This window comes from Pseudonaja textilis, chromosome 4, assembly GCF_049901715.1.
Source record: "Pseudonaja textilis isolate UNSWEBS1 chromosome 4, rPseTex1.2, whole genome shotgun sequence".
Classification (NCBI taxonomy): domain Eukaryota; kingdom Metazoa; phylum Chordata; class Lepidosauria; order Squamata; family Elapidae; genus Pseudonaja; species Pseudonaja textilis.
In genome coordinates, this window is record NC_141993.1 from 54,297,943 (window position 1) to 54,370,031 (window position 72,089).

At 36.9% G+C, this 72,089-nt stretch overlaps 4 protein-coding genes across 10 annotated transcripts; 3 read left to right on the forward strand and 1 right to left on the reverse strand.

Annotated features, from left to right (window-relative positions):
• Positions 1–5,372: 5,372 nt before the first annotated feature.
• On the forward strand, positions 5,373–12,992 carry LOC113436782 (endothelial protein C receptor-like). The gene is made up of 4 exons (XM_026701390.2): positions 5,373–5,742; positions 7,653–7,904; positions 10,774–11,043; positions 11,725–12,992. The coding sequence occupies exons 1-4, from the start codon at positions 5,682–5,684 to the stop codon at positions 11,835–11,837; spliced, it is 696 nt and encodes a 231-aa protein (XP_026557175.1). The 5' UTR covers positions 5,373–5,681; the 3' UTR covers positions 11,838–12,992.
• A 1,146-nt stretch (positions 12,993–14,138) lies between these two features.
• On the reverse strand, positions 14,139–30,685 carry DNAJB11 (DnaJ heat shock protein family (Hsp40) member B11). The gene is made up of 10 exons (XM_026701387.2): positions 30,531–30,685; positions 27,226–27,382; positions 24,662–24,759; positions 22,879–23,011; positions 21,850–21,992; positions 18,804–18,886; positions 17,939–17,996; positions 16,650–16,761; positions 15,918–16,077; positions 14,139–14,500 (listed from the first exon to the last, which is right to left on the reverse strand). Exons 1-10 carry the CDS (start codon positions 30,596–30,598, stop codon positions 14,436–14,438), a joined length of 1,077 nt encoding a protein of 358 aa, XP_026557172.1. The 5' UTR covers positions 30,599–30,685; the 3' UTR covers positions 14,139–14,435.
• A 61-nt stretch (positions 30,686–30,746) lies between these two features.
• TBCCD1 (TBCC domain containing 1) lies at positions 30,747–44,819 on the forward strand. 7 transcript variants are annotated; one of them, XM_087933091.1, is made up of 10 exons: positions 30,861–31,054; positions 31,944–32,133; positions 34,951–35,148; positions 36,211–36,570; positions 36,850–36,999; positions 38,401–38,767; positions 39,984–40,170; positions 40,281–40,778; positions 42,786–42,944; positions 44,440–44,819. In XM_087933091.1, exons 3-9 carry the CDS (start codon positions 35,122–35,124, stop codon positions 42,913–42,915), a joined length of 1,719 nt encoding a protein of 572 aa, XP_087789217.1. In that variant the 5' UTR covers positions 30,861–31,054; positions 31,944–32,133; positions 34,951–35,121; the 3' UTR covers positions 42,916–42,944; positions 44,440–44,819. The 7 variants fall into 7 exon arrangements, with proteins under 7 accessions (XP_087789219.1, XP_087789222.1, XP_026557176.1 ...); XM_087933093.1 differs by lacking the exon at positions 34,951–35,148 and having other exon boundaries at positions 30,747–30,877; XM_026701391.2 differs by lacking the exon at positions 34,951–35,148 and having other exon boundaries at positions 30,849–31,054.
• Positions 44,820–47,254: 2,435 nt separating this feature from the next.
• On the forward strand, positions 47,255–54,027 carry CRYGS (crystallin gamma S). The gene is made up of 3 exons (XM_026701393.2): positions 47,255–47,360; positions 50,528–50,770; positions 53,586–54,027. Exons 1-3 carry the CDS (start codon positions 47,340–47,342, stop codon positions 53,856–53,858), a joined length of 537 nt encoding a protein of 178 aa, XP_026557178.2. The 5' UTR covers positions 47,255–47,339; the 3' UTR covers positions 53,859–54,027.
• The last annotated feature ends 18,062 nt before the right edge of the window (positions 54,028–72,089 follow it).

A 72,089-nucleotide genomic window follows, 5' to 3' on the forward strand; every position in this document is an offset into this window, starting at 1 on the left:
TCACCATCCTCCAAGGTAGCCTACTGCTTTATACAGTAATTCATCCACAGAAACGGGAGAAATATTTTTCCTCTACTCTTATCCAGGAATTTATGATAAATGCCAAATCAATGTTTTGTCCAGGATTAAATCTTGGATAGATCCATTGTCAGAAACTGATTTAGCATTAAAAAAGTTGGATCTTTAAACTAAAGGGTCTTCCATGACTGACATGCCATTAATAAGATTGTAGTCTGAAAGGAAGAGAGGTTAGCTACTGATCTTCCCTACACTCCTTGTAATAGCTAGATTGCAGTTGCTCATCATATATCTCCCTGCAAATTATTACCTCAAAACCTGTGACCTGTTCTCTCTCTCCCCGATTGTCTTGTAACAGCATACCATAATTAAATAAGATCAGTAATATGTGGCAGTTCTGTCCCTGTTAGAGTCCTATCTCTTCCCAAATATTTGTACATGAAGAGAACCTGGTAGCAAAAGCAGCCTTAGGACAATAAAAATAGGTAAGTTACTGACTGCAGCAGGATTGTTTAGTCTCCTTGTCTTTGTACATGCAAATGGCGCCAATGCATGTACACAAGGGATGGGATTTTCATCCACTATCTTGCCTGTTTTTTGCAATTCCCCTCTCCAGATATGGCTGCTGCTACTGAGTGAGCAACCTCAAGGACAGTTGATCCTTTTACAACCAGGAAGCAGATGATTTAGATTTTATACCAAAGTCTTATAAAGAAGCTGGCAGGCCAGTTGGTATCTTTGTGGCTCTTCTTCTAAGAGTTGATGGTAGAAGTATTTTTCATATGTAATAATTGTATAAAATTGTATAAAAGAAGGAATTGAGGAAGGCAATGCTGTTGAAAAATATTTATATGGATAGGTCAAAAGAGGCTAACATTAGTGGAAAACGACTGTACTCATGTGATATATAAACCACATCCACCTATGAGTGGAAGGTCAAGAAGATTGTTGATTGTGTTACTACCACTCATGTTTAATTATGCTGCCTTTTGTTTTCTCATTTGTTGCTGTTTACATGGACCTGAATTACTTAGTTGGCCCCAGTTTTTCTGCTTTCTTCATTCAGCCATTTTCAGAGTCTTCTTCTTCTTCTTCTTTTTCTTCAGCGTTTGTCTCGCGCTCGGGCGAGGTCCGCTAATGTCCTTGAGTACTGCTTCCACACCTCTCTGTCTGCCACGTGTGTCGGGTCTGCCTTCGCGATCTCTAGATCGGCCTTGATCGTGTCCATCCAGCGTTGTTTAGGTCTACCACGTGGTCTCGCTCCTCCGACAGTCACCTTCATTACAGATTTGATGATGGATTCTTCCTTGGCGCGGCTCACGTGGCCGAACCATCGTAGCCGGGACTGCCTCATGACCGTGGGGATGGGCACGACGTTGAACCGTCTGCGCACTTCTTCGTTCCTGACGCGATCGAGTAGGGTGAGGCCTACCGACCATCGGAGCATTCGCATCTCCATTATCTGGAGTCTGCTTTCGACTTCTTTGGTCGTCGGCCAGCACTCTGCGCCGTATATGGCCACGGGCGCACCACAGAGTTATAGATTTTCGCCTTCAGGCGCATCGGCATCTTCTTGTCACAGAGGACGCCCGTGACGGACTTCCATTTGCCCCACGCTGCATTGATCCTGGCTGCCACCTCAGTTTGTAGTAGGCCTTCTTCCCCAAGAGTAGTTCCCAGGTACTTGAAGGTGGAGGTGCGCGGTAGCTCCTGCCCGTTCACGTGGATGGAGCCTGTCATTTCATTGTCAGTGGTCAGGTATTCGGACTTCTTTAGGTTCAGCCGGAGCCCGAACTGCTCGAGGCGGTCGTGCCACTGTTGGACTCGGTGCTCTAGTTCAGCCTTGCACAGGTTGGCCAGGAACACATCATCGGCGTAGAGCAGCGTCCATGGGGCGGGCGTGTATGGGGCAGCCATTTTCAGAGTAACAGCCAGAAATTTCATTAAGGATAAAAAACCCTGGATTAGAGTACAAGAGATGTTTTTTTTTTCAGAAAAGAAAGTACAATGTTGTAATGCTCAGCTAATTCTTTATATAATCTTTCTTAGATATCTTGACTATACAGTGAATAGACATCATGATGACTGTTGTCAGCATTTTTGTCATTTCATTGTTTTCTGGGACTCTCCTATCTGACCTATATTTACTCAATGATCTCACTTACCAAAAACATAATGATCTTGTGAATGGTCAAGGTGATTCCATTAAATCCAATCCCAATCAATAAATGTTACTCTTGAACTATCAACATGCATGTTTTAAGATAATGCCATTTTCAGGTTATATTTTCAGGAATATGTCCTTGGTTAGCTTAACTATTAATGATTTAAGTGAGATTTGTGACTGGATTCACAGTTGGTTTATACAAAATGTTAGGCTAAAATAATGTGAATGCAGGCACCAAGAAAAGACAGTTGAAAGTTAATGTTATAGAGATGTGCATTTCATAAGTGCATAGCAATTATACTGGTAGGAGGGATAACCCATTTTTAACTCATGAAAAGTCAGGGAGAAGTTGTGTGAGAAGTACATATGTATACAAATAAGTTGATCAAAAACTTTTCAGGCATAAGGGGAGGTGTTTCATCATTGTGTGCTACCTGTTCTAACATACAGTATGCCAGTGTGGACACTAACCTCATAATCAATACATAAGCTATGCGTGGTACAAACAGCCATAGAAAGATTGCTCAGCATTACAGGACAAGATAGAAAGACCTGTACATGAATAAGAAAACAAACAAAAGTATATGATACCATCAAGAGAGTAAAAAGAATTGAAATGGAAATGGGCCGGCGGTCACATAGCAAAGAAGAACTGATGGCAGCTGGACTAAGGCAGTCATAGAATGGATTTTACTTGATAAAAAGCATCCACAAAAGAGACCTAAAACAAGATGGATCAATGGCATCAGCAAGTATTGCAGGTCTAATTGGCAAAAGAAAGTTCAGGACCATATTGGTTGGAAAAATGAGGAACAGGCCTTCATCCTGCGGTGAATAGACAATAGAATGATGATGCAAATAAGTAAGAAATCAGCCTGGAACAGAGATGTATAAAGCAGTTTGGACTTTGAACTGCAAGTTTCTGGTTGGGACATTGGCAGCAGCCTGATTGTGGTCTGCAGAGGGGAGAAAGAGGACTAGTGCTAAGAAGGTCAGCAGGATGGGAGGGCTGGTGGAAGGATTTCACTGGAAGTTGCAGAGAAAAGAAGGGCAGAAGTTCAGAGCCATAGACCAGCCTTGTCTTTTTTCCATGTAAAATTATTTCCACGGCTTTTTGATTGAAATCAGATACAACAAAAACATTCCAGATTTTATTTCCTCGCAAACTGTGACCCATTCAGAATAGTTCAGTAGAACTTCTGGAATTTTTTTGTTTTACGTATGAAGCAAAAGGTTTTTTTTAGTTTTATACAGTTTCCGTCTCTGGGTTAACTTGGGCTTGAAGAGGAGGCTCAGAGTCAATAATGCTCATTGCAGGAATTCTGTGGCACCATACATTCTCCTAGGAATTTGGATGGGAGCAGGATTATGTTCTGAGTTCTCAGCTTCTTTCTCTCTTCTAGAATATGCTATTTCTTTCTTTTTTTTTTCTGTTGAAACTGGATAAATACTGCAAAGAACTGCTAAAACTTCATGCCACTCAGAAGTCGGCTGCATATGAATGTTATAAATATGGGATTGTTTGCAGTTTTCTCCATAGACAAAAGCAACTTAAAATTCAAAGCATGTCTAACTTTTGTGAAATGTAACATGATCTGTTTTTCTTCTGCCCATGATTACAATGTTATGGTTTTGGGGTTTGGTGCAATGTTTCATTCCAATTTTCCCACAGTGCAGGACTTTTAAGGCCACAGTTCCGTTTTCTGCAAAGAAGTGAGAGAACGGGCATGATGAAGCACCTCTGCTGCTTACAAATAGTCCCACGTGTAAGAGCTATAGCATTTCACTGCATTTAGTAATTCTTGGTGATGTAGTAATAATTCTGTTTCGCACTTAAATATATATCGCCAGTGGCAACCATGTATTGCTTAAATCTGCTATTCCATTAATATTATATATTCCAGCTAGGTGACTTTAGGCCAGTCACTTTCTCTCAGCCCAACTGACCTCACAGAAGTTGTTGTGAGGAAAACAGAAAGAAGGAGTGTTAGATATTTATTTTAAAATGTTATTTATTTATTTGATTTATTTAAAAATAATAAAAGGGGATTAAAAAGAAACAAACAAACAAAAATCATATAAAGAGAACCAGGATAAAATCAAGCTTAAGAGATTAGATTTTATTAGGGCGCTCCCATTATTTTAGACCAGAGTTAGCCATGAAAGCTTATAGGGTGACTTTGGGACAGTCATGATTTTAACCAAACCCACTTACAAAACTAAGTCATATAGTGTCTTTTTGACTAAGCTCCCATTTTGTGATCCTCTTACTGGAGTTTGTTGTCATGTAGTTTATGGCTTAATGGTTCTTAAACATGGCCTCCTTCACTTTGATCCAGTACCCTAAGCACTACAGGTTGTCATCAACTTACAACAGTTCATTTAGTAACCATTCAAAGTTACAAAGGCCCTGAAAAAAGTGACTTATGACCATTTTTCACACTTATGACCATTTAAGCAGAAGCTTTAAAGTTCAGATGCTTGGCAACTAACTCATATTTATGACAGTTCGATGTCCCAAGGTCATATGATCACCTTTTGCGATCTTCAGACAAGCAAAATCAATGGAAAAGCCAGATTCACTTAACAACCATGTTACTAACTTAACTACAATTATTCACTTAAGAACAAGTGACAAGAATTCACTTAACAATTCTGTCACTTAGTAACAGTTGTGATCATAAGTCAAAGACTACCTGTGTTTCATACTGGCTGTCTTCACAATAGCAGTCTCAGCCCATGTGGCTAGGCAAACTATTGACATACTATGTATATAGAGCATATAAAGGCAGAAATGAATGGATGAGGATATAGTAATTGTGTCTGTTACAGTATTAGATTTGTTTCTGGGTTGTATTTTTCTCAGTTAGATATTGAACTCAAGACATTGAGTGTATTTCTCTTCAAGGCTGCAGTTTTGGAATATCTACTTTTGGGTAGTCTGCAATAAAATATGTTTATATATCTAATCTCAAAACTTGAAATTTGAAATGGCACTATGATCCAAGTTATACTGTCTGCAGACGCATTCTTTCTGTCCTTTGTGAATATTATTTTTGCTGATACTTTGATTGGATCTTTTTCTCATGTTTTGTTTGCCTTGTCTCTCAGTCCCTATTCCAAATACTATACTTGGCAAAAACAGAGTCATGCTTGGCATTTTAAAGCCATTTCCAAGCTACAGCCTGCACAGCTGTGGGAGAAGCAGGAGGAGGCGGATCTGGCAATGAAAAAAGTTCCTTTGCTGGACATGAGGAAATAGGAAGATGAAAACATGCTCCACCCGCCTTTATCCAGCCAGCCGTACCCTCTCACTTCCAGCCCAGTCCTGGCAAATGAAACTCCCTGATTTCTAGTGGTGCTTGTAGTCCCCAAGGATACCAACACATATTGGCTTGACATATAAAAGACTTGGAAGTTTCTTTTCCAGAGACCTTGCTTCACTAACAACACTGAGGTATTCCTGGCTTTGCAAATAAGTGACTCCTGACTGGGAATGTTTCTTCTGCAAATTCTTCTCCAGTCTTGGGTTCTCTATCACTGGGCATATGGTGAAGGTAAGTCTGGAAAATCATGTTGGCTAGATTTAAAACTGGAAGTAGTGAGTATTCTGTGTGATTTGATTAGATTTCTGAACAAGGAGCAGGAAGGGTGAATATAAAGCTGGCTAACCACTCTATAAATGTGAGTTTTGAAAAGTGGTGGAATAAATGCATTAGTTTTTAACATTGTGATTTTGGCTGCAAAAGATTAACAGGCTTATCCATGGATCTATCTCTTTCTTAGTCATACTGTTTATTTTCACAGATCAAATTCACATACCTGATGGTGGATCATCTGTAGTACCGAGTTACAGAATAGTCCTTAAAATTATTTGCCTAGGGCTAATCCTACTATTGTTTAGGTAGAAAATAAATAAGTTTTTATTTATGTTGGCTTTTCAAAATATTTATAGTAACTAATTCAGTAATCCTAAATATCATTTGCTGGGGAATATATCCTACTGAAATCTGTGGAAGTGACTTCTAAGTACATGTGTGCAGAAGTAAAGTGATTGGATTGAAACTTTATCTGTGTATTTGTTTCATGTTGTATCCAAGTCAGTAAAAACGTATTAATGACATCCTGAAATTTACAAAGAATCTGTTTTAACTCCCACTCCAAATTAGCGCTAGACTGAAACAACCACATTACAATCATGTAAATGTCTATTTAAAGATAAAATCCTAAGATTGATGGTGATACATATAGAACTGTTAATTGCAACAGATTAGTAGTAGTTTTCAACCTTGTGCATAGAATGAATTTAGGACTATTCCTTTCAGAGTAGTCAGGACAAATTTGTGTAAATGATTAACTAAAAAGATTCCTCAGGGTTGGATATTGTGGAATTGTTACCATGTTCTAAAGAGTAATCATGTTTTAAAATAAGAAAAGATTCCATGAGAGAAGAGCTGGCATCCAGTTTTAATGGAGCCTGAAGAACTTCTAGGAGCTTCTCTTATTAAGCTTGGAGTTACTTCTCATGTGCAGGTGTGCCCCATATACATCCATGCATTTCAAATTCATCCCCAGTTTTTTAGGAGTAGTGACTCAGTAGTGGACCTATCTACTATTTTATTATTGGCAACATGCCTTGCAAAAACAAGTTATCTTCTCCCAGATATATGGTGAGCCAATTGCTTGTCTTTTTCCTATCTTCACACTCAATCTTACATATTTTAAGGCACAGAATAAATAAAAATCCATGGTGTAAATCAGTTTCACATTGTTTTTAAATATAAAAAAATATAGTCCCCAAATCAAGGAAAAAAACCATCTTGACACAATTGCATTATTACATTGCTTACCATGGTACTTTGATTTCCTCAGAATATTAAGCATAGCTCCGGTCATCAAAAAGTATCTCCACACACATTGGTCAAGTAATAATAAATTAAAAATAAGGTAAATTAGAGAACTTGACAGGAAATCAGGAAAATGATTTGGCCATAACTGACACTGGTGGACGGCGGATCATCTCAGAAGTGATAGATGCCAAACGAAAACTCCCCTTTAGCCACATTTCTTGCACCAGAGGAAGAATATTGAGGCCACCATAAATAATGGTGCCTGGCAGTCTGGATCATATAGTGCCTTGGCAATCATCCAGTGCCACAGTCAGTGCTATGAAAAACGTCTTTTCAAAGGGGAAATTAGGCAGGCAACCCCTCCTTCCTGAATGTGCAATACTTCCTGTACTAAACCCTCTGCTTTTTTCAGTTAAGGTTACAGGATATGTTTGAACAAAGGGAGAGAAAAGAGTGAGATAAAAAGATCAGCCAAGCTGATCTCCTTCCCCTTTTGAAGGGGAGGGAAGATGAGATTTGAGCAAACTCCTGCCATCAGAAGCAGTGGACTGGGAAGAAGGGACTTAAACTATTGCCTCTGCTGGGTTGATTATCTCCTTTTTTTTTTTAATTCTCAGGAACTCATACCTTCATCATGACATTGACTGCCAACTTTTCAAAAGGCAACTCTGCAAAATTTGTAGGCAATGCCACCCTAGATGGGATTCTGACCCATAGCTTGGAGGGTCATACTGAACATGTGAACGTGAGCCAACTGTTACCATTAGAAGCACCCAACCTCTGGGAACAGACAGAAAGCAAACTGCAAAAATACCTAGAGAGTTTCCAGGGAATGGTTATGGTACTCTCCAAGGAAAAGATCATATCTTGTGAGTAATCAAGGAGATTTTAAGGTGGCAATAGTTGGAATACATATTAAGGCAACAGACTTTTTTCCAAGAAAAATTGTATTGCTGAGCACCAACATGACTGATGAAAAAATGGCTATTATCACTTTCACTATTTTGAGTTGGGAAATGTATGCCATGTAATTTCTAAAAGCAATTTCAAAAGCAAAGCTTTACTTCCCAGCAACAAAAAATAATGAAAGAATTGAAAAATTCCAACCTTATAAGTGATGCTATTTTGTATTATCATTCAACCCATTGCACCCCTTCTTTCTGCTAAAGCTGAATTGTTCACATTTTCAAATTAACACCTGGAAGGGGTTGTTTCCTATTAAGAGTGAAAATAAATGGAATTATTTCATCAGAGATATGGAATTGATAAACAATATGTTTGTGATCATTAGATAGCTGTGCTGTGTCTAATAGGAACTAATATGGGTTAGTTGCAACCAAAGCATGACAGGCTAATGTTGTTTCTTTGTTAGTTACTATGTTAAGATGAGGGGAATGCTGCGGCCATGCTAATTTGGAACTCATTAAAGACTCTGACAGTTTCTCAATGTATTCGCCATAAAATGGTAAAATAGGGCCCAGCCCATACTATAGTTAGGTGAACTTTGGAGAGTACTAGTTATGGGTGCATGTCAGCTTGAGGGAAACCAGTAGTGTAGAGTCAAAGAGATCTCTCCATGTGCCTATAATGTTCAACTTTTTATTATTGACGTGGGAACTGAGAGGACACTTTAATAGAACATAATATTCTACATCTGGGTAGGAAAAAGAAAAGACCCAAGTACAATATGGTGGATATTGGTTGGCAGTAGTCCACATAAAAAAGATCCAGGCTATGGTCAAGATCTTTGAATACTTTGGGGCTTTAAAGGTCAAAGAGAGCTGTAACAAATTGAAGCCGGTTCAGGAATGATTTCCAAGACGGTAAAGAGTCTGGAAGCCAAGCCATATAAAGAATGATTAAAAGATTCAAGTATGCTTGGCCTACAGAAGGACCGAAGGAAGATATGATAGTCTTTAAAAAAACTGAAGGATTATCAGATACAAATGGATGTATTCTCTAATGTTCTAGAGGGCAGGATCAGTCCCAGTGAGTTAAAACTGCAAGGGAGAAGTTTAGGCTAGAAATCCTGATTTTTCTGAACTGTCAGCCAGAGGAACAAGTTGCTGCAATTCTCCTTTGCTGAAGGCCAAATAAAAGTTGGATAGTCATCTGTCAGAGGTGGTCTAATACAGTGGTCTCCAACAGATGGTCTGCGGCCCACTGGTGGTCCATGAGAAAATTTTGGTGGTCTGCAGAGAAATGTCACCCCCAGAGCACCCCCTCCCAAGCAATTAATCCAGGCTGCACAGGAACATAAGGCTGCGCCATCCACATGGACCGCGGGAACCCTCCCAGCCCACTCACTCCTTACCTGGCAAACTTGCTTGCTAAGTTGCTATTTTTCCCTTTACCCCCCCCCCCTCCCGACCATCTGCTGTTCTGCCGTGCCAGATTTAGATTAGCTAGAAAGCTGGACATCATCGGACTTCTTGCTTTCTAGCTAATCTTTAGATCTTCCTTAGGAGTGAACCTTCTATTATTCAGTGAAGACTCAGGTAACCAATGGCAGAAAGATAGATCTCTGAGTGAATCTGTGGTTCTGTTAGCAACTCAATCTACCTGCCTGCTTTGCCCGATTTTGGGTAAAAATTGCTCTTTTTTAATAAAAAAAATCAATATTTACATCAATATTTGTAATATTTACATACAAGCCATGCCCAGCCAGTCACATGACCACCAAGCCACACCCACAAATTAGGCCATGCCCACAGAACCAGTTAAGAAATTTGAATCCCACCCCTGCCTCTGTGTGTGTTTGTGTGTGTGTGTGTGTGTGTGTGTGTGTGTGTGTGAGAGAGAGAGAGAGAGAGAGAGAGAGAGAGAGAGAGAGAGAGAGGTTAGATCAGATCTCTCTCTCTCTCCCTCCCTCCCTCCCACCAACATCAGCAAGCCACCACCAGTCAAAATTCATATTAGTGGTCCCCGGGATTTAAAATTATGAGTTTGGTGGTCCCTGAAGTCCAAAAGGTTGGCGACCCCTGGTCTAATAGATGCCGCAGTAAGGAAGGGGATGGACTAAATAATTTATAAAGTTTCTTCCAACTCCATGATTCATAGCACTGGCAGCAAAAATAAGGAGTTACACTATCTAATAGAGATTGGAAGCCACTTTTGTAACTCTCCCCCAACCCAGAGGTGTTATTCAGCAGGTTCTGACCAGTTCTGAGAACCAGTAGCAGAAATTTTGAGTAGTTTGGAGCAGATTCAATTTTTTTTACTACCAGTTCTGTGGCCGTGGTTTGGTGGGTGTGGCAGGGGAAGGTTACTGAAAAATCCCCATCCCCTCCCCACCCCACTAACCTGCTTTCCAGCTCCATTCTCCTGTGCAGGGCAACAAAAGAAGACCCAGCCAATCAGCTGGGACTCAGGAGGCAGAGAATAGATGGGGGTGGGGCCAGTCATTTGCCGGTTCTCCGAACTACTCAAAATTTCCACTACAGGTTCTCCAGAACTGGTCAGAACCTGCTGAATACCATCTCTGGTTCGGAGAACCAGCAAATACCACTTCTGACTGGAGATTTTAGTTTTTTGGAAATTGGTAATTTTCACTTAAAAAAAAATTAAAAATATATAGATTCTATTGAAGACAAAGCAACCAATTGGAACCATATGTGTTGTATAATATTTGTAAGCCTGTTTGAGTCCTTCTTTTGTTCTATTATGCTGCATTACTTTGTGTGTGATGTTCAAATAAATATTTAGTATATATTTTTCTAATGGACATTTTGATTGCAGATCCCATATCCATATATTGCACAAAGGGGTGCGAAGTGTCTGAAAATAGCACCAGAAGCTTCTACAAGATTTTGCTGAATGGAAGTGATTTCCTGAAATTTCACACAAAGAGTAATAACTGGGAAGCTTTGTCTAACACTTTGGTGGCCAATTATACCGTTAAGAAGCTGAATCAATTCCAACAGACAACTACCGATCTACAGCTCTTCCTACAGGAAACATGTGTCAACTTTGTAAGGATGTATACTAACAACAAAGAAGCCAGTACTGGTAGGTGAGACAATTGAGCTACAGAGAAGCTCTTGGCTAGACAGATATTCTGACAAATTATCCTGGCTCAGTCAGTTTTTCTTATTCTAAGAGAAAAGGATATGCAATAAAAGTAGCACTGTCATCTCAATAACACTGGAAAGCAAAATTCTGCAGTATTTTACTTTTCCTTAATAGAAAGTAAAAATCTTAGAAATGTGTAATGAAACAGGAAAATAAAATACCTGATCATCAGGAAGGGCATCCAGCCAGTAAATAATGAGTTCCAGCCAGTCGCCCCGACTTTACCCCAAATTAAGGACTATGGGTGGGTAAAAAGGGAGTATTTCATAAGCTGATGTGAGGACAGGCAGAACAGGGTCTGTGATCCCACCACCTAGTGCAAACTGTTGTACCAAATAAACATTGCATGTGTGGTTGCCTGCTTGTCTACAGTTCTAGCTTGGGGAAGAAAATCTATGTCTGTACAGTAAATATTCACTAGACGCTTCCTTTTAGCATTTTCTTCCTGCAAGACTTCCTATTGAGATAGTATTTGAAATGACAGCTGCGTTGGCAGTCATTTTAACGTTTTGTTCCCATCCTCTCCCACTCCATCATCATCCACAAACCCGCCCCTCCAAAAACAAACAAAAAACACCAGCCTAAAAGCAGGCCTAAATCTTCTATTTTCTTTTGCAGGGCAACGAGAAGGACCTTCACACACTCCGTTGGTGATAGGCATCACTATCGGTGCTCTTGCTCTAATGGGATTAGCTGTTTGCCTGTTCTTGTGTACAGGTGGGAAGAGATAGCAGAAGCACTAACACACAACTGAACCATCAGCTTTCTTGGTTTCTCAATGGAGCCGATTGGAAGAAAAACATGCAGGACTCATATATGGGGAAACAACTGCCACTATGAGAAATATAGGCATCTTGTATCATCTATCTGGTGTAGGTGGTTTTGGACTAGGAGGCCCAGACTAAAGTTCCCACCTCACCAGAGTTCATTCATCACTTTGAGTAGTCAGTTTCAATCCAACTCAACCCAATATGCCTGTTTTCGTTTGGCATTGTATTTTATCAGGCTGAGAGCCAGTTCAGTCGTTTCTGTGTAGGAAAACACTAGATTTTTTAAAATCATGCTGTGTATACCTGTTTATTTTCATATTGTGCTGTTTTTTTATTGTGACCATGTTGTATTTTATTATGTTCTGTCAGCAAAGTTTTAATTTGTACTGTACTATACCTCATTTTGGGGAGGTATTTAACAATGAGATTTGCATGTTCTTTTATTCCTTTACCCATCAGGCAAATACAGTATAAAAATCTAGAATGCCTGAATGTCTTTCTATGTTCATCTTTAAAGGATCCTGATACAATTATAGTTGTATGAAAAATTTTAGGCATCCCTGATCAGATCACATTAGAGTTTTAACAAAGGAAGTACACTGGTGGTATGATACACTTCAGTTGATTTTGGGTGGGTCTTTCTATACGTCCCTCCATGCCTGTAGTTCCAAAGACAATCTATGATGTTAAATCCAGTGATGTGAGAAATCTTATAAGCCTTGGACCTTTAAGAGCATTCAGAATTAGCAACTATATGTTTTACATTAAATTGGGTCAAGCTAGAAATAATGCTTCTCTCAAGATATTTTTACAGAATGTCTTCAGAATTTTACTAGAAATTAGGATTCCACTGTTTTTTCTGGACGCCTAGGATTACAGTGCTTACCAAGAAAACATGAGATAATAACTCCATGCATTTTATCCTCATAACACTGAGCAGGCAGCCAACAATTGTGAAACTGTTTCCTGTTCATCACTTCTAAGTGCTCTAAAGATCCTCCACAATTGCTCAGTTAATTAAGGATCTTATTAGCTGTTCACCAGAATTTAGACCTGGGGCTTTCAGTTATGAGCTGACATCATATACTTAAATTAAAAAAAAGTATTTTACCTGTCCTTAAGTTTCCTTTCATTTGTAGAACTTAGTATAATTCTTAAAATAGAAGAATGGCAGAATTGGCTGGATGTGTTTTATGAAGTTATTCCAATCTGTTCACAGTTGTGGCTATTTATTTCACTGCTAGCCTTTTTCTACTTCTCTATTCATATAGTGACTTCATCAGTTCCATCCATTATAATACAATGCTGCTAGTAAACATCAGTGGGCTGGTTTTCCAGATTAAATAAAGCAATTTCATTTTCAGTCAAGGAAATAAACATTATTTACTACTAGGTCATTATTGAGACTAAGAGGCTGACCCAGGGTCAGAAACTGCAGCCATCTTTTCAGTAAAGATATATAAATATGATATTCAAAATACACAAAGTCTGCATGAGACAATTATGGGTGTGCCTATTAGCCAAGAGACTGGGAAAAATAGAAACTATGTGTCTTCCTAACCATACCTTGTCCAATGGTTCTTACCTATAGCCATATTGAGCAGTTACAGTGTATTTGTTGTATGTAGTGAAAATATGCCAATATTTATAGGAATGAGTACCATATACTATGCAATATGCGTAATTTGAAAATATCTGGGAAATTCTAAACACTCAGATTCCATACTTTGCACTTCTGGAAACATATGTGCTACTTAAAATATGAATTGACCCAAGATTCCCACAAATTTATAATCCAGTATTCTTACTTATCTAGTTACATAAACTGCTGTAACGGCAAATTAGAGGAAATATCTATATAGAGCTCTGTTAAAAAAACAGCAACTCCTATCTAAGTGAACAAAAGCAACATAGCACATTTTCTTCTAAGTGCAATGACAAACTTTTAGCAAAAAGTCTCTCAGTTCATTTAAACCAGTTTTTCGCAATTTAACATTTCTAAGTGTAAATTGCAAAGACCCCCTCTGTTATGGTGGCAAAACTTAACACTTCTACAACTGTAAATAACAAGAAGCACTGGCAGTTTAACAAGAAAGGACAGCAATTTGTGGAGGTAGCTATTATCTGCTCATGCCTCAAATTTGAACATGATCGATAGGGATAGGTGTAACTTCAAGATGGGTCAAAGAACATGTCAAAACCAAGGTGATCCAAGATAAAGGAACCATGAAAAAATTATGAAAACTCAGTAAGAGTGGCAAGGAAAGTAACATCAAAATATATTTGAAAATGGAACTTCAATGTGCTAATTCTGTTAAAAACACGACCTCTCTCTCAACTGCTGGAGCCTAATTGCTCCAAATAGAGCACCAGTTGCATCCAGAATAAAGAAATTTTGTTTGTCTTCTGATCCATTCCAGAATTATCCTTGCTATTGTAAAAAAAGAGATTTCAGAGGTTACTCCACCCTCTGCATTTGTTCTACAATGACCAGCAGAAAAGACTGCAGTTTACAGTACTTATTTCATTTATCCACAAGAAAGTCCAGTTGTTTCAGTCTCAATAGCCCTGCAGTCCATTATACACCTTCTGAACAGATGCTTGTTTCAGCAATTGTTTGAGATCTGCAAAATAATAAAATCACAATCACAATACAACAATACATTCGAGATTGCTACTATATTAAGGTGAAAAAGTCATTCTCAATTCTCCATTAGCTTATTACTCAAAACAGTTCAGAGAGGAAACATTCAATAATACTATCGTTCTCAACTTATCATCACAACGGAGACCAACATTTATAACGTTAAGTGAGATATTTGTTAAGTAAGTTTTGCCCCATTTTACAAACGTTCTTGTCATTGTTGCTAAATGAATCATTGCAGTTAAGTTAGTAACACAGTTGCTAAGTGAATCTGGCTTCCTCATTGACTTTGCTTGTCAGAAGGTTGTAAAAACTGATCACATGACCCTGGGATATGTGTTTTTTGTGTAGCCCCTGAAGCTTCTTATACTGTTTTTGGATTATTAGCTTCTGACATGGAGCACTATTTGTTGTTGATGAATTTATTAAAATCTGCTTTATTGATGTGCAGCATTTCTATTTGAGAACATTTAAGCTTTAAATGTTTCTTTATGCTAAGAAGCACAAAGACAGCCAACATGTTTAGTTTCCCACAATGTTCCTTCTGCTTCCACAATGTTCCTTCTGCTTCCACAATGTTCCTTTTGCTTCTACTTCAATCTTCTCAACTGGTTAGCATGATTACCAGGTAACCCTAATTTTAGTGTTGTTTTTTTTCCATTCCTTAAATTAGAAGATTTCAGGTAGGGATGTCAGAAATTTCCCACTGGGTTTCTCTGCTAAAAAAATGTCAGGGTAATTGAAGACCCGACTGCTGCTAGCCATTGAATTTAAAGATAAAGGTTTCCCCTGTCCAGGAATACCTATAGGGAGTGGTGCTCATCTTGATTTGTTAGCCGGGAGACACTTGGCCATGTGGCAGCAGGACTATATGCTGAGGCGCATAAAATGGTGTTACCATCCCACTGAAATGGTACCCAGTTATCTATTTGCATTTCCGTGCTTTTGAACTGTTAGGTTGGTAGGAATTGGGGCAAGTCACCCTATTGTGCACGCTCAGGTCTTGAAGCAGGCTGTCAGTTTACCAGCTGACATGCTCAGCATCTTAACTGCTGAGCCACAGCACCCTATTTAATTACATTTGGAGGGTAGCTTATATTTTATGCCTCCTTAAAAAAATTGCAGTTTGCTTTAGAGAAGCATTATTCCCATTTTCTCTTTGTTTAGCAGGTGACAATTAACACCAACAATAGTACTGTAGGTTGGTTTTGGATTCATTTTTTGCTGAACAGGCATGGAACTCCTTCTTCTGGTACTTTCTGTTATTTCTGGCATTTTTGAATAGATTTTATCCTTTGATTTCTGTATTCTGAGCATTAATATGTTGACAATCAAAGTAATGAATTTAGTAAGTCAATGTTCTTTCTAAGTTATCATTACAGTGCTACTATACATACTTTCTCGCTGTTCCCCAGTCAGCTGTTCTTTTGGAAATTCAATATCAAATGTAATGATAAGGGAGCCTTTGATGTTATTGTTATCAAAGTTTGGAAGACCTTCTCCTTTCTTCCACAGCTTGGCTCCAGGTTTTGTGATTTTATCTCGGGCAATATGGACCTAACAAAAATAAAATAAAATACATGTTGAAGATTTTCAATAGGATTAACATGTTTACATGGGAAATATTTTACCCAAAATAATCACAATGTCAATATATAGTCCTTGACTTACAATCACAACTGAGCCAAAAATTTCTGTTGCCAAGTGAAACATTTTGTTAGGTGAGTTTTGTCCCATTTTATGACCTTTCTTGCCACAATTGTTAAGTGAATAACTGCAGTTGTTAATAAGACAGTTTTTAACTGAATCTGTCTTCCCCACTGACTTTCCTTGTCAGAAGGTCGCAAAAGCTGATCAAAAGACTCCAGGACACTGCAACTATCATAAATATGAACCAGTTGCCAAGTGTCTGAATTTTGATCCCATGATCATGGAGATGCCATAAAGGTTGTAACTATGTAAAACAGTCATAAGTCACATCTTTCAGTGCTGTTGTAACTTTGAATAGTCACTAAACAAAATGTTGTAAGTCGAAGACTATAGTAATATATCTTAGTGTCAACATGTGTATTATGGATACAAAAGGATTCTTTGAAAAAGTTTTCAAGCAAAGCAATCTTCTACCTTACCTTATGTCCATCTAAATGAGCAATATCCATTTCAAATCCAACAAGAGCTTCCACAAGTGAGATGGTAACATTTGTATATAAATCATCTCCTCTTCTTTCAAAGACTGGATGCCTGTAATCAGCATATCAGAATATTAATATATTTTCTTAGTTCTTCTGGCATGGTAAACTCACTCTTTTTACAGCATGTAAAAAATGGCTTGGGACCGGGTTATCTGAGGGAACGTCTCTTGCCACTCGTATCTACCTGACCCATTAGAGCAGGGAGGCAGGGAATGTTGCGGGTCCCACCCCTGAGGGAGATACAACTGGTGAGACCCAGAAGAACGGCCTTCTTTGTGGTGGCTCCTTCTCTCTAGAATATCATTCCCCCAGAGATTAGAATGGCTCCCACTCTAGCACTCTTTCGGAAGGCGCTGAAGACTTGGTTCTGTCAGAGGAACCCATCAAATGGCTTGTGTGATCTGCTGTCATCGGGGTGGGGGGTGGGAGTTGGGGGGATTTTTTCCCCTCAGATTTTGTTCTATTGTACTTTATTAATTTATTTGATTCTGTTAGTTTTTATTTATTTTTTTATTTTAAATATAGTTTTACATTCTGTAAGCCGCCTTGAGTCGCCATGGGCGAATTTATTTAATACAAATTCAATAAATAAATAAATAAATGTGAAATTAAAAAATATAATTTAAAATTACTGACAAATTGGAAATTCTGTATTAATGTTCTGAAGAAATCCATTTAAATCATTTTGAAATTTGAGTGAGTAGAGTTATGCCAAGTAATTTTTTGAGTCATGATTAGAATTAAATTAGCATTTTTCTGAACACCATAGGGATATTAATTCTAATTTTACATACTAGTGTTTGCATGTATAAAATATCTCTGGATCTGTCATAATATGGCATAGAAAAAACTTTCTTTAGATCTTCACAACTCTTTGTCTGTTTCCTTTGAAATCATCTTTAGACATTTAGTGCAGATATTTTTTCCAGAAACAACTCGACTCACCTAGTCTTTGATAATAGTTGAGAAAGATTTAGTCTGCTTCAGGCCACCACTGTTTCCCAGAAGCAAACACTTTTAATACTTTATGCACTTCTTGCCCCAAAGGATAATCTTATAGTTGGAGCATCATTGGTTTAATGGAATAATCTGCCCACTAAAGTCTTTGCATAACATTTTTTCATGCAAAAACATGTTAATTGCTAGTACCACTAAAGCACATGTGTTCATTGTTAACTAGTATAGAAAAAACTTGGTTAATTATTTCATAAAGCAGAGAAACTTACTTAAGAACTTTTATTTGGAAGCGCAAGTCACCTGGTTCTCCATCAACATGAGGTTCTCCTGATGAAATTTGAACAAGTATTAGATATGTTTAAATATTTTATAACTAAACCATCTCTTTATAGTGAGACCAATGTTTCTTTAAGATTTCTATAATGGCATGATCTATCAGGATGGGGACCTTTTCCTCAAACTCTGTCCTTGTAAGTTAATGAAATTCAATATGTATAGTTAACTCTAAAAAATGGTATACATTATTAAGGCAAAAATCTACAAATACAAGTTTACAACTGGTTGGACTAAATGTGAAATCTTAGTAAACTACCTATTTTAGTGTGTATAAAAATCTATGGTTAGCACATAGTTTTGATATAATCATTATCCACTTTATTCAGATTATGAAATATCTGGGAACAAGAACAAAAATAGGTAATGTTGTCACAACAGGGATAAAAAATTCAAGGATGATAAGACTGACAAACAAGTTTCTATTTCTAGTGTCACAAGAACTCACAGCCAAGTTCCCTTGAAAATTATTATGAAGACATTGGCCAAAAAGCTTATAAAATAAAAAAGAGAAAGGAAAAATGTCGAGACATACAGAAGATACAGAAATACAGAATCTTCTGCACAAGATCTTCTGTATGTATTTAATTTTAGTAGTGTTATAGGAAATATTTTTTTCAAAGGCACAATATGTTCCAAGTATATTTTAAAAAGCAGAGTCCAAATTAGGGTCCAAATTTCCAACCTCAGTTTATTTTCATCAATTTGAAACAAAGAACATTTACAGTTTTTCACGCGTCCCATAAATTACAACCTCCAATAAGATATCAAAAGTTAAAGAATAAAAATTAAAAGATGTACCTTCCCCTATAAAGGGATATTCCATTCCATCTCTAACGCCAGGTTCTATCTCCACCTCCAGCGTTCGTTCTTCATTCACAAGTCTGAGAAACATGAAAGTATCAAAAAGTTAAACAATAAATATATTTATATGAAAGTGGAAATTTCCCTTTAACACAGCATTTTTAAGTGTCTTCAATAAGACTGTGTTATGTTTTATTTATTTTACAAATGTTAGTTTAAGTCTACCCATGCTTAGAGTTGTGGTCCTAGGTTTACATGCCCCTTGAAATACGCAAACCCCTCATAGATTTACATACCTCTTGCAGAATTTTTAAGATGTGGACCATTTTATAAGTGAACATGAATTTACTTACATTTTTGTTATGTGATTCAAACTAACCAGGCATCTAAGAACATCACAATCATAAAACAAACTATAGCAATAAAGGGAATAGTTAAATGGTTCTGTTTAAAAATTCCCATACCCTCAAATATTTGGGGAGCATGAAAGTTGTGAATGGGACATGCCTGGACTTTCCAGCATGACAATGGTCTGATACCTAAAGCTACACTGACCCTTAAGTGGCTGCAGCAGAACAAATAAATGAAGGTTCTGGATGACAGCCAGTCTCCTGACTGTAACATCACTGAGCATATCTGAGATCTCAAACAGCTCATCCTAGACAGCCAAAGAATGTGCAGGACCTGCAGACTTTTTGTCAAAAGAATACGTAGCTATACCACGCAAGAAAATAAAGGGCCTCATTCATAACTATCCTAATAGACTGTTTTAGGATGCTGATGTTAAATGAATTAGGACTGTTAGGATCATTAATGTTAAAGGGAGCAATGCATACCATTAAGAACTAAGAGGATGTAAACCACTGTTTTATTATACACTGCTCAAAAAAATAAAGGGAACACAAAAATAAGACATCCTAGATCTGAATGAATGAAATATTCTTATTAAATACTTTGTTCATTACATAGTTGAATGTGCTGACAACAAAATCACACAAAAATTATCAATGGAAATCAAATTTAGCAACCCATGGAGGTCTGGATTTGGAGTTACACTCAAAATTAAAGTGGAAAAAAACACTACAGGCTGATCCAACTTTGATGTAATGTCCTTAAAACAAGTCAAAATGAGTCTCAGTAGTGTGTGTGGCCTCCACGTGCCTGTATGACCTCCCTACAATGCCTGGGCATGCTCCTGATGAGGTGGCGGGTGGTCTCCTGAGGGATCTCCTCCCACACCTCCTCCCACACATCTCCTAACTCCTGGACAGTCTGTGGTGCAACGTGGCATTGGTGGATGGAGCGAGACATGATGTCCCAGATGTGCTCAATTGGATTCAGGTCTGGGGAATGGGCGGCCAGTCCATAGCATCAATGCCTTTGTCTTGCAGGAACTGCTGACACACTCCAGCCACATGAGGTCAAGCATTGTCTTGCATTAGGAGGAACCCAGGGCCAATCGCACCAGCATATGGTCTCACAAGGGGTCTGAGGATCTCATCTCGGTACGTAATGGCAGCCAGGCTACCTCTGGCGAGCACATAAAGGGCTGTGCAGCCTTCTAAAGAAATGCCACCTCACACCATTACTGATCCACTGCCAAACTGGTCATGCTGGAGGATGTTGCAGGCATCAGAACATTCTCCATGGTGTCTCCAGACCCTGTAACGTCTGTCACACGTGCTCAGTATGAACCTGCTTTCATCTGTGAAGAGCACAGGGTGCCAGTGGTGAATTTGCTAATCTTGGTGTTCTCTGGCAAATGCCAAACGTCCTGCATGGTGTTGGGCTGTAAGCACAACCCGCACCTGTGGATGTTGGGCCCTCATACCACCCTCATGGAGTCTGTTTCTGACCGTTTGAGCAGCCACATGCACATTTGTGGCCCGCTGGAGGTCATTTTGCAGGGCTCTGGCAGTGCTCCTCCTGTCTCTCCTTGCACAAAGGCGGAGGTAGCAGTCCTGATGCTGGGTTGTTGCCCTCCTACGGCCTCCTCCATGTCTCCTGATGTACTGGGCTGTCTCCTGGTAGTGCCTCCATGCTCTGGATACTATGCTGAATGACATAGCAAACCTTCTTGCCACAGCTCACATTGATATGCCATCCTGGATGAGCTGTACTATCTGAGCCACTTGTGTGGGTTGTAGACTCCGTCTCATGCTACCACTAGAGTGAAAGCACCGCCAGCATTCAAAAGTGACCAAACCATCAGCCAGAAAGCACAGGAACTGAGAAGTGGTCTGTGCTCACCACCTGCAGAGCCACTCCTTTATTGGGGATGTCTTGCTAACTGCCTATGCTTTCCACCTGTTGTCTATTCCATTTGCACAACAGCATGTGAAATTGATTGTCAATCAGTATTGCTACCTAAGTGGACAGTGACTTCACAGAAGTGTGATTGACTTGGAGTTACATTGTTGTTGTTTAAGTGTTCCCTTTATTTTTTTGAGCAGTGTATTTTATTGCTGTGGTTTAAAGATTGTGCTACTCTGTAATGCCTAATAGTTGAATCACATTATATTTTTTTAAAAAAATCTTTGATTACTTTTGTTTACTTACAATATACTCCAGAACGTACAAAATCTGCGAGGATTACATAAATTTATGAGCACAACTTTATTTACATAGCTACAGGGAACACCTCAAACCTTAGCTAAATATATATGTTGTACAATAGTAGAATTTGAAGGCTGAATGTACAGACATTCACAAAACACCTGTTGGATATCCTTTAAAAAAATGATGCCTTCCCAGAATAGCATAGGGTCTTCTACATTGTAGTGCACTCTTTGGCATAAGATACATTTGATTTAAAGAATTGTCAGCAGGTGCTACCATGTATCCTCTAACACCCTCTTCAAGCACTGCATTGAAGATTTTCAGGCACAAAAGTCTCTTTTGAAGCCATAAAAAACCCAACAACACTCTATGCCACCTTGTGGCTCATACTGGAAATGTAATCATCTTCCCCCTGCTATTTTTAACAATTATGTAAGATTGTTAATTACTTAAGCACCAAATAGCCACAGGATCTCAAACTCACTTGACATTGGGACACTCATCACAGACAACTTCTTGTGTCATCTGGAAACGTCCTGGGCCTAACTGGGTTGTCCTCATCTCTTGCCGGCAATTGCATTTCCGTTTCCCTGGTGCCTGTCTTGCAACTGGCTTGTTTCTAATAACCTGCAAATAGGTAAAGAATGATGTTGGATGCAAACTTTACTATGTACAACACTTTAGTCCTTTCAAATGAATAAAGCAGACAAACATCTCATTTATATTAAATCTGCTATTTAGACTTTGTAACATAAATAAACTTAATATAATATAAACAATCACAAATTATGCCCTGGCTTTTCAGTTAGCATTTAACTGTGATTGATCTTTCCCTTATTTAAAATTATTAATTAATAAACAATAATTTATAAAATAATTTATTTAATAAAAAGAATACCAATATAGAGGTTTATAATATTAGCGCACAATAGAATTAAGAATCCTTTGACCATGTTGAAGACTCCCCCAGTTTTCTTTTCAAAAGTACTTCAGTGGAGCTAGTAATATCCCCCCACACCTGATGCCTCAAAAAGGGAAAATGTGGAAGTAAAAACTATAGGGAACACTTCAAATCCTAGCAAAATCCCTACACTCCTAGATGATAATTACAGTGATTATACTTAATTTTAATTATAATTCAATATGGAAGTAACATAAATAATGATTAGTTTTTATCACTCATTACTTTTGGGAGGATGTCTGTCACCAAAGGCAAAGTGTGGCTCCTTGTGTGGAAAAATGTTACATGCTCCTGTTGTGCATAAATAGGGCCACTGATTAATTTGAATTGCTCTCCTATTGTTTCTTTCACAAGCATTTAGTACAGAGACAAAACTGAAAGCAGTTACCTAACAGGTACTGCAATTCCACAGGAAATACATAGGTGGTCCCAAGGATACTTTTGGTGTTCCCTCATATTCATTCATTGAGAGAGAACTATTTCTAATAATGAAGCCTGAAAAACAGATTTATACAAGTAAAGGAGACCTATTAAGGAAATTGCCTAACTTACTTCCACAAAATTTCCCGAATACACTTCTTCCAACGTAACTTCTAAGTCCACAATAATGTCGCTTCCCCTTGGAATGTTCCTGTCTTGCTGACGAGGACTGCCTCCAAACATGAAACCAAAATCTCCAAAGAAACTGAAAAGACATGAATATTGACTCATTTAGCTTCCTTTCTATTAAACTTATAGGAGAGCAGGTAAGAATTACTAAGGAAACTATAGGGAGTAAGGAGGTTGAGGGAGATTTGATGAATTATGAGAAGGAGGTACACAGAATCAGACTTGCAAGAGTCTGTTATTAATTTATAGCCAATCTCAATAAAAGTAGTTTTAGACCTCCTGTGGAATTAATCTTTTGGTCTGATCTACTTAGTGGGGCTGACATCAATTTTGCAAGTCTATTGTGCTCTTTTATTGAGGTGGGCCAAAGACTTTACCTTTGTTACTGGGGACTGGCTATAATTCAGTATAGTGAATTAGGGAGGTGTCTGTTAAAATGCTGATTTTTGTCAAAACTGTCATAAAATGTAGTCATATGATTGTGGAATGCTGCAAATGATATAAACTTGGCCGTGTTGCTAAGTTCCTGGAGATCAGTGATGTGACTGGGGAGGGCCACAACTGTCAAAACTTTAAATCTGGGTATTAAGTAAACCCAAGGTAGGCCTCTTGTAACTCTGCAAGTTGAGGACTACCTACAGGAGTCTGGTAGATAAAAGTGCCATACACTTCCTAATCAATACACTAACTGTGAACTCTAATATTTTATGTTGCCAGGCCAACACTTGTTTTAAATAAATTGATCACTATGCCTTCACACAAATTTACTGACTTCTTAAGTTTGTGACCTTAGTGATGATGGTTTTCCAAATGTGAAGCGGAATTGAGCATTCACATTCAGATTTAAAGCAGAGTTAATTCAACTAAACAAATAGCAAGGAATGTGATTATATTTTTGTCTTCGTTGCAAGACAACAATTGCTGGTGAGGGTTCATCGATGGCTTGTGTTAACTGAACAGACAGACTAATGAAACCCAACTTGTGTTCTCAGAAATGTGTGCAGGACACTCTGGGTTTTAAACAACATGCAGGACAGCAATGAGAATGCTGCTGGTCAGAGCTATGACCAGTAACCCTGGTTTTTGTCTTGCAAAGTGTGAATGCCTGTACGTCAGGCTGGAGCTCCTACTTATGACATAGCTTCTAAGTCCACGGAGTAATCAGCATTGAGAATAATATGTTTAATTCAGAATAGAGATAATCTCTTCTCAGGTGGCCTTGATCTTTGGCGAATCCTAAGCAAAACTTGAAATGGTATAATTCCCACTCCAAACACACATAGAACTTCTCCAGAGGTTTGCATAGGCTATCATTATAGGTTCACAACTCAAGTGTTATGAAAGACTTTTTAACTTATTAATTGATATAATTATTGTTCTGCTGGAATTTACTAATATCAATTCTTATTGCTATCCTTCATATTGTTTAAAACCAGTTTAAGATGTTTCATTGCAGTTTTGCTCTTGTTGAACAAAACATAATAATAACATGGCTGAAATTAATGACTAAAGATTCTGTTGTACTATATACCAGGGACCTTCAAACTTGACAGCTTTAAGACTTGTGGACTTCAACCCCCAGAATTCCTCCTCCAATCATGTTAGCTCAGGAATTCTGGGAGTTGAAGTCCGCAAATCTGACTTGCCAAGTTTGAAGACCCTTGTACTATACTATAAGATAACACTTTATCATGAAAAAAAGTATAAAGTAGTAAAGCACACTTACTGTGAAAAAATATCTCCATGAGAACTTTGATGTCCTTCTTTCAACCCTTCTTCACCATAGGCATCATACTGCTTTCGTTTTTCCTCATCTGACAATACCTGCAGGAGACATAAATTGCATATATTAATATAGGTTTAAGTTATTTTAAAGAGGAAAATGGACAAAACTATAATTTTGCCTCCGTACCATACAGATCGGATATGTTTGCGGTTGTCTGATATTTTCCAGAAATAAATGTTTTAAACTAAAAGCAGTTTGTGTCCATCCCTTACCTATGTATCACACCCAGAATTCTACAAATGGCTTCCAATTCAGAAAACTATCTACTGGAAAGCTGCAAGAATGCACAAAAGTGGCCAAATCACACTTAAGAGTTCTCAAACGGATTCTGATTCAGAAAATTATCTCCTGGAATACTATTATAAAGAAAAGGTGAAGATTCCCCTCGCACATACGTGCTAGTCATTTCCAGCTCTAGGGGCAGTGCTCATCTCCATTACAAAACTGAAGAGCCAATGCTGTCCAAAGACATCTCCGTGGTCAAGTGGCCGGCATGACTAAACGCCGAAGGCGCAAGGAACGCTGTTACCTTCCCACCAAAGTAATCCCTATTTTTCTACTTGCATTTTTACATGCTTTCGAACTGCTAGGTTGGCAGAAGCTGGGACAAGACCTTTCTGATCAACAAGCTCAGCGTCTTAGCCACTAAGCCACCGCGTCCCTTATCTAGACACACGTATCCCTTATCTAGACGCACCCTATCAAGACACACCTAAATGGCCAAAAAATCATGTGACCCATAGGCTTTATTTTTGTAAAAAAAAAAGTCAATCCAATGCTACTAAATATTGCTGTCACCAAGAATATTGGTTTCATAACCACTTCTGCTTCAAAAGGCAGACTACTGAGTGTCCCCAATGGCTCCAGGCCTCAGGGATATGGCCAACTCCATCCTGTCACTATGCTGCTAGCCACTGAACAACTGATCAGTTTGCCAGTTATTCCTTTGTGACCCATATTTATTTTTAAGGTATCAATCTGGTGTTTTTCCCTCAATGAGTTGGGCAGGTCTGGTCTAAAAAAAAAGAACAATCCATTTGCACATACAAAATCTTTTCCTAATTAAATGTAATTGACATCTATGTTTAAATACTATAGCAACAAATAGGAACACGTTTCACTGATTTCAATCTGAAAGATGTCCTCAGCAAAAGTGTTATATGTGCTGAAAAACAAATATAAGGTTAGCAGAAACAAAACATTAAGGTCACAAAAGATTGTAAACAGAGTAATTTTTGAGACCGTGTGACTATAGTATATAGGGATTATTGGGATACAAAATCAAACATTTTTCCTCCAAACCTCACAGAACTGGCAATTCCAGGAACACTATAATGATTTTCTAGAATTTAATCTTCAATCTTCCAAGCTGGAAGCAATTTGTGGTCATCCGCTCATCCAGAATTTATGCATTAGTAACTGCTGCCTAATTTTCTGTAGTAAAAATATGTCTAATTTAATTAAGCTATACTTACTTTCATTAAAAAAGGGTACAGAACGGTACTTTTCATAATACTGCACTTTCTCTCTATATAACCAGTGATTAGCTAGATAAAATTAGCTTGCAAACTCCAAAAATAATTATTTTGGGATGATTCTTTCTTACCAAATTATAGCATATAATTGCTTACATTATGCTGCAGCTTTTTCAGAGTTGTTAATCCATTTTGTAATAAGACATTTTACATGACTGATTGTACAAGAGCAACTAACACCAGTAAGTACTTAACTAACAAAAGGACATTTTGATTCTATTTCAAGGAAGAAGATTTAAAACAAACTTGACAGAAATGAGGAAGAAGAATAAAGGATAATATCTGTTCATCTGTTTCTTTTCTTTTCTGTTACATGTTAGCTATTCACTTTTCCATTCTGATGTGTGCATAAGGAAGCTATACACAGGTAGAGCAACTCTTATTTTTAAAGCATATCCTCATACATAAGTTTAGAGTAGCATTTCCAAAAACAATGCAAAAATATGTCACACCCTTTAAACTAAAGGAAAAAGGAGAACTCCGTGGCCTTCCAAATGTCACAAATTAATCAGAAACCCCTGCTTGCTTCCCACGGTACATAGGCATCTACAGATGTAAGAATCTTTCTTGCCATTAATCAACTTCATGAAAGTATTCTTTAGCAACAGCATATTAAATGCCAATGCAACATTGTAACACATAGTTTTATACTGTTAGACATCACTTAATGGGGCAGCATGAAGATCCATGTTTTGACATATTTGATCTGCTACATTTAGAAGCTGAACAGAAATAAAAATCCTCTATTGTTTATTCACAAAAAATAATACTTTCCAGAAATCATTTTCAAGTAATCAATTAAATCAGCCTAAAGAAACTGAAGTTTTCAAGAACAGAGGTCTCATTAATGTCACAAACACATTGCTATTTTCCAGTTAGTACCCATCCTACTAAAATTTCATTGAAGAGAACAATCCAGGATGCACAGGATGCATATGTTGATCACAGACTTCTCCCAAATACACTTACCTCATAGGCAGCCCCAAGATCCTGAAATTTTTCCTGTGCACGTGGATCATCAGGGTTTCTGTCGGGATGAAGCTGAAGGGCTAATTTTCGGTAGGCTTTTTTAATATCTTTAACAGATGCACTGCGAGGAACCCCCAAAATCTTATAGAAATCTCTCCTGAAAAACAACAAAGGTTATTGCCTCTTATGATCCTCAAATTAAAAAAGTGGGAGAAAATGTATGTTCTTCTTTGCCATAAGCCTGGGGTATCAAACTTGCAGCATCACATTGTTGTCACGTGATGCATCACAACTTTTTTCCCCTTCGCTAAACTGGGGGTGGGCATAGCTGGCCCACGCGCTGTGAGTTTGACACCCTTGCCATAAGCTGATAATAACAGGAATAGCAAATACCTTGTATTAGAATAGCAGCACATGCTTTTTTGTTAAACATCAGAGCTTCCAAAGTAGGATGTGATACTTTTGGAGCATTGCTTTAGCAATCTTTTTTAAAAAAAGTTTTTTATTTTTTACACAGACATAAACAAAACATAAACATAAAACCATCTCTCAATTACATACAGTGTGTCAGTTGGTACAAATCTCTTGTGCACAATCTCTGCAGTCTTCCTCTTCTAATTTAAATTAATTCTCATACTATAAATCCGCTATATATATTTATATTATTATCATTGTTAATTACTTGCAGACTGTTACTAATATTCCATCATTTTATGTGAGCAAATCACTATTTTTACTTGGCCTACTTTATAACATTCATTTCATCATCACCAATCTATTCAATAATAATGTATCTTTACATTACTTTATCTCTATAGTTCTATTATACTTGTATTATAAAGTATTATAAAATATTTCATTTCCCTATTTTTATCTAACCATTGATAAAATAAATCCCATATCTTATAAAATTGTTTATCTTCTTGCTCTCTAATTTCAAATGTCAGTTTAGTCATTTTTGCACACTCCATTATTTTCTTGCTTTAGCAATCTTGATATGTAACCTGTGAGCTTAAAGCTATAGTTTTAAATATATTCACTAGTCAATTATCACAGTTGGGTTGCATAGTAAATACAGATGGCCTGGATCTAACAACCTTCATTTATGCCCTAGTCACCACATGATTGGATTACTGCAATGCACTCTACCATCCTAGTGCTTCCTCTGAAGAAAATTTAAAACTACAGCTAGTTCAGGACACACAGCATTCAATGTCCTTTGACATGTCAATGATAATCTGCAAACTACACTGGTTACTGGTAAACTTCTGATTATCACCTGTCCTATACAGCCCTTCATGACGTAAGACCAGGTTATTTGAGAACCATTTATCTCCACTGATTTCTGCCTGTTAACTAACATTAATGTGCTCCAGATCCTTTCAGCCAAACAATGCTATCTATTACATAGAATTCAGAAAGTATGGTTCTCTCTGCTGCAATGCCTGCCATCTGGAAAGATCTATGTAGCTCCAACCTTAATAATGTTTTAAAAGTACTTAAAAACTACGACTGTACTCCAACCCCTTCGGATAGGATATTTGTGAATCCTGTTGGTAGAGATTTTGGGGTACATGGGATATGGTGGTCCGGACATTTCAGACTTTTTCTGTTTTTAAATTGTAAGTAGCCCAAAGCAGTTTTGGAACTGGACTGCCTCCAAATCTAATGGACCAAAGGGAAAAAAACTGTAATCCTTATACAACTAGAAAGCTCTAGGCTGAGGAAGCCTGGCATAGGTAGTGTGGCATTTATTTGTTCATTTCAAGGGCTATCTATGCCCTTGAATTTATTGGCAGAAACAGAAAGAAAACTCTTAAATATACATAATTGCACTCTATGTTCTGAATGGAAGAAATATCCTGCCTTTCAATAAACTTTTCAAAAAAGCTTACATTTGTTTTTTTAAAAATAAAAGCATTATATTTTTTTTAAATAAAATGCAATAAAATTTTAAAAGCCTATTAATAACTTATAAAGGAAATAATAATCAGTTATTTAATGACTTAAGTTGTATGCCTTTTGCTATAAAATTATATCAAAAGTAGGTGACAGCTAAGCTTTCCTCAGGAAACATTCCATAATTGGATCCATACTGAGAAAATAAATAAGCAAGAGGGTAGCAGATTAAAACAACTGATTTCAGTAGGGTAGAGGACAGGTAAAAGTGAAAAACATGGATATAGATTCTAGCCACTGAAAAGAAGTAACAGGTCCAAAGAGAATTTCATGACTGAGGCAGGGATTTGAACCTGAGTGGCTATACAGATAGTCCACAATTTATAACAATTCATTTCGTGACCGTTCCAAGTTACAACTGCACTGAAAAAAGTGACTTTTCACACTTACGACCGTTACAGTGTCCCCATGATCACATGTTCAAAATCCAGAAGCTTGGCAACTGGTTCATATTTATGACAGTTGCAGTGTCCTGGGGTCACGTGATCAGCCTTTGCGACCTTCTGACAAGCAAATGGGGAAGTTAGTAACAACCATCTTATTAACTTAACAAACGCAAATGATTCACCGGCAAGAAAAGATGTAAAATGGGGCAAACTGAAATAATGTTTCAATTGAAGCTGCTGAAGACCTGGTTCTGCCAGCGGGCCTAAGGAACCCAGAGCAGGATGGAGTCCATTAAATGGCTTATGTGATCTGCTGTTGCTAGGGCGGGTTGGTTGGGTGGGAGGTGATCTTGTTATATTGTACTATATTAATTTATTTGATTCTTTATGTTAGTTTTGATTGTTTTAAATGTGGTTTTTATAGCCTGTAAGCCACCTTGAGTCGCCATGGGCAAATAGGCAGAAATATAAATTCAATAAATAAACAAATAGGCAACAGACATTGTGGGCTCAATTGTGGTCGTAACTCGAGGACTACCCGTCCTCTTAACACACCATGTCCACTACCACTCATCTCTCGTCCCTCACCCTCCCCAGCGCTTGAAAACATCATCTACCTTCGAAGGCACAAGGAAATCGTTTCCTGACCACCCGTGAAGGGGGATGAAGGAAAGGAAAGGAAAATAACACCTACAACTCTCCCTAGGAAGAAACGGCCAGGAAGCAGCGGAACAGGGAGCAGTCCGCAACACGGGGCGGCGGTGAGAAGAATACGAGGCGCTCCCGTAGATTGAAAGCGAGGGGGGGGGAGGTGGGAGAGCTCAGCAGGTTCAGCGGGCCTTTCAGAAGAGCGAAAGGGGATAAAAGGCAGCGGGGCTCCACCCTACCACGGGACCACCTGCAAACCTCAGCCCCGGAACGAGTTTTCCTTCCGGCCGCCTTTTCCTTCCCCGCACTCACCCGGCGATGGCTTCCCCAAGCAGGCACAGCAGTAGTAGAAGGAGGCCACCGAGGGAGCGGGGGGACATGGCGGGGGTCTAGTAGAAGCAGCTCCCAGCCCCTACCTTCCTCACGCACCGGTAACCATAGGCACGAAAGAGAACCCCCGGTACAGCGACGCGGCCAATCAGAACCCAGCAGAGAAGGCAACCCGTCATTCGCCGCTGGCCAATCACAATTGCACACTTCACCCGCCACCCGGGTAAGATCGGGCCAATTAAAGTGTGTAACGTCAACAAATAAGGACGCGGAAAAGAGCGCCGTGGTCTCCGTCGTGGCGAGAAGCGCCGTGATGATGTCACGCATAGGTAGGTTTCAAAGAGGAGGCCGTCCGTCCTTTTAGTTCCGTATATTTTAAAGCAGTTTACGCCTGGCCTTCGTTGTTGGTTTCTAATGCTGAGCTCGAGGCAAACAGGATTTTTTTCAGCCTTATCAAAATCAACGAACTCCATTTTTGAAAAAGAAATAACGCAGTTACATCAACGGTAATTCTGACAGTTCATAAAATCTACTTTCTAAATGCTTACCTATGCTCCCCCCACTCCATAGAATTCTTTTGGCACATTAAATGATAACACATTTTGCTAACGCAGACTGGGGCCAGCGAATGTATTTTAAGAAAAACATAAAATGCGTTTCTGTGCAAATATATTTATACAAGAACAATATTTGCCTCACCAGGAGGCAGCATCTTTCTGGGACTGGAAACTAGCCAGGTTGATCTGGTTAATATCGGAGGAATATCTCTATCAATCTATCTTTCTCATGCCTCTAGACTTGGGACTGTCTGCTTCAGATGCAAATTTCTGGATGATAACTAGATGGCAGCAAAAAGAGGTTTCTGGCTGAGATTTAATGGAACAACAACCCCCCCCCCCCCATGTTTAATACCCTGTCTAGAATGTTAAGTCAAGAGCGTCCTGGAAAATGACACAAATCACTTCAGGATCTATAAGGAGAGACTTTTAATAAAATGTATATATTGAAAGAATGAAAAGTGAAGTCAAAGTATTATCAAATACCTAAACCCGATCATTAAATGTAAAAGTATAAAACAGAGTGGCTGTTCACAATTGCAGTAATAAATACCAACTAATGAGACAACGCTGTAGTGTAGATCAGGGGTCCCCAACCTTGGCAACTTTAAGACTTGTGGACTTCAACTCCCAGAGTTCCTCAGCCAGCTTTGCTGGCTGAGGAACTCTGGGAGTTGAAGTCCACAAGTCTTAAAGTTGCCAAGGTTGGGGACCCCTGGTGTAGATGAAGTGGGAGAAGCAAATGGAGGCAAGTTTTCTGATCCGCCCAATCTACAGAGGTCGCTATTGCGAATTCTTAGTCTTTCAACTGTCATTCCTATTCTTGCCAATGCACTAGAGATACGGGGAGAGCGATTGGTGGCTAGCCTAGCGATTCTACAATAGAACGTCTTTTGAAGCCTACTCCAGGGAGCGGTTTTATTGGTGACTGAGTCAGACGGTGTGCGCAGGCGCGGGAAGAGTTGGCCGTAGGCGTTCGAAAGCAAGTTCGCGTCTGGCGTCCTGGAAGCGCTGGTGAGGAAAGGCGGGTGAGTGCTGCATTCTCCGCCTGGAGGGTGATCTCGGTCTCCTTTTTCATCATTCCATTTCGCTTCGTAGTGGATGCTGTGAGCGCTTGTTTAATAACGTTTCAGAAGAGCAGCTTCTCTCCTTTTTCTTGCAAAAAGCCTCCCCGCTAACACCGCCCAGCAAGAAGAAAGTTCGCAACTTTCCTGCTATCTTAACACTTCTTTTCCTAAGGCTTCTAACCAGGTGTTCTATATCTCCTGCTCTATTGTCCTTATGAGCTCTATTGCTCATATTCTTTATTTTTTATATTTATATTTTATTTTTATTTTATTATTATTATCATTGTTATTATTGTTAATGTTATATTACTTTATTATTTATAGCACGTCCTTAGTTTTTATTGCTCATATTCTATTCACAAGAGGCCAAATATAGTCCTTAAAGAGTTCCAGATTCGTTTACCTCCCAGCCTCCATCACGATTCCCATTTTAAGGACCCTGTAATCCTTTGTGCACATCAGAATCTCCTGAACCAAGGAGCCCAGAATGTATCAGTTTTGCCTTAGTGCACTTAATTTCAACATCAGTTAAATAAATATGTGTGAAGTATATACAAATAATACCAATGTAATAAAATGTTAACTGACCTAAATTTTAGTGCAGTAAATAGTACAGTAGTTTAAAGACATAGAAATGAAATAGAAGGAATATTCCTCTTTTCTATTAGAGGAATAAAATAAAATAAATAAAATGGAGCAACAATCGTGCAAGGCAAATTTGAAGAAAGTTTAGAAGGAAGCATACCTTCTATCATACCTGCCTTTAAAGGAGCTATTTAATTGGAGACTGAGGCCATTCACAATGCTATGAAAAGTGCAAATTTGAAGCAGAAGGCAGCAAACAGCAGAATCAAGGATGGAGGGACCAGGCTTTTGAATAACAAAACAGTGTGTAGTACAAAACCTCAATAAAGAACTGTATCAATAGTTGATAGAGGCAACTGAGAATGCCTTTATTAAATATTAGATTACTATCCAATAAAATGTTTTAATTTTCTTGTTTGTAAAACAAACATGATCAGAACAAAAAACTTAATAAATTAAAAAGAAAAACACCAATAATCCCAAAGAATATATTTGAAAAAAAAAGATATACACATACAAACACAATTCCTGAGAAAAAACCCAAACATTTCAAATACCTGGATTTAATTTTTCTTTTAAAAATGACATGTATGTAGAAAACATGTATTATTGTTTATCAGACTAATAAATGTTGACTGAATTAAACTGAATTTATTATTTACTGAAGAGTTTTTAGAGCAGTTGAGCTGTTAGGGTTTTTTAAAAATAGTTTCCCACACTTTTAAATATCAATGATATAGTTTTTGCAGTCATAAAAATTAGCATTTAACAATTAAATCTAAATTAATTTGTTAAATTAGACCAATCTATATGCATTAGGAAATACTGTACAGTCAGTAAATTACTGCATCATTCATTAAAAAATATTACTGGGTGATTTTTCCAATTTCTTAAAAAAATTATGATCCGACTACCTGGATTCTGATTATCTGGGCACTGACAGTAAAGATGATATGTATCCATTTACTTGTGCCCTATATCACCACTGCAGAACAGTTGCAGTGTGTATAGAATTACTTTGGCGGGATGTAATATGATGCATAGAGTTTTTATATTTATTTGTGGTTGTAAGTTGAGGATTATCTGTATAACATTGACAAAATTCCCTTATTAGAGGTAGTCCTGAACTTATAGCCACAACTGAGCCCAAACGTTCCATTGTTAAGTAAGGCACTTAAGGGAGCTGTGTCCCATTTAATGACCTTTTTTGCTACAATTGTTAAGTGAATCACTGCAGTTGTTAGGTGAATCATGCAGTTGTTAATCTTGCCTCCCCCATTGATTTTGCTCGTTGGAAGCTGGCTGGGAGGGTTGCAGATGGTGATTAGATGACCCCTGGAAAGTGCAGCTGTCACAAATACATATCAGTTGCCAAGTGTCTGAATTAGATCTAGTGACCATGGGGATGCTGCAATAGTTGTTAAAGTGGTCATAAAGTTTTTTCAGTGCCGTTGTAATTTCGAATTGTGACTAAATGAAGTGTTGTAAGTCAAAAACTACCTGTAAAATATGAAATATAAATACACCATTCTTCCAATATTGTTGATGTTCTTAATAGATAGAATTTATACGTTTACAAATGTATTTCAATTTGGTTGATCTGACATCAGGTTGGTACTTGGGTCTATTGCTTTTGTAAAATAAATTCAGAGATCACAGGATTACAATCTACCATTAAATCTCTATTTTATCATTATTAATAATGATCATGGAATAGAAGGAGAAACATATTTGGCGTCAGACACAATTTACATTCTTTTCAGACTTCTGATGATTTTTAAATCTGAATTTGAAACAGTTATTTTTTTACTTTCAAGAGGAAATGGTATTTCTTTAACTGAAAAATGTATTGTTTACTCAATTTATATACAATGAACATTCTGTGTATTTTTTTACTGTGTCTATTTGTTATGCATAGACACCTATCATTTTTCTTTACATATCATATAGTAAAGAAGTTACAGTATATCTTTTTTTTTCTGATGCTAAGCTTTTTGGAATTATGTATAAATAAAATTCCCTTATTTGAAACCATATAAATAGGCAGTAAAATTAAGCACATTAGAAGTACATGGGTTATTTTAACTGCTTTCAGCAGCTTCTGTAAGAAATGTAATAATGCCAAAATAATATCATAGATGATTTCATCACATAGTGTCATCATTTCTTTCTTTGAGCGCCCTCCCCCCGCAGATGCTCAAGACTGCTTCTGTCCTCTTAAACCATGAGAATGAAAATAATACCAAATCTTGCATTTTGTTTAAATTTTGTCTGTAAGATTTTAATTTTTAAAATTGATGATATCCTATGTCATGATGACTACATTAACATGAGCCCACTAACTTTTTGTTGACATGAATTGAAATGCACTTAAGTCAAACTGCAGTTGAGGTATGTCTGCATTTAAAATCTTCAGAAATACTAACATTAACCAGAAACATTTTAGTTACTTGATTTCTATTTTTACATTAAGATTTTGGATATTCTTTTATTATTCTTGGTTTATCCTTCAAAGACGATACCAAGCAAAGTGGGAGAGAAAAGTCTAAAAGGCTAAAGCTTCAGTGATAGTTTTTTTGAAGCTCTTTTAACAAGAAATAAAGCAATCCACAAATGTTTTTCTTTGTAAGAGCAGACTAGAAATGAGTTATGACACAATGTTGCTTTTTATCTAGTTTACAAGAGATGCAACATATTCAAGCCAACAGTCGGGGTTTAAAATAAGGCTGAAAATTTCAGAAAAAAAATGTTTCCCAAATTTCAGAAATCAGGATAAGGCCACATTGATTAGAATAATAGTTTGTTTTGCCATTGAATGAACTTGAAATGTGCTTTGGTTTTATTTTTAAAATGGAGCTATTTATGAAAATGCAAACTCTTGAATGATTGATGGATTGATTCAGATTGGTCTCCCAAATGTTCTTTTCTGTATACTTCCGGATTCAGACCACTTACTATGACTTTATGCAAGTAATTCTAGTTCAAGCTAATTGCTAGAGAAATTACTAGGACAAATATGATTCTAGCAAGGAAGAGATTATTGTATTTAATGAATAATTCTAAAAGGGAACTTTAAGAGTGTTTTCTTCATTTGCTCCTGTGGTGAATAAGTAAAAAAGGATGTTCAAAATCTTTCATTGTTTGTATGAGAGAGAAAGGAATAATAAGTCAAAGCTTCTCTTAAGATTCTAAGCTCTGACTTTTAAAAAATGCAGTCTTAGATTCCAAAAGTTTTGCTTGACCTGATAATAGGTGAAATTTAATGTGTATATTTTGGTAATAGATATTTAAATAGGATGAAGTAGGAGAATATTTGAGATGTATAAGATATGCATATTTAAAAATAAGGTAATCAGGAGAAATTAATATGGGAAAATTCATTTTCATGTATAATTGAATTGGGGACAAGTCTGGAAACAGCATTTTGTGGTATTTGTGCTTTTTCAAATTCAGATATATAAACTGCACCTTTTCAAAATGGAGAAACCTTCAGTCAGTTTGTGGGTGAAGATGGAGCCTTTCATAGTGGGAGCGTTGCAAATCCCTCCTCCTTCCAAGTTTAGCATGCATTACCTTCGGAAAATGTCAACCTATGTCAGAATGCGCTCTGGTCGAGGCTATTATCCATACCTTACCTGGTCTATGTGGCGACACATTGCTTGTGGAAAACTACAGCTAGAAAAAGAGCTGGCATGGCTTTACTTTGAGTTGTTTGACAGTCTTGTTGAGCAGACTTCAGAGGAGCGACTGGAGTGGGCAGAAGTCATATCTGGTTGCGTAACTGAGGAAGAGACAGAGAAGCAAAGGAATCGGGTATGAATTGTATTTTTCAAATATTTTTATGGAATCTAAATTTTAATTGTTCATAATTTTTTGTGCTGGTTCTGATGTCCAGTGCAGTCATTGCCCCAAAATGGTTTTTTTCTTTCTGGTATACATTGCAGCATAAAGCACTAATACGGGTGGATCAGACACTGTTTTTAGAATAATTTAGACTATTTGAAATTTAAGCAATGGTCTATCTATTCCACTGAAGTACAATTTTTTGAATAAAAATCAAATAACCTTTTAAACTCTTGAATCTTTTCTTAGTTATCTGTGGATACACTTCAGTTCCTGCTGTTCCTTTATATTCAGCAACTAAACAAGGTTTCTTTGAGGACATCCCTTCTTGGAGATGAGTGGCCAAATCCTAAGTCGAAGTCTCACAGTGGGCTAAAAGAATCTGCCAATCAGATTAAGGTATTGCTTGAACTACTTTCCTCCAAAAATCTCTCCCTGTAGAATGATGCTTTATTCTTTTACTTATAAGAATAACTTGTTAAGTTAAAATGTACTTCCATTTTTTCATATATTCACATTCCATACTGAATTAAAATAAGTGTTTTTATAAAAAGTGGCATTATATATAACATAAACACTTATAAAGTAATATTTGATATCTATGTATAAATTCAAAGCCAACATTAAGAATATAATATAATTACATTGATTTAGCAAACTCTGTAACTTGACAGTACTGCTACCAAGTATGTGCTCTTTAGTTAATGGTGAGAGTTTTTTCAAGATTAGCTTTCTCCTACCTAGTACCCTCAGAATATGTTGAATTTCAACTCCTTTTATCCCCAGTTACTATGAACCATGATATAATAATCAAGGCTAAATCAGTAGATCTTTCCTGTTTCTCAGTGATGCATAAAATTGAATATGCACTATAAATTGATGGACTTTTATCAAAGCACCTTCTTACATCTCCTAATACCACTTTATATATTTTCCTTTGTGTCAGTTACGTATGCAGGTAGTCCTTGACTGGCTACCACAATTGAGCCCAAATTTTCTGTTGTTAAACAGGACAGTTGTTAAGTGAGTTTTGCCCCATTTTACAACTTTATTACTGTAGTTGTTAAGTGAATCTGGCTTCCCCATTGATTTTGCTTGTCAGAAGGTCACAAAAGGTGTTCACATGACCCTGGGACACTGCAACCATCATAAATATGAGTCACTTACCAAGTGTTTGAATTCTGAACAGCTGACAATAGGACACTGCAATGGTTGTAAGTGTGAAAAATGGTCATAAGTCATTTTTTTTCAGTGCTGTTGTAACTTCAAATGGCCATTATGTGTAAGTCAAGGACACCTGTATACAAAGCATGTATGGATCTTCAGATTTGCTAGCTTCTTGTCTTCTTTTTTAAAATAACAGTAAGAGGAAGCCTCTACCATTCTGACATTGATGATAAGTATGTAAAGAAATCTGCCCGCTTTTTATATTAGATGCCTAATGTAGTTTCTAGCAAATGAATAAGAAAAGATTTGATAAATAATCTGCACATTAGTGACTTCTACTTATATCTTATTTTATATTTATTTCCTCATTACACTTATATCTGGACTTTCTTAAAACAAAGTAGCATACATAGAGCTCCATCTTTCTATTTTATTCCCCAACAACCCTGTGATGTAGGATAGGGTGAGAGAGAATGATTGGCTCAGGATTACCTAATGAGTTTTCATGGATGAGAGCCTTGGTATCAGTATCAGTCCTGCATAGTAATCGCTTAAGCCAAGAGAACAGTATATACATGTGATTTTGTGGATTGATTTTTGTTTCTAATATTTGTTCTTATGCTTGGTTTGAAGAATTGGAATGACAACTACCACCATGACTTTGTTGAAAACCATCTCCAAGATCTTCTGGAATTGTTACTGGACCCAGACCAGCTCAGTGCCTCCTCTCATTCTATGCACAGCAGCCTGCTATCACCCAAAGCTGTTCAAGCTCTTAGTTTCCTTATTGAAGGAAGTGTAGATCAAAATAGGACTGTTTACCCTCTTCATGAACTTGCCCTTTGGCAGCCATTGCATGCCAAGAGTGGCTTCTCGAAACTTTCCAAAGCTTTCTCCTGTGCCAAATTTGAATCATGGCTGAGGACTTGTCTGACTGGGAACCCATTTGGGGCAACAGCCTGCCTCACATCTGGAAGAAAGCTTGCATGGGCACAGCAAGGTACAATTGTTTCTGACTACTTGATAGGATGTCTCCATAATGACTGCCCAGATTTCAGTTAAAATTTATACCCCAAAGTTGTTAAAATAATAATAATAATAAACTTCAGGAACGTAAACATTTTTATTATGAAGCTAAGATGCCAATTGAAATGTATATACGAATTTGTGGAGCATTTCCAGCTAGGAATCACAAACTCAATTTTGGTAAAAACTTCGGTAGGTTCCAAGATGCTAAATCATACGAATCAAAGAGCAAGTATGAGTCTTCTATAGCAGGGGTCTCCAACCTTGGCAACTTTAAGACTTGTGGACTTCAACTCCCAGAATTCCTGAGCTGATATGACTGGAGGGGGAATTCTGGGAGTTGAAGTCCACAAGTCTTAAAGTTTCCACAGTTGGAGACCCTTGTTCTATAGTATCTTCATACCTATTATACATTATGGCTTCATTAATATCTATTAAATACTATATACTCATATTTCCTCTTTGAATTGTTAATGCTTTTTATGTTGTATCATTGGATGACTTCTAACAGTACAATACAAGTCTTTTGAATTGTTTTTGTTGGAACCTGTCCTAATTCAGATTCATAACAGTCATTTTAAAGCATTCTGAAATGGGAAATATAAGATTTACAAAGTTAAACATGGTCTGAAATATTGAATGCGTATTTCTAATGCTTCTAATGCATATTTGCCTGAGTTGAGAATAGGTAACATGTGTTTTGACTATTGCTCTGTATTTCCATAATATCATTAAGAGGGAAAATATAGTTTAAGGGTGCATGGTAGATGTGCACATGTCGACATCATAAGGACATTTTAGAGCTTTTGATTTGGTAATAAATTTATGAGTTTTATGACTTAATTTCATAATAAAAATCCTTACTGCTTGGAGTATGTAACCAGAAAGAAATGTAACTTTTTGTTTCATTTTTGTTTAAATATTTAGAAAGCCATGCCTTTGTTATACAGAGAATCTCAGAGCACTGCACATAAATATCAAACATACAGCATAAAATCTTAACAATTTGTACAAGAAAATTAAGTGCTTTTCGAATTATTCCAACCAGCTTGACTAGAATATATTTGCGAATATTGAATGTTGAAGGGTTTTTCTTTCTTTGGGAAATACAGTAAGATACAGCTAAATGAGAGATTTGGGCTTCAATAGACCTATTTTTTTAAAAACTAATATTTTAATAATTCTTCCAGTTGAAGGAACAACTAAACGAGCTAAAATAGCCTGTAATACTCACATAGTCCCTTCAGTTCATCGTGTGATTGTGATGAGCCAGGTTTACAAACAAACATTAGCAAAGAGCTCTGTTACCCTAGAAGATACTCATGTGAGGATTCATCGGTGCTGTGAATCTTTTATCTATTTACTATCTCCACTGAGGTAAGATATTTTTCAGTTGCCAGTATTTGCAACCTAATTAAAAGGTACATGCATGATTGTATTTTGTTGTTTTCAGTCTTCTATTATTGGCTGTTTTTCCTCTTTTTCAGGTCTGTAACCATAGAAAAATGCAGGAATAGCACCTTTATCCTTGGTCCAGTGCAGACTGTAGTACATCTCCATAGTTGTGACAATGTCAAACTTGTTGCTGTTTGCCATCGCCTATCTTTGTCATCTACGAATGGTTGCACTTTGCATGTTCTCACTCCAACCAGACCTCTTATATTATTAGGTAACCAAGCAATAACTTTTGCTCCCTTCCATACCCATTATCCAATGCTTGAGGATCATATGGGCAGAACTGGCCTAGCTACTGTGCCTAACAATTGGGATAATCCAATGATCGTATGTAAAGAAAACTGTGATAGGGAGGTATTCAGACTTCTCCCATCCTCAGAATTTTACCCTTTTGTTGTTCCATTTGAAATGGAGGGAGACACAACAGAAATACCTGGTGGTCTGCCACCTGCATATCAGAAAGCACTGAGCCAACGGGAACAGAGGATACGAATCTGGCAGAAAACGGTGAAGGAAGCAGAGCTGACCAAGTAAGTAAACAGTTAATTTTCCAGGAAAACAGAGTCAGGTGTTGTAATGGCTTTAGCATTAAATGCATCAATATTAATGCAAATTAATAATTTAAATTTGTTGTGTGGATATTGTTTTTTTTTGTCTTGACTTGTAGTCCCAAGGACAACTGTGATCCTTTTATTAATCTGTTTTTATGAGTTTTACACCCATCAAGTAAACCCAACTTGTTGGCTGCAAATTAAAATTCAGAAAATTAATGAGCAAAATATCTTACACACCATAAATGGGGATGAACAATTCTTTTGCAATCAGGGCACTCTACTTTATAAAATAAAATAAAAATAAAATAAAATAAAATAAAAATACTTCAGGGTACAGGCAGTCATATCTTGTGATATCTTCTGAATGGAAGGGAGCCACACATAGGTATCAACACATAATGCATTTTTGAGGGTGCATTTTTTTGGCCTTGGTATTCCTCTTAATTTTAATGAATTATTTTAATGATAAATATTTTGGATATTTTGGGTTGATTAGAGGAGGTCAATAGATTAAAATAAATAATTTCTAAAAATAATAAATAGAAATTATATTTTCCATACTTTTAAGAAGACTGTTTTATTACACACACATATATACAAAATGAATTGAATATAAGTACTAAATTAGAGGTGTAAATCCTAGAAAATGATGGAAAAATGAAAAAAAAATCTAGGCTTCTGCCTATTATCACATCTGTGGAAAAATTGTAAAAATGAATTATTTTGTTTTTCATATTAACTATGTGACTGTTTGCTCCTAAGGAGGCAAGTGTCATGAAATTTCATAGAAAATAAGTAAATGTGCTAAGTTATGCAAATAAATAAATTATGCTCTTCAAGTTTATACACTTGACACAATTTTAAGAACAAACATATATAATCTTATTCTTTTGCAATTTTTGAGACAAATATGCATAGGAAGTAATATAAAAGAAAATAATGTAACCATAAAGAATCTAAAAACAAAATAATTTTATTGTAATATATTTTTTTAAAAGCAACCAAGGAAAAGTGAAAAAGAAAGGAATAAAAAGAACAAAAATTAAAGAGGTTTACAAGTTGAATAAGAATTTTAAAAATAACATTAAATTAGTGCCACATATAAAAGTGGAATTATATCAACTATATTATGTTTAACCCTTTAAAACAACTGCCAACATCAGATAATTATTATCAAAGGGAATTAATGCAAGAAGCATCACTCAAACTAAACAACATGGACTTCTATTTAATTTGGGGAAGTTTGTCTTTATTTTAATAGATCAAGCAATTTTCTAAAGTCTTAGGCAAAGAGAAATCCAAATTTCAGGTGTGATACAAATCTCTGTGTAGAATTATGGTTCATAATTCATTTCTAGGTTGAACTAATATCAGACTTGTTTTGTTAACGTTACACTGGTGTATACTCACAAATGATCTACCATTCTTCTAAAAAAAAGTATTTGTAATTTTCAGTAAGAAACATAAATGGTTTTAGCAGCTCGCATCATGGACAGACCCAGCTGTGTCTATTTTATAGGAATATATTGTGTAGTAGTGCTTAATAAAAAAGTTGATTTTAAAAGTTTGTTTCATTCTACATTGATTCATTTTTTAGTTTTATGACATTGCTACTAGGTATGAAAAAATTAATGGAATGCCTTTTACTGGTTTGTTAGTCTTATATTCCATGGACTAGAACTTGAGTCTCCTGACACTATAACCATTAGCAGCACAATAATTGCTGAAACTTTTTTTGAAACATTTTCTCGATTATAAGTTTTTATATAGGTTTAAATGATTCCATTTTATTTTAATATTATAAAAATCTTATAAAATCTTACATATTATAAAAATCTGAACCATACCATAATAAATTAAATCCCTTAATAATGATACAAAAAAAATGTGGGCAGTGTGTTTGTTTTCTGAAGAAAAGATCTAGCGATAGGAATATTTACATAAATGTATACAGTACAGAGCTAATCCTTTCCCTGGTTTCAGGAATCAGAGGAAGACATTCCAGATGTTAGTGGAGAACAAATTCTATGAATGGCTAGTTCACACAGGCAGCCGTCAACAGCTTGATAGCTTGGTACTTCCTGCTGCAGGATCTAAACAGGCAGCAGGATAGGAGAACCTTTAAAGCAACCAAATCATCAGGTGAGTTCAAAGGTCACATAATGCACACATAAAAACTTAGTATTTTAATATAATATGAACAATTATTGCTCTGTAAGTTAGGTCAAAAGTTGCCTTAGGCTTTGGTGATATAAGTGAGGAATATATTTCTACAAAGTATAATTTATATTTGGTATTGTAAGATTTTATAATCTAATCTCTAATTGTAGATTTAAAAAAATTCTACCAATTAAAGATTACATTGATTACAAATATCTTATTACCACATACGATTTTTTAAAATGCTGACTTCCTTTTCCTTATACTGAATAAAATGTATGATGTTATTATCACCACATTAAATATAATATTTTTCTATTTTCTGTTAAATACAGACATCTCAGAATTAAAATAAATTATGGTTCTTGAGTTCATAATCCAGCCCTCATTCTTTCATAAATGTTCCAGAGGTATCGATTTGCAATGCCCTTTTATCTTAGAATGAGAAATGCATGGGATGTATCCTAATAGTTTTTATTAATTAATTAATGTCTACTTCTACTATATATCTACAGACAATTATATTTTTTTCTGTCAAACTATATCACTTAGCAAAGTTTTACTTAAGCAATTTCTTTTACCTCATCTGTTATACAGTCTGTTTCTGGTTTACTGACTGTCCTAGTATCATTCTCTTATTGTGTTCAGCCTATTGCAATCTTGATGACTAAGGTTTTTTGTCATAACATTCAATGATTGTTTAATTTAACTTATATATAAAACTACTATTAAGAAGATCTCACCTGTCCTCTATGACCCCCCCAGACCTATGGCAAAGCCAGGTCTTGAGAGATTTCTGGAACATTAATGGAACGAAACTCACTTCATGGGGGAACATATTCCATAAGGCAGGCACTATAGCAGAAAAGACTTGCCGCCAAGTGTTGTTCCCTGTATCATGTCTTCTCTGATGAGATGAGTAGGTGTAGTTGGGAAGAGGTGGATTCTCTGATAAACTGTCCCATGCCAATATAGCCCATGGAGCAGAGATGTAAAATGTGCTGTTCTAGAATTGCCTGTGTTGCTTTCTGCCCTAGCTGAAGCTTCCAGATATTCTTCAAGGGCAGTCCCATCTAGAATACATTATGGTAATCCAGTTGGAAGGTGACTAGGGCATGAGTGACTATGAACAGAGTGATCCAAACCAGGGATGGGTATAACTGGTGCACAACATGAAGCTGTGCAAAGGCCCTGCTAGCATGACTGCCACAAGTCCAGGAGGATGCCCAGATTATGCACTGATAAGTTTATGACAGTGCAATCTGATCCAGCATCAAATATATCCTAGTACTACAACTAGAAGGCCCCAGAACCTAGAACTACTCAGTTTTTCCAGGGTCTGAAACAGCATCCTATTATTATTGTTGTTGTTCGTTATGTATTTGTGATTGAAACTATCAAGTAAACGGCTACTACCATGTGATTGGAATGTGATGAGACTGCTGATTCAACAATTTAACTCTCTGTTTTGTTATAGCTCTGGAGATGATGCACTGTGCCAAGTGAAAAGCATTTCCCTCATAATAGACTGGGGACAACTTGAAGTTTAGAAACATGAATTTGCTTAATGGCATTATCAAGAAGGAAATGGATTTACTGCATATTTCACGTTATATGATATCATCAGTTGCTCTTCATTGTATACTTGAAAGCAAAATGTAGATTCCTAGCATATTTAAATGTGCAGGAAAAGGTTTTACTTTCTTGATGTAAAGATAGTGGCAGTGCTCTGACTGCTGGGTGAATAATTTTTCTGTTATTAATTAAATATTGTTTATATTAATGTTTCTAAATATATATTTATATCAATTGTTTAGCACTTCAGGTGTGAAATTTAATTAAATTGACACAATGAAATTTTGTGCCTTGTTTTCTTTTTTCAGATTTAATGATGTAATAACACTTATTACCATCCCTATATTTTGGGAAATATTCTTGGATTGAATTCAGGCTTAAAGTAGGCCCATTGAACTATACAGGTTTAAGTTAGTCATAAATAACTAGTCAAAACTAAACTGATTTTAGTGGTTACCTTTTAATATTACTAAATTGCTAATTTTTCCATTTTGAAAGAAGTGGCAGATTAAGGATATTCCCTCTCCCCCAACGTTTGAAACACTAGAATTTCAGGTCAACTATTTAAGCTGGGAGTTTCAAGGTAGAAAAGAAGAACTATTTCTGTGAGGGGCAGAGGGCTGATTTTTTTTTTTTGAAATGCTTCTTTAGTGTCCACAAACAGACAAAGGAAACATACTCCTACTGATGTTCTCCTGAAACACCCCCTTGAAAAGATACGAGCTCAACCCACAAGATCTTGAGATCTTGATAGAGATGTGCTCAATGCATTTTTCTAATCTCTTTTCAAAGCCATTGGCGTTAACAACCACCCATGCTTTTTTGTCTACGTGTAACTTATGTGACTTATTCCACAAATTAATTATGTATCGCATAGGAAGTATTTTCTTTTTGTTTGTTCCAAATCTCCTTCCAAACACCCGCATTAGATGGCTGGTAGTCCTTGTGTATTAGAATAGGGAGAATTTGCTTTCAGTACCTGCTAAGCATGATTTCATACTTGTAGGATTTTATATATATTTTCCCTCAGTTGTCTTCTTGCAGGAACACATGGCTCACATGGTTAGGGCTCTGAGTTAGAGGTTAGCAAGCTCATGTTGAAATCTGTGTGTTGCTATGGGGCAGGGTGAGTTCCTGTCCTTTGCTCCAGCTCCTGCCAGGGACATGAAAGTTGCTCCTGGCTAAGTGTCCCCTGGGAAACTGGCTAATCCTTTCAATCCTTTCATTGCTTCATTGAGTGTGACGTCTTCTTTCCAAGCTAATGAGTGCTAAAACATCTTATAAGAAAATAAGCTTTTTCTGCACTTTTCCAGTTTTGCTAGATTCCTTTTCAAATGCAAGACCAATATAGTTCTGCAGAAGTGGATATACTGTATATATAAAGGGATTTCTATTTTTTGCACCTTTTATAATAAAAAAGATAATTATAAAAAATAAAATTTTTATAATGCTCTTAGCATGGGATTTTCTTTTTTACAATTGCATATGTTGGAAATACACTTTTTACATATCTGAGATGATGGAATGTAGGCAATAGTATGTTGATCTGCAAATTAATCTCTAGGTTAGCTGTCCTAGTTCATATAGAATGGTGTGAGCATGCTCAGGTAAAACTTGGGTTTTGTTGTTTTAAGGCTTGAGTTGAGGGGAAAAAAGATTAACTATGTCCATTGTCTTCATGCCTTCTTGAACTATTCTGAATTCTGCTGAACATTTCTAGAATATTGTCTACCTACTGTCCTTAGTCAGATCCTATGAAACAGTATCCTAAGATACACTGAAATCCTTGCTTATAAAATCTTAGATTTAAAAATGGCAGGTTTGAAAATATTCTGTGACCGATACCCACCAAAACTATGTAATACCAGTTTTATATATACAAGTAGTTCTTATATAACAACTGCCTTGTTTAGTGACTGTTTCCAGTTATGACAGTGATAAAAAAGCAATTATGTGACCACTCCATATTTATGACCTTTGCAGATTGGTAAAACAAAAGAAGCCCGAAGTAAGATCGTAAGCCCAGCTGCAGTTTCAGTTAGCAATGATTTCACTTAGCAGCTGAATTTCTGGACCTAATTTTGGTCACTAAATAAGCACTACCTGTATTTTCTCAAAATGGAATATACTGTATAAATCAATTTTGTATAGAAACTACGAGCTATAAGCTGTATTTTTATGAGTGGTTAAAGAAATATTTTAGTTAGTTAAACCTACAACAAAATATCAGAGCCACTTGTAGCCTTTTCCTTGGAAGTTTGCAAACAGCTAGGAAGATACAGTACTTTACTCAATGGAAAGTGTATTACTTCAGTTAAACTCTTGCTCCATAGAATAATAGCTCACCAGGCTACTTTCCTCATTCATGCATGGTTCCCATGTTTTCTGGCATTATGTTCCACTAGGCTTCCTTTAGTTGAATCCATTATTATATGTAATCAAAATGGGGAACTATTACCATCACTCAATAAGAGCTGCAAGCACTTTTTATTTTGAGTATTTTTGACAGGAGTTTGGAGTTCTGACTCAGCAATGCATTCACAAGCCTAATGCATTAGAATGAGGAAAAATAAAGGGAGAAATGAAGCAGTGAGGCTTGCTTTTATTTTATAATCCTCTTTGTTTTTCTAGAACTTCTGAATAGCCCCAGAATCACTGAGTCAATTTTGGAATCCCATTTTCATGACAAAGCAAACATTTATCCTAAAAAATGAGCCCATTATAAAACAAGACTTCCTGGTTTCAGCTCTTGCCGTTACTTCTAGTCTCTTTTCTTTAGAAATACGGCATCCAGCATTGATCATGTTTAAAACTGGAAGCAGGGTAAGTTATGGTTTCAGTCTAAGGATATCCTTCTTTGTCGTTTTGTTTGTAAGAAGATGACATCTGAAGATGCAACCTGCTGGTGAACTTGGCAGAACTAAGATAAGCAGAGTAGATGAGGGAGATGTTTCCCATCTTCTGTTAGAAAGCAAATTGTTAGGGAATAAATGAATGCCTGAAACTCTTTTTTCTAACTTTCATCAAAACAGCTACTATTTTGTCAAATTAAGGTCTATCCGTATTTGAAGATGGCATCATCGAGAGTATTAGATACACCTTACTTTTGTGATACTTACTTGCTTCATTCTGTGGAAGATAAGAGATATAGAAGTTCTGAGACTTACTGGGGTGATCTTGAAATGAAGATTTAGTCTTGCACTAGGACCAGTATGTTCCATGCAGAGAACAAGTATTTCCAGCTGTTTCACTGAAATATTTGTATGTTACAGAGGTAAATCTAGCCAGACAATCAGTTTAATCTGCAGTCCCACGCAGATACAGATATCATTTCCTTCATGTTAGTCAACAGGCCCTATTGTTTATTAACTGAGCAAGTTCAAGATTAGAATCTCAGCAGGGCAGTTCATCACTATCCATAGTTTACTGTGAGAGGGTAAATGAACAAAAAAAAAGAGAGGAAGATTTCCATGGTGCTTTGGATTTTGGGATGATTTACGAAAACTACCCCTGAACAGTTCCCTAAGAATGGCTTACCTTAAACTTATAAAAAGAATATACTCTGAGCAATTAATGTAAGGTATTTGTTTGAAATTGTATCACTCAATTTGAAGTAGAGTTGGATGCTTTCCTGTGTTTGTTTTAAATAAGGTGCCCCAGAGAGATTCAAGTTTAACTATCTTTCTGATACATAAGTTGAAAGCTTTTGAAAATATGGGAGAGAAACTGTCACTCACAGGAAGGAGTTTTCAAACATACAATTCCCAGATCTTTTAACAGATGTGTATCAGGCAAAGTTCAGGGGGACTTTGCACAACATTGTGTCTTCTACATCTGAACAGTTTCTCCTTTAATACATTAGACATTTACATTTGATGTGTTATTGCTGCAGTGGTATTTTTTTAGTACCCATTTGTGTGTGATCCCAATATCTTCCCCTGAGCTTGTATTCTGTGTCTGTTGTTCATTTAGTTCATTAGTTGTATTTCATCTTTGTGGAAATGATAGTAGTTTCCCATATTCCACATTCACTCTCTATTGTATTTTCTCTAGTACAACCTGCGAACCAATTAGACTCATACTATTCCTTTTCCCAGGCTTGCACCATTTTTTTTAAAAAAATCCTATTCAGATATATTTGTTCCAACAAATATTTTTGTCCAAGGACAAATGGCAGATTGGATTTGTGCACTTTTTTATTGGGAAAAAAGCTCTCTGCGTGTCTCTGTGCAAACTTCTGAAGGACCAACCCCTCCTCTTCTCTCCCAAAATGGTTTGTTTCACGTTTCTTTTTTCTTTTTAAGTTTAAAAAGGACAAAATATAGTAACATTCTTAAAGGGCCACTTTAGATGGAACGTTAATCAAAGTAAAGATTTCTATCATCTAAAACTTAAACTTCTGATTTTAAATAAATAGTTCCTGGACAAAATCGGGAGATAAATTCAAGCAGGAATATAGCTGAGAGCAAACATTTCTTCCTGTAGCTGGTGTAAGTGTTGGTTTTTATAGTGAGAAATGAATATGTGAGCAATCGGATCCCTTGCCCATACCATCTTATGGGCAGCTTTTATTTAAGCGATTTCTATACTTTTCAAAACTTTGATCGACTGCTTCAAAGGAGACACCTAGTTGGGGACTTGGAGAGGTCTTCCACATGTTCATAATTCTAGATATATTGTATGAATAGGGATTGTGTGCTTTGATTTTAATATAAGTTTGGAAAGAGCAGATGCTCAGGGCAACATGAAATTCCCTGTTTATACCCCAGATACTAAAAAAAAAAAAAAAGAATCTTCGTATCTTTTTTGTACAGTTGGGTGAAGAAAAAAACATAAATTGGATACAAAAGATAAAATATATCTGTCCTCATGGTTGTGGGATCCTTGGTGCTCTCAGAAAGCACCAAGGACCCTACCGTTCAAGCCTGAGCAAAAATATTCTTTTCTGTCATGTCCTCAGCTTGGTGCTAAAGGTATGAAAAGGAAGAAAATATTGTAGATATAACAGATACTAATTTAGAGCCATAAAGTCTTGACAACTTCAGAAATTATATTCCATTTACAATCTTCCTGTACAGTAAAAATAGTAACAATACCCACAATAGTGATAATACATCACATCTATGCCTTGTATTCTTCTGAAAGATTGAGTGTTATGCATCTACATTTTCTTAATTTTACCCTTTTAACAGTGAACTCATTGAAACTTAAACTATGTCTCTTTGATACCAATCCTCAACCTGAGTCACTATATTACACTACAGAACTTTTTTTTCTTACACAAATCAACCAACGGAGAGCTATTAAAACATCACCTGGAACAACCTTGCAACCCAATTTTACCCTCTGTCCCCATGATACTGACTTTATTTTGTCTCCAAGCCATAAATGAAGACTTGCATATTACTGTTCTTCATACTGCAAAATGCCAAAGTGTCAGAACAAGGCATTTTTATACTACCAAAGCTGAGATCTGTAAAACTATTATGTGGAAAGACTCAAAGGAGAGAAAGAGAGAATCATGTCTTTTATTGGTATAATAGCTGTTCATTCAGAAGTCCTGTCAATCATTTCATCAAAACTGTATCTGCTGCAATGAATTAATGCCATAATGAATTTTTGATTATATGGGGATAATCAGCATGTCCCATGTTAGTTGTATCTTTTCATAAATCTTCTGTTAACTTTGGCATTACCTTGGCACTTAAACATCAGCGGTTTTGGATTTAACCCCCCCTACTTTAAACACCAAAATAATTTAACATATATTATAGTCCCCTATACTGTAGGTTTAATGCATGGGATCAAAAGATATAATTTGATATCATCAGCAACTTTGGCATTTAGTTATCCAAAGCACCAACCAATAAAAGGGATATGGTACAAGCTTGAGTGCAAGAATTGCTCTGGGTAGTATTCATCTGCTACAGAGTTCAGACAAAGCCTAGTTTTGCAGAAACCTATTTCTCTCTCCTTTGCTTGTGTTTCAGATTACTTTCTATGAAGGCAAGAATTTCCAAGGATGCCGCTATGAGTCTGATAGGGATTGTTTGGATTTCCACACTGACTTGAGCCATTGCAATTCCATCCGTGTAGAAAATGGTGTCTGGGTTGTTTATGAGCAGCCAAATTTTGCAGGAAACATGTATGTTTTAACCCATGGAGAATATCCTGAATATCACTGCTGGATGGGTCAAAATGATAGAGTCAGCTCCTGCAAATCCATTCAGTTGGTGAGTAGAATAATTTGTTTGTTTTTTCCCTTCAGAGAAACAATCTCTTACAAAATATGGTTCTTCTTACCATGTTAGTTCACTTCCAGTAAGCTGCCTGTGAAAGAATGTAAACCTGGTCTTGGAAAGAGTAAACGGGAGGTGGGCAATGAACTTACAAGTGAGGAGAAAAGACCGCTCAATTCTGAGAAAGAGGAAAGCCTTCGAATAATCCAATATAAAACAGATGTGTGTCTATATACCCACACCACTTATAAGCTTATGAGTACACACACACACACATATTTTGGCACAGAAAAGTTGAAATTATACGCACAATTTATAACATATTATTGAAACACAATAATTTATGCTTAGCACTAGCTGCTTTTATATCCAGAATGTTCTTCAATTGCCTGACAAGCCAATATTTTCAAGTGAAGGACATCTTTTACAAGTTATACAAAACATATTTGCTTAGATAAAGAAAGAACTCTTATTTGTAATAATCTTGGATGAGAGAATTTATTGATTTATTTATATCTTTTATTATTTTTACAAATAACTCATGTGCAGTATCTAATATTCCTTCCTCCTGTTTTTCTCATAATAATCTGTGAGGTGGATTGGACTGAGAGAAAGTAATTGACTCAAAGTCACCCAGTCTGGTGCCACTAGACAAATCTGACTTAAAATTACATTTTAATACAGCTAATAGAAAATAAAGTTGGACTTGAGCAATGAATGAAACAAAACAAAAAGAAAAACAAACTCAATAACATTTTAAAAGTATCCCATGAGAAAATTAAAAATGGTAAGAGACTTTTGAAAAATAAAAAAATGAAGAAAATATTAAAAGAGAAACTTTTTTATTAAAAGAAAAACTTTTTAAAATTTTACCAGATCTCCAGAAGAAACATACAGAAATGACGTATAGGAATTCTCCTAAAACCGAGGAATTCCACCTCCATCTTGATTTAGTAAACTAATGGCAAGAAAGGGATTTCCACTAAATCAATAGTCTGCCAAATGATGACTGGTATTTTTGAGACCCAAAACACAGAACTATACTTTACATTAGAAACCCTACTTTAATGATATAGCCATCTGAAAAATTCTGGATTTTGGTTAGACAGGCAATTAGTTTGAAGAAAATGTCCAATTTTAACTGAGTGTGGGAACATGCTATTTCTGTATGCTTCTCTCCCTAAAATTGCAAAGTTTGCAGTTTTTCTATAGTGTGAAAAACACAATTTACTCACATTGATTGGCATCAGTCTATGCAATCCATTGGTGTTTGCCTAAAGTGATGCTGAGATTCTCTTTTCTGATTTTTCACCCTGCTACTGTTGATATTCATCCTTAAAAGGTCTGAGGGAGACAAGTGCCAGGAGAAATCAGTCTTACTGGCATTGTACATTTGGGGCATCAATTGGTTTATATAAACTTTTCTTGAATGGCTTTGTTTCTTCTGTTGGTGCACTTAAAGGTTCACTTGTTAACAATGCCATTTACAAAACTGCGATGCCATTCATCACTGGCTTTGAAAGTTATTCTCATGTGATCTGCTGTTATGCTAACTGCTGACCTCAGTCTCACTGCATACATTAAAACCACATGAACGTTGCTTCACAGAGTGCTATTTTTTCTGCCATTTTCTTATGTCTTCCTGTTCCAGTTTCAGCTTTTTTACTAATAGTATTTACATTTTAACCTTACTTTTTAGTATATGGACATCTCACAGTTTATTTTTTACACCATACTAATCTTATGCAGTCGACACTCCTGATTTTAATTTTACAGTCAATTGTTAGTTTACAAATATTTGCTCTTTTTCTTTGCTGGTCCCTCTCCTCCAGCCATATCTGATGAAATTTTATCTACAAATACAAATTTAAACACCAATATTTTTGGCCATTAATTCACCTGAAACTCAAACTGCCGCAGTTAAGAAGCATGTACATTTTAAAAGGGAAATATAGAACATTGTCTAGACTGTTACAAGTACAGGGGAGTTTGTTGTTGGGCAAAGTCCGCTATTACTTAAAAATTTATCCATTACATCTGAAGTCTGTTAAATTGAGGATCATAACCCTGAGGATCTAATGTGTGTGTGCCTGTGAATGCACGTGTATGTGTGTGTTTGTGTATACCTATTACTTCACTATTTACTCATTTCTTTTATGACGGTAGGTATAGATCTATTTAGATAAATATATTATTCTGTGGCCTCTGAATATTATTATTATTATTACATGACAATAATTTATATACACTGTCAGAGGACAAAGATTGTAAATCAGTATATATTAATTTTACCACACAGGTTTGTACAAGTTTTGAGTTTGTCAGAGATTTTCATCTGTCAAAATATTACTAAATTCAAGATTTTGGTAAGTTAATACAGAGATTCTGGTAATAATGCAGAAGCATTATAGCATAGCCCTCAGAATCTGATACATCGTAGAGCAGCTTTCCCCAATAAGATACTTTCTAATTTGTTATAGTGAAAATGATCCTATAGTCTCCATTGTGACAGAAAAAATGGAGGCCACCTGAAGTTAATTACAATGTAGTTTTATAACACTTGCCATCGGTGATAAATTTTTCTTGATCATCACATCACATTGTAATATATGGCAGAAATATTGCTGAAATTATATTAGTAAAATATAATGAATAGATGTATTCATCCAGCGGTGTAGCGCATCATATCTCCAACTACAAGGTATTATTTGTGATAATGAATATTCTCCATTTACATTTTAAGAGAAGGCAGAAAAGTTTGTGTTCAACTCTTTAGTAATCTGTATATTCTTTCTCTTCTTCATTACAGACTGGTGGAGACAAATATCAGATCCAGCTCTTTGAGAAGGGTGACTTTAATGGTCAAATGCATGAATCTGCAGAGGATTGCCCTTCTGTGATGGAGAAGTTTCACCTGCCAGAAATTCATTCTTGCAAAGTTCTGGATGGGGCATGGATTTTCTACGAACATCCCAACTTCCGTGGCAAGCAGTATTTCTTGGAGAGAGGGGAATACAGTAAACCCACAGAGTGGGGAGCAGCAACCCCACTGGTCCAGTCCTTCCGCCATATTGCAGAATAATAAATAGCATGGAGTCTGAAACTGATATGATAGAGACTTGATGCCATACTTGTGGGCTTCATGATACCTGTCATTATTCGTGGTATATGTGTCCCTTTGAGTGATCCTTTAAAGGAGATGACTAATCTCTGCACTGCTATTTTGGAAAGATAATTAAATTTATTTAGCATCAAAATCAGAGTGAGACTGATCCTTTTAACCTTGTCTCATATCTCCTTAGTTAAGATTTAGATCATGGGTGTCAAACTTGCCACATTACCTTGCCATCACGTGACGTTTTGTGATGTTTTCCCCATCCGTGGAGCTGGAGTGGCAGTAACCTGTGTGTGACGCATCCAGCCCGCGGACCGCCAGTTTGACACCCCTGGTTTAGAGCACTGTTTCTCAACTTTGGCAACTTTAAGCGATATGGATTACAACTCCCGGAATTTCCCAGCTATGCTAGCTGGGAAATTCTGGGAGTTGGAGTCCATGCAGCTTAAATTGTCAAGGTTGGGAAACACTGGTTTAGAGAAAAGATAATAATATGGTTAAAAGTGAGATATGTGTGTATATTTGAAGATGTTTTAAAGGATCTCCTTTCCTGAATAATTCAATAATTCCCGGTTTAGTAGATAAGTGAATAAGCAAAACCACTCTGAGGAAGTTTTCTCAGACACCCTCCAAATTTTCTGAGCACAAAAATCCATGAAGAGGTTGCTTTCTCTCCTTTCACACTGGCAGCTCCAATGTCCCCTTTCTCTTTATGTTTAATAATGTAGATGGATGTACAGATGTATATCACAATCACAATCCCTCTTTTTCCTTCAAACATTCAGCAAATACTAGGGAGGACAGAAGAGCCATTTGAAAATAACAAACAAACCACTATCTTAGGGCAGCTTCTTTCCTAATGGTGTCCTGCAGTTGTATTGGGGAATCTGAGGCTTGAAAAATCACCTAATATAGAAATTCCCAGGATGAAGTTTAGCCAAACAATAGCTTTATGTACACTAGTTAAATATGGAGAATATCTAAATAAAAGATAAAAACTAATAAAGGAGAATATTTGTAGGTCAGAGCTGAAATAAAGGATCCTTGGGTGCTCTCTGAGCTTGCTGGTTTTCTTGAAGACATTTCATTACATCATCAGCACTGATGATGCTGCCTAGTTTGGGTAATGAAACATCTTCAAGAAAACAAGCGAATTCAGACAAGAACCTCTCAAAAGATACACTATTATCTCCAGGCCATCTGTTTAGTCTCTATTATTGGAACCTAATATCCAGGCAATAGTTTGGGAAACTATTAATAGAAAAATATTTCATACTTATACTAGCTTTTCTGAAAAAAAGAAAAAGAAAACTTCAGTTCCTTTCACCAATAAATGCTTCTTGTCCACATGCTGGGGTGGGGCAGAAATTTGAGGTTTGTCCCCTTTATCCTGAAACAGAATTTGGGAATTAAGTTCATTTATTTATTTTGGAGAAGCAGTAGGTGTGAGCTTAAATTGACTCTGGAGGATGGTAGAGGACAGGAGGAACGTTGCCCATGGGTCAATACAACTTAGTAACTAAAAACAACAACAATTCATTTTGGAACATTGTAAGCTCATTTAACTTACCTAGCCTGTGGTTAAATTATCTAGGATTAACTAAGGGGTGATCACATCTTCATCGAAATTAATACAATTATAGCTTCTTTCTCCAATCGAGACTGAACTTTTTTTAAATTCTCTCTCCCCCACCTTCCCCAGTGTATAGGTTCATTATTTTTCTGTTCCACATAGTTGTGTTTCATTTCTTTGCCACCAGATGTCCTCCATTTCCCTTTTTTCCTTAACTGGAACAATTTTTGAAATGTTTGGATAAACTCAGTCTGTTTTCCCCTCCCATATATATTATGCCTCAAGTCCTAGAAAATAACAAATGTTGATTCTGTTGATCCATTTTCTGTGCTGGGTACTCCAGGGAACATGTGCATTTTTGCATAAGAAGCAAGAGAAAGGGGACTTTTGATAATGATATTCAGCACATAAACTGTGCACTTTTATTACATGGGCCTCGCAGACTCCTTTGGTTTGATGTATGAGGTTATTAGGAAACTATGAAACTGGGTATGTGATGCTTGTCAGGAGCTACAACAACACAGCTTCTATGAAAACACTGCTGATCAGGGACAGGCTGATCAGGGAACAAGCACACACACACACACAAATACACACACACACAGACTGACTGACTGACTGGCAGGGAAGAGAGATTGGAACTAAGCTTCAGTCCTGCTGAAGGATAGGAATCAGTGGAAACACGATTAGTGTGTTAATCTTTAAATTGTTGCTACAAGTCTCTGTAGACTTTCTCTACTCGCATTAACCATGACACAGTTATATTCCAGAAACCACCTTTATTTCATCAGTGTCTCTGTGATGTGGCCTTTATTTTGTCCTCAATGTACTCCTTGGATTAGTAGTTTTTGTATTTATCCACCCAGGTAGGCAAAAAGCCAGGGTAACTTTACCATGGGTATAATCTGGCAATTTTGTTGGGGTTGTAGCTAGGTGATCCTATGATATGAGATTAGCCTGACAATTATTGGCCATTCAGGCCAGGATGGGCATATCCTTTCCCTCCAGTCCAAGGATAGCAATTCTGCTCTGATCAATGGGAGAGTCTAGACCTTTCAAATTGTTCTCCAGGGAAGTTGGAGTGAAGAAGACAGACCTTTACCATTCCATTGTATAACATTACCCACACCTTTCAGCTGTTTTCAGGTTGCTTTGAAATATGGGATTAATACTCTTATGGAAGTGCACCCAGCCTGTTTTCAGCCTTTTATGGGTAATAAATATGGATCACACCATTTGACAATATTTTGCTTTTTGAAGGATAAAGAATGGCAACAGGGGCAACAGATGATCTGCCAGCTCAAGGACTAGTAATTGCACTTTTAATCTTCTGTGAAGAATGCCCCTTTGTTTCTTCTGCAATAGACTAACAAGGTTGTCTATTTTCTGGAGTTAACAATACCTCATTGGATTCTAGTCTCCTGTGACAAAGTGAAATGAGATAGGCTGCGAGAAATGCCATGTTGGCATTTAAAGTGAAGACCAAAATGGCTGATCATTTGGATGATAGGGAACAGTTTAACCCAGGGATAAATAACCTGTGCTAGCTAGGTAGCCTCACACTGAAGTTCTCAAAGCCCTTCTGGAATGTGACACTAACTTTTAAGTTTAATGTGACAGTAATGGAGTTATTATGTTAATGATATTAATTTAATAACAAATAAGTTTTGACCCAGCCATCTCAGTTTTTGGAAGGATCTCTTGCCTGTCATTTGAAGGACAAATGGAAAACTCAAATGGAAAAAGGCCGACTAACTGTCAACTCTGAAGCAAACCTGGCTGAAGCCATCTTGTGTTGCTTCATAGTTGCCATGAAACCTGAGAGAGGGAAGGGAAGGGGAAGTAGATAGCCCAGTTAACAGTCAAAAGAAATTTTTTTCCTGTGGGAGCCAAGGTCATCATAATAAGTAGCTGGTGAAGGAGGAGAAGAGCCTTCCAGCTGTATTCATTGGACAATGTGACAATGGAGGGGGGGCGTGTTACTCTTTTAATTAGGTGAAAACTGCGGGAACCTTTAGAGTTAGTTTTCACCGGCTGTGCCAATATGATGTACCCATCAAACATGTTCTTTGAGGAATCTATCTGCCTCAGAGTTCTGCTTTTAATGGATGTTTTACTCAGAACGCTGACACTACCACTGTTTTACACCATGACTTTCAGTTGATTTGAAACTGGTCTAGCAACTCAAGATAGAAAATGTAATATGTCTAAAGTGTCTGGGCTAGATTAGAAATATCAACTATACTCTCAGCCACAGATAAGTGATGAAATTTTTCTGAATTTTTCTACTTTATCAGCAGTCAGGAAAAATAAAAGTACCATTTTCCCACATGTATTTCATGTGAAAAGAGAAAATTTTGAAAAGGCAGCAGCATAACTGTTTTCTTTTTGACCCTTTTGGGAACCTGTCCTTTATTTTAGGTCCTATTCCATGCCACAAATCTAATATGGGGACAAGGATGCCAGATGCAACTCTCTCAAGAATGAAAAAAAAGGACTCAAAATTATTCAGTTTATATTTTACAAAAGATTTCTCATTTTAAGGACAAGGTAAAGAAGTAGGAAATTGCATAATTTCTTTGCAACTATGAGCTGTTTTGATCACTAGGGCAAATGGTGAAAGATAAGGAGAAGGATCTTCAGTGGTGTTCTTGTATCTGTTTGACATCTATTTTTAATAGATAAATCTATCTCTTAAACACAGAGAAAGAAGTGAATTTGTTATCTTTCTCTCTTTTATGCTTCTTTTGCTTCACAATATATTTTTAAAATCTTCATATGTTTCTTAATCTAATTTTGACTTCAGATATAATGAATTCACTGGCAGCTGGTTAAGTTCATATTCTTCATCAAATAAAAACGTATTATGAGTATTTTTAATGGAATATTCTGCTACTTCTACTCACCATTCTTTCAGAAATCTGCTTATGTTCAGAAGCATATCCTCTAATAAGGCTCCTGCTGAATTCAAATCTCTAAAAATTGAAAAGTTCTGAAAATTCTGACTCATACGAACTGTTGCATGCTGCGGAAGAATCAAGCTCAGTGGTGGTATTCAGCAGGTTCTGATCAGTTCTGTAGAACCTGTAGTAGAAATTTTGAGTAATGTCCATCACGCCATGCTCACAGAACCAATAGTAAAAAAATTTGAATCCCACCACTGATCAAGCTGATAACATTTTGGTTTGTTAGATCTTGAATTTAACTATGCATGGTCTGAACAAGATGGTAACTAGATAGTATAGCACACTTCACTTTTTGTAGAAGAGAGGTAGTAATCGAGGGTGTAATTAAGCATGTCATCAGCTTAGAGTCATTACGTTGCCACAAAAGGTCCAAGTCCAAGCCCTCTTCAATTTTGTTGACCCTTATCTGGCGCTAATTTAGTAGAGAACTTCAGTTTACTAGATTCTCATCCATAGGCTTTGAACTGCAACTTAATGTATAGTCTTGACACTTTGCTCCTGATACCTTTGCTACAATTTGATGAAAAGGACATTATTCTATGGGAAGAATAATATTCTATTAGGCTGATGAATTTACATATCATATTTTATATAAGTCAGCCGGTCAGCTTGAACATGGAAGATAAGGGAAAGTTGATAACTAAACCAGAATTGAATTTTACAAGATCCAATTCTATCATTTCCAATTGGAAATGGAGGAAAAATTTCACTTATCAAGTAACTGAAGGACATGCTGTGAAAAGCTTTCTATGTGTATCACATCTAGACTTACCTGTTTTTGCTTTAAGAATCTCAAGAAGATTATTTTTTTGACATCCTTTTCTTAAAACATTAATAAAATTCCAATAGGAAACCAGATGTCCATCATTCAATTTGTCAAATTTGAATCAAACCTGGTAATCAAAGTAAGGTTTCAACTTAAAAATGATATTTTTTTATTTTCTAATTTACTATCATGATTGCTGTAACTTCAATATTTTTCTAGAAGCTCAGGGTAGTCTATAGGTCTTCTCCTTGCTATCTTTTATCTTTCCACCAATAACCCTAAGTATTAAGTTGATCTAACCTTAAAGTTGAGTGTGGATGGGAATTCAGGGTTCTGAGGCTAAAGCTGAATTCTTTAACCCCTTCAACCAATTCAAAATTGAAAATGAGACTGTTACATCAAATAGCTTTCTGTTTAGGATTTGGACATTCTTGGCAATTTGTGTGGCATTTAATTTGTTTATTTGCAGATGAAACTGTTTTGTTCTAGGAAGCAATTGGTTTTCAGGGAAAGCACCTCAGAATCCCAATGTTAAATATAGAACTGCTTTGAATAAAGAAAATTATAAATAAACCATAGCTTGGCCTATGGTCACTCACAGATTATTGAGGCATGCAGATCTTGTAAGCCCCTTGTGCTTTCTACCTGGGTTTTCCAGATAACTGCAGCTACAGCAGACAAGACACACATCCCTGATTAATAGCTGGGAAATAATTAGGGACACACAAAAATCAAAGAGGCAAAGGGGTTCTTTGGAATATATAGAGATCCAGTGAATTTAAAGAAACAGCAAAATCATTTTGATTACAATGAACATTAGCTCTTTCACACATGCACATCCTTCTCAATTAGTTGCCAGACACTAGCTAGAGGGATGGATACCATCAAATCTAGGTCAGAGGTGATATTCAGCAGGTTCTGGAGAACCAGTAGTGGAAATTTTGAGTAATTCAGAGAACCGGCAAATACCACCTCTGACTGGAGATTTTACAGTATCCTTCCCCTGCCACGCCCACCAAGCCACGCTCACAGAACTGGTAGTAAAAATTTTTGAATCCTACCACTGATCTTGGTCCAAAGAGGATTCAAGGAATGGTGGTCTTCAGGACCCTTTTCTATTCTCCAGAGTTCTTGCTTTGGTGATTTACAGGACTTGAAGTTACTCTTGCCTTGTTAATTTACAAGTCTGATACCTATGGAAGTGGGAGAGGGTTCCATGTACTCAGACTCAACTTCATTTATCTGGTTCAGGGGATTTTATCCCATTTGTTTCCTTATTTCTTCATTTCTTTCTTATCTACTGCCAAGAAAGGATCTTGAAACAAATTTCTTGGTTTTGTTAATCCTCTTTGCTTGCATGCCTGCTTTGTCTTTAGTTATGACATCTTCAGCTAGCCTCACACTACACCAAATGCAGTCTCTGCTGACCAACCCAATGGCTCAATTGCTGTTGTTCTAGCTGCACTATTATTAAAAAAAGCAAGCTTGCCCAAGCTCCGATGGACCATGTCACATGTATGTCTGGGCAGCAAAGCAAAGCTCATCTATGTAAATGGAAGCCAGACCAGGCTGAACTGTGGAAGCCATTTTGTTTGCCTGTTGTATTTGTCCTATATTTGCATTTCCTTTGAGTGCCCTTTTATTGGATTGCTCGATCTCTCTAGCACCAAAATGCAATTATCAAAGTTCTTTTCTCTCCTCTCCAAACAGCTTTTGCCCCCTGGTAAATATCACATTATGCCCCAATGTTGGCAGGTAATATGAATAACGATAAAGTGTAGGCAGTATTTTAGCGGAGAGGGGAAATTTAGATTACTTTTTCCAGTGGGGGCTCCCTCATTGGAGCAGGGCAGAGTACATATGGATATGAGCTACAGACAGAAAGCAAGCAATAGGAACTGCTCAGCTGATATCTTGCCTTGACAGCTAATTTCCATTTTTCAGTATCAGGGGGTCTGTTCCAGTAATTGGCATGCAGATTGTGTCTGATGGGCCTGTTAGACAGAAGAAAAGAATCTGCTAGTTAGAATAAGCCAACCCCAGGCTGATGGATGGGGCATAAGGAGGTCATTCCAGAAGAGAATATATATGTAGGTATATGTACACACACTCTGCCGAGGAAGTGTATAAAAATTCACACTCCATGCTCTCTCCTTCGCCCTGTCTCCATTTATCCTGCAAAGTCTAATTTATCATGTTCCATTGAGACAAACCTAGCTGCCTTCCTCTTTCCTTTTTTTCCACCTTTAAGGGATATTTGATAGAAGCTATTCTTGGTTTCAATAACGAGACAGTGGGGCAAAAAAGAAATTAAAATGGTGCCATGGTACATTACCCACTCAAGATTTTCCAGAATTGGTCCACGTGTTAATTATACGGGCAGAATTAATTTATTTTTTCCATCATTCTTAATCCACTGGGCAGGCAGGAAGCTCAAAGAGAATCTTGGCATTTGTATTTATTCCTTTGTCTAAACCATTGTTTAAAATGGTTTTTAAAACTTTGGATCTCTTCCAGTACTCAAATTCACTAAGCCTGAGAAAGTTAGACTGAAGGCTGACATGAGCTTTGAGAATGTTTGCAGGTAGTACTGTGGTTGTCACCAATATTATTTTTTTCCAATCTATCAGTGCCTCTGGTCAAAATGGCTTCCAAGTTCCTGTAACATTGTGATCTATACACTTGAAAGAAGCAATCAGCAAGATGGCACTTTATGGAATTTATGTTTCTTGGGAAAGTAGCATGCATTGCCTGCTTCTGCCCTATTAGTCAGCTGTGCTCAGAGTAATCAACAACTTCAAAGCAAGGGCTGGCTCAGAGATCTGATGGATATATGAGGACAGCCCGGTCAGAATGAGCTGGACTGTGCCACTGCACGTGACAGAATAGACCTGGAATACTGTGCTTGGGATCTAGAGGGCAGGAAGTAAACCAGCTTCAGTTTAATGGACAGTTGGTGCTGGACTGATATCATTTCAGGGAAGTTGCCTATAATTCTTTATTTAACAGATGCAGGGAAGTTTTGATTAGCCAAAGCACAAGAATGTTGTCTCTGCATACTCTTATAAAGAGAGTCTCCACCTATCTCATGCTTTCTTGGTCCATTTATTGCCAAAAATGAGAGGTAAAGAAAATAAAAATGGAAAGGGCTCAGATTTATTGTTCCAGAGAACTAATTTTTTTTTTGAGAATTGATACTCTGAGGAAATGATAAAGGACAACTAGGCTTTGCTTCCCTTTATCTCTGGGATACTGAGGATGTAAGTAAAACCCTGATTTCTTTCTTCCACTGTTTCTTTGAAGCACAATGTTAGATATCTTCACAATCCCTCCTCTACATCTGTTAGCATTATTGAACGTGAATGTGGGGCTCTTCTGAAAAGTGCTAAAATCTGTGTGAATGGTAGCCTGACTGAGTTCTCAGGTATGGAAGTGGGCTTGTCTGCAACAGGATCATTGTCAGAGATCCCTCTCACTTTCCTCTGTGCCTTTCCTTTATGTTTGTGACCTTTGAACTTGATTGTAATCTTCATTCAAGAGGGGGCTACACTTGTGATAAAAAAAATACTCTGGTTTACAGGTCATGGACATGGAGGATCTCTGCACCAGTGACCTGCCAGTTATGCATCTTGATGAATGGATAAATCTGGGTTTCTAAGTACCCACCTGCACTTATCCCACCTCACATTATCCCATTTTATGGACAGTGTTTGGTAGCTGTTCTTCTTGCCAAAAGACAATGCTTGGTACAGTGTATTGTATCCTCTGGTTGCATCCTAAGTATAACTGAAATAAATTCAAACTCATGGCCGAAATAAAAAAATGAACAAAGTAATTCCCACATACCATTATAACAGGTGAGGCAAAAAAGGCACTTCTTAAAACTTACCATCTTCTAGGCAGGGGTTTGGCACTAATTCCAAACATTTAACCTTTAATTCAGGAATCAACTTACTTGACAGAAAAGCCTCAGATTCTACTTGTCTACATTGGACGTATCATTACAAACAAGAGTGAATTATTTGCTCTCTGCAGTAGAAATATGTTACAAACCTTTAACTTCAAGTTCCAGAATTAAATTCTAGGCTTCCTCCTACCCAATCTTCTGAGTTAATAGTTACTTGGAGTTTTGTTTACAGACTTGGTTTTTTTTTAACCAACAGAGTTTGTCACTAAGTATTATCTCAAATGACAAGGGTGTGGCACTTTTTTCAAGGTTCTTTTCCCAATGACCTCCCAATTCTCCCACTGGCTACTAATCAGTTGGCATGGATTTAGTACTGGTCTAGAAGAGTGGCAGACCCATGTTCAGAAATAGCTTGGCTGACTGGTTCAATTTTTCAATGGCTTGTCACTTAGGCTGAAAGTGAAAGTAGAGAGAAGTTAATTTTACCACAATGCCTATATAGCTCAAACGCATACGCATTCAAGGAATGGCACTGCTGACAACGAAGGGCCATTATTTGAAGCACAGAAAAGGCAATCACAGTGATGGAAGCAACAGAAAGCCTGTAATGAACTCCTCTGGGAGAGAACCAGCAACATACATCTAACACAACTCAGCTCTCTTTCCAGTTGAAACAGACCATGTCAGCATGCTAGAGCTATCCCCAAAGAAATGTCTTTTTTTCCTGCTCTCTTCAGCACAGGGGATTTTCCAAGATTTCTAAATCCATGTTCTACAAATAGATCCAGGGCTCTTTCAGAATTACATTAATCCAGTATATATAGAGAGTCTGTTTAAAGCCAGGTTGCTGCTTCTGTCAGTCATTATGTGACAGCATTTCCCCTGCAGTCCAACCCAATGGTGTGGTCATGCAGTCTTCACCATCTGGAAGGGAGGGGGCCTGTCTGCAATAATTTCAGGGGCTGATAACTGTTGGGCAGGTCCCAGATCTTGACCTTAATGAGTAGATAATTTGTAGAGTGAGAATTGGGTCATTAAAAGGAAGAAAATGCTTCTTTAAAACTGGGTATGCTAAAATGAATTCAAGCTGTCTCTATGGTATACTGGGAACAAGATGAAAGTAATGGCATGCAGATATGCCTTTTAATACTGGTTAGAACAGCATTAAATGTCCTTTATTAAGAATTCTTAATGGTACTACATTCACATGGAGAGAAGTAAGCAATGGGGCACCACAAGGCTCCGTCTTAGGCCCAGTACCCTTCAATATCTTCATAAATGAGTTAAATGAAGGAATAGAGGGGGAACTCATCAAATTTGCAGATGACACTAAGCTGGCAGAAATAGCCAACAACCCAGAAGACAAGCTCAGGTTCCAAAAAGATCTTGACAAACTTGAACAATGGGCCCTATCCAACACAATGAATTTTAATGCAGACAAAAACAAAGTTTTACATTTAGGCAGGAAAACCCCTGAAGTATAAGTATAGATTAGGTGAGACCTGGCTCAAAAACAGTAACTGTGAAAGGGATGTTGGAGTCCTAGTGGACGATCATTTCAATATGAGGCAGCAGTGTGCAGAGCAGCCAATAAAGCTAATACCATCCTGGGTTGCATAAACAGAGGCATAGAATCAAAATTCTATGAAGTATTAGTACTGCTTTATGAAATCCTAGTAAGGCCACACCTGGAATACTGCAACCAATTTTGGTTGCCATACTTCAATTTTTTTTTGAGACATTGGAAAAAGTTCAGAAACGAGCAACTAAGATGATCAAAGACCTGGAGACTAAAACATATGAAGAACTGAAGGATTTGGCTTTGGCTGATCAAAAGAAGAACCAGAGGTGACATGATAGCAGCATTCCAGTATTTGAAAGGCTGCCACAAAGAAGAGGGGGGTCAAATTATTATCCAAAGCACTAGGCAGGACAAGAAACAATGGTAGGAAACTATTTTTTATATCATTTTTATATCATTTTATTTTTATTTTATTATTTTTATTTATTTTATTTATATTATTATTTATATTATTATTTATATTATTTTATTTTATTTTTATATTATTTTAAACTATTTTTTATATTATTTTTTTATATTATTTTGGCTATGTATATAATACATAGCCAAAAAGGCGTTAAGAGTTGTTAACCTAATCTTACGTAGCTTTTTCTCTGGTAATATTACACTAATAACTAGAGCGTACAAAACATTTGCTAGACCAATACTTCAATACAGCTCATCAGTCTGGAACCCACATTACGTATCTGATATTAACACAGTTGAGAAAGTCCAGAAATATTTCACAAGAAGAGTTCTCCGCTCCTCTACTTGTTGCAGAATACCTTATGCCACCAAGACTCAAAATTCTAGACCTAGAAAACCTAGAACTACGCCACCTTCGGTTCGATCTAAGTATAGTATATAAAATCATACATTGCAATGTCCTACCTGTCAATGAATACTTCAGCTTCAACCATAACAATACAAGAGCAAATAATAGATACAAACTCAAGGTTAACCGCACCAAACTTGATTGTAGGAAATATGACTTCAGCAACAGAGTAATCAATGTCTGGAATACTCTACCTGATTCTGTGGTTTCTTCCCCAAACCCCCAAAACTTTAACCTTAGACTGTCTACTATTGACCTCACCCCTTTCCTAAGAGGTCTGTAGGGGGTGTGCATAAGCGCACCAATGTGCCTACCATCCCTGTCCTATTGATTCTATTATATATTTTTTTATTTTTCTTATATGTATCCATGTATTCATAACTATGTTTTTACTTATACCTATTATCTTGTAAGCAATTGACAAATAAACAATAAATAAATAAACTAATGAAAGAGAGAAGCAACCTGGAATTAAGGAGAAACTTCCAAACAGTGAGGACAATTAACCAGTGGAACAGCTGGCCTCCAGAAATCTTGGGTGCTCCATCACTGGAGGTGACTGTCCAAGAGATTGGACAGTCACTTATCTGAAATGGTATAGGTTCTCCTGCTTGGGTAGCGGGCTGGACTAGAGGACCTCCAAGGTCCCTTCCAGAGTCTATTCTGTTCTATTGTGTTCCATTCTGTTCTGTTCCGTTCCAACTATGGATTAGTTTATCTGCTTTGAAATTTTATTATCCCAAAATAAATCAGATAAGTGGTTATTTTCAAATAACCAGCAGATGGCACCAAAGGCATAGTTAAGCTCCCCATCCATTAAACTGAGCAATTTCTATTGAGAGCTGTCTTTTCCCATCACCTTTGAAAAGCCAGTCAGATATTATTTTTAAAAGCTTGCTAAATAAACACCTTATTTAGGAGGGAGGAGGAGGAGGAAATAGTGATTATGCTTCACTAATATCAAAACATGAAAAATTTCAAGGTTGACAGCATTTAAACCTTTTAATAATATAAAGTTGATATATAAATTTGTAAGAAGTGTTAATTCAAATCATCTAGCTTTAACAATTAGACACAAGCACAATTAAACAAAAGTTCAGTGCTTTTATTTAAGTGCTTTTAATCTTGATGTTCATATTTTTTAAAAAGAATTGTAAATTGCTGTCCTTCAGTTTTATCCTGTATGCCATAGGTCTGCTACTCGGCAATTGTTTATATGAGGAGAGAATGAATGCATAAACAGCTATTTGCTAGTGTCCACTCTTGGTGTAATGAGTCTGTAAAACTAACTTCTTGTTGCTGTTTTGGGGTGGCCTTTAGTGACATATTTCTTAAAACTGCTTGCTTAGTGAAGACCAATTTATACCATTACTCACAAAACTTTAGTTCAGCACTACATTATCATGTAATTCCAATACTGTATGTTCTTGTGGGAAATTGTGGGATTACATGCTTCATCAAGGGAAATATTCTTACCTTTTTCTTATAAGAGGGAAAATCATTCGCTTGTAAATAAATTATATATATAAAAGTGAAATACCACTCATGCATCATCACAAAATTTCCAGAACCGTAAAGCCTACAAACTTGAAATTTGGCACGTATGTTCTTTTTGGCTTCTAGGTGCTCACTAAGAAAGGATTTTTTGAAATGACCATCAGAGCATTAGTATTTCGTATATTATTATTAATACACTCTGATGCTAAGGAGTTCTACTTCCTTTCCCCACCTGAAAAATCTGTTCCAAAAGGAAAACATAAGCAGAGGAGAGGAGTTTCAATTCACAGTTTTAATTTCACAGCAGCAACCAGTACAGAGTACAGAACAGTTGAGCTAAGTCATGCTCAGGCTCCTTGCTGACTCCTTCATGCTCACACAGCAAATACTGTTTCAGTTTCCATGTTTCCATGTTTCAGTTTCCAAACAGCCATCAACTCCAGCATACACTGATAGGATGCTAGCTAAATGAATGGATGCTGGTAGGCAGAGGCACATTTCCCTCCCTTATTTTCCTCCCCCAAAACTAAGCCCAAACACATACTTCTGTAGTGAAGCATGGGTCTAGAGCTAATATATACATATGTAACATGTAAAATATATAACATGAAACTCAGGAAATGTGTCACGTGTGATAGTTTGAAATGTATTTGGAAATGCTTTCAATAATGAAAATTTGAAAATAAATTGCTTTCTGGTTTGTAGCTTAAGATCAAAACTGTTAGGTGGAGTTTTTCTTTAGATTTTTAAAATTTTACCTTTATAGGTTAGTTTAGCCAGGAGAAACTGACTACTCCAAAGTCACCAAGCTGGCTTTAGACTAACCTTTGCATAGAACTCATTTCAAGCTAAGCATCTTTTCTTTTTGCCTCAGCTGATGGAGTCCTGCAACGAAGTACAATTTTTATGGCGCTTTAGTTCAGATGAATGGCTGTTCAAAGCTATCAACATGTGAATGTCATCTCAAGAAGTCCCCGTATGGTAAATACAGCTATTTATCTGATGTTTTAATCCAATGACAAACAAATTGAGATTGTTTGCAAATTACAGTGATATTGTAATTAATCATGATTGCTGTTATGAAAATACAGACCATTTACCTTCTGGTGATCCTTTCTGCAAACTACACTCTACAGTAATTTTGTTCCGCAAAGTTACACTTGGTGGTGCTGCTATCTTTATCTAACTCATAGAGGAGCACAAAGATGACACATGAACAGAAACAGGAGACCATACTAGGTGCTGTGTTCCCTAATATTAAGGTTTATATTAATATTTTAAAGGAAGCTATCCTCTTGGAGAGGACAATGAGGAGGCAGTCAGCGGATCTGATGTGCTTATGTGTTGCAAAGTAAAAACAGATTTGCAAACAGAGAAAAAGGATTTCTCGCCAGCATTCTCTCTGTTGCTAAAGTTTAAAAAGACAGGAGCCATGGCAAGATGGGATAAGGGAAAAAGGCTTGGGCTGATTAATTTATTTATTTATACTTGGAGGCTGCCTAACTCCAGATCATGCTTTCTATTTTAAATAAACAAATCATTGTTTAATTAAAATAGAAAAACTATAACCTGGGAAGCATAGATTAATATCCACCTAGCACCCTGGGACAATAGCCAGGCCTACAGAGAGTTTTGGAATGTCATCAGAGTGGGAGCCTTATGAGGATGGTACTCCAGAGGGCAGGTGTTGTGACAGACTAGGTGTCTTCCTAGGTGATGGTCCTCAGGTAACCATGCCATGAAGGGCTTTATAGATGCCATGAAGGGCTTTATAGATGATAACCAGTGCCTTGAATTATCTCTAGAAACAAATCAGCAGTCAGTGTGGCTTGCACAGGAAGAGGAGCCATGACACATCTATCACTGCCTCTCCTACCATATTCTGAATAAGCTGTAGTATCTAAGTGGCATGGGACAGCCCATGCAAAGTACATTGCAATAGTCCATTTGTGAAGGAACTAGGGCATGAATGACCATCTGGAGAGACTCTCAATCTAGGAAGGAAAAGGCACAATTTGGGTAACAGATATTCTGCAAAGGCCTTCCTGGCCACAAATGCTATCTACTTCTCAAGCAGGAGCTGTGAATTCAGGATGGTCTGATTTTGTGTACTAATCTTGAATGGGGAAGTTCTCCCTCTCCAAGATTAAAGTTAACATCCCCAAATGAGGGGTCATGGCTATAACTTGTTTCCCCATCAATACTGACTGAAACTGGCCCCCTGCAAAAGGAAGCAAGTCAACATTAAATGGTGCCTCCTGCATCCAAATCCTATCGTTGGTCCTGATGAATTCTGTGGTTAACAATATCAAAGGCTGCCAAGAGATCAAGAATAGATATACACCTCTAGCCTGGCTCTCTCAAAGATTGTCAGATATGATCACTGCTGTCCCTGTAATATACCTCAGCTCCAAACTCACTTGAAATGGGTCCAGATAATTCAGTTCCTCCAGAAAGCTCTTCAGGTACTGTCTGAACGCTTTCTTAATAGCCTTTCCCAAAAAGGGAAGCTGTGTTGAAGACTAGGTTATAGGTGTCCAGAATAGCTTTGACCAGTGAGGGCTTTTTTGAGGAGAAGGCATCCCACTGCATCCTTCAAGTCAGAAAGGTCTGCCCTGGTCTTAAGGAACCAGACACTACCATATGGATCAAGCTACTAGTCATTTTCTGGGCTCTCTTAACCATCCAGGAAGAATTGGGACCTAATGAACAGGTGTCTGAAATGCATTGGTTGTAGGATCTTGTCCACATTATCAGCAATCACAGCTTCATATTCATGCTACTTAACACAACAGGGGCATGTTTCACATAACTATACTTGCCAAGTTGAATCTGATTTTGAACAGATCCAAGGAACTTTAAAAGTAGCATCAACATTCTTCACAGTGGCCATGTAGATATTCCTGTTCTCACCTCTACCCATCAGCTCTCAGTAAACAAAGCTGCCAGATGGTCATCAGTGAATATAATAAAGTGAATAATCTTCAACATGAGCATCTCATATCCAGTCATCTACAAAACAGAGCTTCCTACATATCACAACAATGTGGCACCAAATATCTTTGTTTAATCTGGTTCATTTTGCCTTCCTTCAATGGTGATATAGGCATCTCCTCTGGTGCTTCATCTGCCTTCGGGAACAGCTTCTTAGAGAGTCAAGGTGAACCCGCACAGTGATGCACAGACAAAGGCTGCATAGAGGCAATATGACACAAGACTCTACCACTCATCCCACTCATCAATTCCAGTCTGCCACCAACACCTCAGCTGAACCAGATCCTCAGGAAAAACTCAATCTTCCTTTGGAATTCCGCATGGTCTATACGTTGTTCGAGATAGGTTGATCTCATAGAATTGATAACACTGGCAAGATGAATTTGATTTTTCCTTAGCTTAACATGGGCTAATGCAATAGTTTTGCAGACTTTAATAAATACATGGTCAGAAATGAAAGGCTGAATATTTACGGCATCTTTCCAATTTTGCTATTTGCAACTAGCAATGAGCCATTTCCATTAGGATTACAGTGTTTCTGAATTATGAGTTTGAATTATGTTTTTAATGATTCTGTTGTGAACCAAAATAATGTCTTTAATATGAATGTTCTGACTTATTTAAATTATTATTATTTGTTCTTAGCTTGTGGGACAAAACAGAGAGTATAATGCAGCTTCAATCCAATAATAAATTAACTAATTTGAAGGTGGACAGCTGGATGTAAAACCAATGAATTTTTGTTACTAACCTGAATCATGTATCAGCAGAAATGATTAGTGTATGAGGAAGTCACATAATGTTCGTTTGTTTATACAATTTATAAGCTCTCTGACTCCAGATCACCTACAATTAAATCTAAAAAACAAACAGAAAACTCAAAGAAAGAATCACAAAGGGCCCATAAAACAATATATAATTCAAAAAGAAAATCATGCAACAGGGCTCACTCTTCACTGTGCTCCAGATTCTGGGAAAACAAGTAGATCTTTAATAGATTCTTGAACATCATCAAAGGGAGAGACATTAATCTCTTAGTTACCTTGAGGTAAGGTAATTTTAAACCTTATATGAGGTTTAACAAGATCCTTGAGGTCGAAAAGTACTGTTCTTGTTATATGCATTGATAATAGCTGTGTCATTCAATATCACAGGTTATATAATCACCTCAAAAGATTTTGTTCTGAAACACTCCACCTGTTGCTTAAAGAATAATGCGTGTATGTGTAAATTAACCTTGAAAGGCATATTCTGCTATTTAGTAATCAATAAATTTGGGAGGTATTTCTACAAGGAATCAAGAATGAAGATTTCCTGCATTGCTGATTTTTCACCCCAACTCGGAGTGCAACAGAGATTCTTATTGGGGGATCTTAGTCTTGTATTTGTTAGCAAAAAGACCCAGATCTCTAACTTCCAAAAGGGTACAGTCAACAACTGTTCAATCCAAAGATTATACTATACATGTATTCTCATAAGATTACATCCAATCAGGTTACATGTTAATCTGATTTTTTTCTCTGCCAAAAATGTTATCTATACCAGTATCTTAAATAAATTGATGCACTTAAATTAGTTTGGTGTGTCTAATGTCAGGTAATCTCTTGATTAGATGGGTCTCCTTTATCAAGTATATCTTAATGTACCAATGAGAACAATTTCAAAAATGTTCTGAGTTCAACAAGCACGTGAATGGAGAAAAGTGGAAAACCACAGCAAAGTCAAAACTCTCTTGTTTGATGAATGCTCAAAGACTTTGTGAAAAATACAAACAAGGGAAAAACTTCTATAGGGCAATAGAAATAATGGAGTAAAATAAAGACGAGGGTAATACATTGTTCCCAGTTGAGCACACACTCCCATTACTCTATAGTATTATCAATTACTTTTGGATTATTACATTTTTCTCCCAAAATGAGTCATGGACAGCTATTTCCTAATGGGGAAGTATTACTGGCAGTGTATTAATGAACAATACATTGTTAACGGGGAAAAACTTCAAAGGCTCATAAATGCATTTCAAAGAATACAATATAGTGGCGTGTACAGCCACATATCTGGGGGACATGGCAAAAAATGTATCAAGGAACACACTGGTC

Bases quoted from the DNA above. Each gene is read 5' to 3' on its own strand.
- LOC113436782 (XM_026701390.2), top strand. From the start codon at position 5,682: ATGTTTCTTCTGCAAATTCTTCTCCAGTCTTGGGTTCTCTATCACTGG. The intron at 5,743-7,652 runs GTAAGTCTGGAA...TTTAATTCTCAG, and splicing joins TCACTGGGCATATGGTGAAG to GAACTCATACCTTCATCATG. The intron at 7,905-10,773 runs GTGAGTAATCAA...TTTTGATTGCAG, and splicing joins CAAGGAAAAGATCATATCTT to ATCCCATATCCATATATTGC.
- DNAJB11 (XM_026701387.2), bottom strand. From the start codon at position 30,598: ATGTCCCCCCGCTCCCTCGGTGGCCTCCTTCTACTACTGCTGTGCCTG. The intron at 16,762-17,938 runs GTAAGTTTCTCT...TGCTGATTACAG, and splicing joins TTCCAAATAAAAGTTCTTAA to GCATCCAGTCTTTGAAAGAA. The intron at 14,501-15,917 runs GTATGTATAGTA...ATTATTTTGCAG, and splicing joins GACTGGGGAACAGCGAGAAA to ATCTCAAACAATTGCTGAAA.
- TBCCD1 (XM_087933091.1), top strand. From the start codon at position 35,122: ATGCACTTAAGTCAAACTGCAGTTGAG. The intron at 37,000-38,400 runs GTATTGCTTGAA...CTTGGTTTGAAG, and splicing joins AATCTGCCAATCAGATTAAG to AATTGGAATGACAACTACCA. The intron at 38,768-39,983 runs GTACAATTGTTT...TAATTCTTCCAG, and splicing joins GCTTGCATGGGCACAGCAAG to TTGAAGGAACAACTAAACGA.
- CRYGS (XM_026701393.2), top strand. From the start codon at position 47,340: ATGTTTAAAACTGGAAGCAGG. The intron at 47,361-50,527 runs GTAAGTTATGGT...CTTGTGTTTCAG, and splicing joins TGTTTAAAACTGGAAGCAGG to ATTACTTTCTATGAAGGCAA. The intron at 50,771-53,585 runs GTGAGTAGAATA...TCTTCATTACAG, and splicing joins CCTGCAAATCCATTCAGTTG to ACTGGTGGAGACAAATATCA.